General features: G+C 35.1%; 4 protein-coding genes and 1 long non-coding RNA gene across 9 annotated transcripts; 2 read left to right on the forward strand and 3 right to left on the reverse strand.

Moving 5' to 3' along the window:
- Positions 1-3,287: 3,287 nt before the first annotated feature.
- Positions 3,288-11,946, reverse strand: LOC148253099 (uncharacterized). Its single transcript, XR_015813083.1, has 2 exons — positions 11,355-11,946; positions 3,288-3,582 (listed from the first exon to the last, which is right to left on the reverse strand). It is a non-coding gene; the product is annotated as an uncharacterized LOC148253099 (long non-coding RNA).
- Positions 11,947-12,093: 147 nt separating this feature from the next.
- LOC110825696 (uncharacterized) lies at positions 12,094-14,933 on the forward strand. 2 transcript variants are annotated; one of them, XR_015813082.1, is made up of 4 exons: positions 12,094-12,585; positions 13,178-13,364; positions 13,703-13,818; positions 14,700-14,933. XR_015813082.1 is itself a non-coding variant. In XM_022056178.2 (3 exons), exons 1-2 carry the CDS (start codon positions 12,135-12,137, stop codon positions 13,795-13,797), a joined length of 546 nt encoding a protein of 181 aa, XP_021911870.1. In that variant the 5' UTR covers positions 12,097-12,134; the 3' UTR covers positions 13,798-13,818; positions 14,700-14,933. The 2 variants fall into 2 exon arrangements, 1 of the variants encoding a protein (XP_021911870.1); XM_022056178.2 differs by lacking the exon at positions 13,178-13,364 and having other exon boundaries at positions 12,097-12,585.
- Positions 14,934-15,939: 1,006 nt separating this feature from the next.
- LOC110825697 (uncharacterized) lies at positions 15,940-19,508 on the forward strand. 2 transcript variants are annotated; one of them, XM_022056180.2, is made up of 5 exons: positions 15,940-16,142; positions 17,106-17,323; positions 17,768-18,007; positions 18,264-18,452; positions 18,924-19,130. In XM_022056180.2, exons 1-5 carry the CDS (start codon positions 16,053-16,055, stop codon positions 18,946-18,948), a joined length of 762 nt encoding a protein of 253 aa, XP_021911872.1. In that variant the 5' UTR covers positions 15,940-16,052; the 3' UTR covers positions 18,949-19,130. The 2 variants fall into 2 exon arrangements, with proteins under 2 accessions (XP_021911872.1, XP_021911871.1); XM_022056179.2 differs by having other exon boundaries at positions 15,941-16,142; positions 18,264-18,415; positions 18,924-19,508.
- An 869-nt stretch (positions 19,509-20,377) lies between these two features.
- On the reverse strand, positions 20,378-26,011 carry LOC110825695 (uncharacterized). Of its 2 annotated transcripts, XM_022056177.2 has the most exons (6): positions 25,655-26,011; positions 25,394-25,563; positions 24,725-24,828; positions 24,276-24,452; positions 21,203-23,118; positions 20,378-20,828 (listed from the first exon to the last, which is right to left on the reverse strand). In XM_022056177.2, exons 2-6 carry the CDS (start codon positions 25,558-25,560, stop codon positions 20,679-20,681), a joined length of 2,514 nt encoding a protein of 837 aa, XP_021911869.2. In that variant the 5' UTR covers positions 25,561-25,563; positions 25,655-26,011; the 3' UTR covers positions 20,378-20,678. The 2 variants fall into 2 exon arrangements, with proteins under 2 accessions (XP_021911869.2, XP_088063206.1); XM_088207080.1 differs by lacking the exons at positions 24,276-24,452; positions 24,725-24,828; positions 25,394-25,563; positions 25,655-26,011 and adding an exon at positions 24,102-24,262.
- Positions 26,012-41,968: 15,957 nt separating this feature from the next.
- LOC110814013 (pentatricopeptide repeat-containing protein At2g13600-like) lies at positions 41,969-44,700 on the reverse strand. Of its 2 annotated transcripts, none has more exons than XM_088208212.1 (2): positions 42,263-44,700; positions 41,969-42,185 (listed from the first exon to the last, which is right to left on the reverse strand). In XM_088208212.1, exon 1 carries the CDS (start codon positions 44,273-44,275, stop codon positions 42,506-42,508), a length of 1,770 nt encoding a protein of 589 aa, XP_088064338.1. In that variant the 5' UTR covers positions 44,276-44,700; the 3' UTR covers positions 41,969-42,185; positions 42,263-42,505. The 2 variants fall into 2 exon arrangements, with proteins under 2 accessions (XP_088064338.1, XP_021897019.2); XM_022041327.2 differs by having other exon boundaries at positions 42,259-44,700.
- Between the last annotated feature and the right edge of the window lie 8,829 nt (positions 44,701-53,529).

Consider the following 53,529-nt stretch of genomic DNA (forward strand, 5'->3'; position numbering starts at 1 on the left):
GATTGATAACGTTTTGCTACTTCGAAGCCCGGTGCTCTGTTGTTAAGCTCTACATTTTCGGTTCCCATCTCAAAGCATCTGAAATGAGAGTAATGAATATGCATAACCTAATAAGATGAAATTTGGAACTGAAACTAATGAATAACAATTAAATGACCTCCCTCCTTACTATCATTTTCCTTATTTCTATCATTTAGTTTTTCTCCCTTGATAATTATTAAAAAACGACACTACTCCCTCCTAATCCCACCTAACTCCTTACCGTTAGCTCTTTGTTCTCTCAACCACATAACGGACCCGCACTCTATCCCTTTTGTTTTAACCACAACACCTTACCAACTTGACGCCATTCCGATAGTCCTTATACCACACCCATACACCCTCTCAACAAACATCGATCCACCAAGACCACACACGCACACCCTCGCTGCCTCCTGGGGCCCCACCCCAACAGCAAACACAATCCTCGTATCAACCGTTACATGGCCCCCTGCACTATCGCACCACAACGTCAAATACACACCGTAATTCTCGCAACAACTACCACTAAATGGCCCCACTGAACTCCACCAACGTTGGCCACATGGCCTCCCACACAACTGACTAGGGGAGTGCCTCATTGACCACGGAGTGGCCATAAATACAACATGCTACTACTCCTCATATCGACATATCCATGTTTGCAAGCATTGGCCAAAGGCCTTAGACACAACTTACACACATGCACACACAATGTGCCACTGATTTCTACACCCCTATACCAGAATCCACAAACACCGGCCAAGAGGCCTCCCACACCTAAATACCAATACATACACACACCACAGAGTGCCCAATGTCCCTACTGTATCATGTAAACCTCACTCCACCTACAACTTCACACATATGGCCCAGGAACCACCATCCCTACACAACAGAAGGTGCCGCCCTCGGTAAGTAACCCTACACACAAACAACTAAACCTACACTCGCCACCAATCATCCGTATACTTATACCTATACAACAATGCATCTCACTCTCACAGTTACCTCACCCCTCGGTTACACACTACTCATCATCCACAAGCTCCGTTCCTGTCCTCATGACACCTCCAGTTCACTCCTCTCCCTCATACAATCGACTGCCCACACGTACACTCCTCTTTATAGCTTCCTCCCTCTCCTTTCTCAAACCTCGGCTATTCTTGCATTTCCTCAGCTAATATCGCACCTCGACTTCCATCTTCTTGACGATGAGCATCACCATTAACCTGCACACCCAATCTCGCAGAGGTTTGCCCTAAATTAGTTTAGAAACTCCAAATTTCTCTTACCTCTTGCTTCTCTCCATCTCTATCTTCCAAAGGTACCGCGACTTCCCCTTTTTCCCAAACTTTCGAGTAGTTCTCCTTCCACACTCGCCTCCGATTACTGCCTCTCTCGCAATCGTCTCTCTCTCTCACTCCTGCACTCTCTATTTTCCCTTTTTTTTCTTTCTTCTCCTTCCTCCATCTCTTTACCTGACACCCCCTTTTTACACCTATCTCAACTCCACATCACAACCACTGATTTCTCCCATCTCATTCTAATCGTTCATCTCACCCTCCCTCACAGATCTAGGCTATTACATGCACGTTTAGATAAAATGTTTATGGTAAAATATTAATTATTACTTTTAAAGGTTCTACTATTGTGGCATTCTTTCTTAATAATAATATTATTTTATAAATGTGTCCCGTGTTACCTTTATTCATATATATATATATATATATATATATTACAGTAGCGTAGAATTAAAAGAAAAGGTATTTTCAAGAGAAAATTTATTAAAAGAAATTCCACAATAACATGTTTTCAAAAAATAAAATAATATTTTGGAAAATATTCATGTGTCCTGATATAGTTTCTATATAAAGAGATTTTTTTTTTTATATTTTGAGAGGATTTTCTCAAGTTCACAGCTGATTTTTAGTGAGATTTTGTTTTATTTCATGAGATTTGACTCTATCTAATAAAATAAACTCATGATTTGTCAAAAAAATTATAAATTTTACCTATAAATATTAGTATGTGCTGTATAAAAAATTGTAGCTACAATTCTTAATATCAAAAAACAAATCAATAAGCAAGAGCTATGAAGGTTTCATACAAATCAACAATCTTTGTTATGCTTCTAATCATCATTTTTTGTAAGTATTTCTTTTTTTTTTCCTTTCATAATAATAATAAATTTTAACGTGCATTAAAAAAATTATTTTTCAATATACATATAATACATGTCAGAGCTCAATTTATTGATAAATAAGTATTTACTTATGATTTCAAACATTCATGATCTAGATATAAATGAGTCGAATTATTTATCACACGGTCTATTAGTGAACTCTCTTTTTAGGAATTGTGAAATATGTTCCAACAGAAATATTATTATTATTGTTTGGATTCATATTTTCAAAAAAGTAGATCTCGCTCTAATAGTCCCGAATATTATGTTCGAAAATTAATTTTCCCAGTACAAGGGCACATAAAATTTTCTTATGAATTCTTTTGTTTTAATGCTAAAATTTGAAAATTAATATAATAAATTTAGGATTATTTTGATTGAATGAGTAATTTAATAGTGAAAGTTAATAGTATATTTTATTTTGAAGGTATGGTGAAGGAAACAGAAGGAAGACGTGTGAGTAGAATAATCAAGTGCAAGAAAGATGGAGATTGTGATAATGCTTGCGAAAGGTGCGTCTGTGTTTGTAGAGACCAGCTTTGTGTATGTCCATATTCCACCATCACCTCCCAATCTCAATCTACCAATCACACCATTATTAATACAACATTTATATAAAATGTAATTACCAAAAATATTATTGGTATTAATCAATAATATTTTATTAGAATAATAACTCAATAAAATTAAATGTTTTAATTCTCTTTTTCTTTTTCTTTTCCTTTTATTTATTTTTACAATAATAAATCTAATATAAACATATACCCTAATGCAACAAATAATTTTTTTTTTTTTTGCTTATTACAATCTTAGTACTAAATTATTTTACAAAATGAAAACAAATCCAACTACAATTTTTATTATTAGATAAACAATTATATTCTTTTTTTAATAATAAATCAAATTAAATAAATAAATACCCATCTCAATTTCTGTTGTGGAATATATCTATAATATCAAATAAGTTGTACTCGATATATAATATGCTTATGGGTATTAAAATTGAATTAATTTTTTAATTTTTTATAATTTTATCAATTAAGATTATGTTTTTATTTTTAATATGAGTGTAACGGTCCAAGAATTCTTAGGAAAACTCATTTATTAACTCTCTCTTCTTTTTCAACTGTTATTCACCATACAATAGATGGTGCACAATTTCCGTCTCAAAATTCATTGCATGTTTACAAAAATTCAATAATGATCAATTCTCTAGTTCACACATTGTTCGTACACCAACAAACAGCTAGTTACCAGTGAATAATATAACATGTGTATGTGTATAAGTGTAATTCTTCCGTCTCTTTTATTCAAACTCTTCCCTTACGGTTTAAACTCCATTGACGAAAGTTCCATTTCAGTCTTGTCCTTCACCACATCTGTAAATAACAGAAAGTGAGCATACACAAGTCCAGTGAAATAAATTTCAACTTAAAATACAATGTTGGAAACTAATTAAATTCCCATGCTATCACCTCCCATCGGTCCACCACCTATTCTCTCATTTGTTCCCCTATCGACAGTCACTATAACCTACAACCCCTCCAAATTTCCACACTTCCCTTTATTGTTCCCATCCCCAACTGCCTAAACCATTTCCAGTCAGCCCCAGATGTACCTACCTGACTTCTTCAGCCTATGTCCAACTCAGATTCCAGCAACCATACTCTAGAAACTGCGTAAGAAATTCTAACTTAATTTTTATGCATTTACAAACTCTTTTTTCAATCAATATCCCTACACCACAACTCAAAGTTCCTCCCATAACTAAACTACAGACACACATTCCAACATTCCGCGCCCTCAACAGTATGCCACCAATACAATTTCAACCATCCCCTGGCCTTACACATACATACAGTCGCCAATATTGGCCTCTCAAAACACCATTTAAAGTAACATCAGCCCTCTTTTAGCCACACATGTACGCAATCACTTTCATTGGCCATCATGCTCGCACAACACATCCTTAAAACGACCATCCTATGGCCACACACACATACAAGCAACCCTATAAGCCACCACTCACACACAATCCTTCCAGAACATACTTTACTGCATGTATATACCTATGTCGACCAACAAATGGCCACACACACACAATTGCTCATATAGGCTGCCACACAAACACAAAATGTTCAGAATTCCCCTATCAACCATAAAATGGCCATACACACACAACTTACCTGACCATTTATATTTTCTTCTATCAACCAAAGAATGATCACACACACGCACAACTTTGCCAAAACGCACAGCACAACCACTCCTCCCCGTTACTGACCATCCCTCGGTCATATTCTCACCCGTGTCCGCCTACATCGGCTCGTTACTATTAATTAACCTCACTTACACACCTACCTCTTCCCGTATCTCTCACACTCCTATTTAGTTTCCTAAGCTCCCAACCTCCACTCCCAAATTGAGGAAAAGAATCTAGGAATTTCAATCAAGTGTTACCAGTATCGGATTTAAAGTGCAAAATCTATTTACCTCTTGGTTCCTTCTACCTCTGATTCAACCGACTTTTTTTGCTTTTCGTTCTTCCTAGCAACTCCAAATCGTTTGTTGTCCCGTTGTTCTCTTCGACCCTTATCTCTTTTTTTTTTTTATTTCTCTACTTTTCCCTTGTTTCTTTCCAACCTGGTTCATTATTCCCTTTTATAACTAAACCAGCTCAATCCCAATCGTTGAAACTTCTAACTCTTCTCTACCATCTGATCTACTCTTCCCCAAATACTCACCGTCTTTCTTCCTTGAATCAGCTTCGGTCCATTCTCCTCTTGTGCTATACTACACACACACAAATTTTCCACTTAAAACACCAAATCAACATGTTAAAATATTACAATATCTTCCCCCCACCCGGCCTTATAAGAAATTTAGTCCCCTAAATTTCGTTATTTTTACCTAAAACAGCTGGGGTTAGTGAGTTCTCATCTCGTCTTCTCGCTCCCACATTGCCTCCTTACTTGAGTGGTGTTGCCACAATACTCTTACCATGGGTATTGTCCGACTCCTCAATTTCCTCTCTTGTCGTTCAAGAATGCTAATTGGTTGCTCCTTATTGGTCAAGTCCCTTTTCAAACAGAGAGTTCTATATTATATGATGTGACTCGGGTCAGGTTGGTACTTTCGTAACATCGAAAGGTAAAATACATCATGCATTCCTGCATGCCTTGGAGGGAGTGCTATTCTGTAAGCAACTGCACCCACCCGCTCCAAAATTTTAAATGGTCCAATGAATCAGGGCCTCAATTTTTCCTTCTTCCCAAATCTCAACAAACTTTTCATTGGCAAAACCTTCAAGAATACATGGTCATCTACCTCAAAAGTTAAATCCTGCCTCCAATAATCTGTATATCTCTTTTGTCTATTTTACGCAGCTTATAAATTCTTTCTTATCATAATCAACTTTGTAGTTGTCTCTTCTACCAACTCTGGTCCTATCAACTGTCTTTCTCCCACCTCATCCTAGCAAATCGGAGACCGACAGGGTCTATCGTAGAGAGCTTTATAGGGAGTCATTCCGATATTAGCATTGTAACTTTTATTGTAAGCGAACTCTATTAAGGGTAGTATTCCTTCCCAATCCTCTCCAAAATCTATGATACAAGCCCATAACATGTCTTATAGTACCTGTATTGTCCGCTCAATCTGCTCATTCGTCTGGGGATGAAAGGTCATACTTAAGCTCAATTTGGTGCCCATCGTCTGTTGCAAACTCTTCTAAAATTTAGAAGTGAACCTAGGATTTCTATCTGAAATAATTAATATATGAATCCCATGTAACCTGATATACAACTTGGTCAACTGATCCATTGAGTCCGAAATCTTGATAGCTAAAATATGAGAGAATTTAGTTAAACAGTCCACTACCCAAATGTTATCCCACTTCTTGCGAGTTCTTGGTAACCTAGTCACAAAGTCTATGAAAATATGTTCTCACTTCCACTCTGGTATCGATAGGGGTTGCAACAACCCCCCAGGCCTCTGATGTTCAATCTTCACCTGCTGACACGTTAAACACCTAGCCACATATTCAACAATATCCGTTCTCATTCCATCCACTAGTAATGCTTTTGTAAATTTCGGTAAATTTTAGTATTTCCTATATGTATGGTTAATCGTGTGTATGAGCCTCCTTGAGTATTTCCTTTCACAATTCCTCATCATTAGGAATACACATTCTGCCCGAAACTTGAGTACTCCATCCTCACATACACTGAATTCTGTCGCTATCTCATGTTCCACTCCTCCCCTAATCGACTGTAACCCTGCATATGTCATTTGGCCCTCCCTAATTCTTTGAATCAATGTCAGCTGCACCTGCAAACTAGCTACATATTTTTTCAGATATTGTTCTTGTATTTCCACCCATTGCATGGCCTTGTATAGGTCCCATTCAGATACCATCAGATGATTCAACCTCCCTATATTATTCTGATTGAGAGTATCTACTTCCATATTTCACTTTCCCAGATGATAGTGAATCTTATAGTCAAAATCTTTTAATAGATCTATCCATCGCCTCGGCCGCATGTTAAGTTCTCTCTGGGTGAATAAATATTGCAAGCTTTTATGATCATAGTAAATATCAAAAGTCTCTTCATACAAGTAGTGTCACCATAATTTCAGGGTATATACCACATCAGCTAACTATAAATCATGTGTCGGACATGCTGTATTAGTACATACCTCAACCCCAAACTGAATGCATCACTATATACTGCATAACCCCTGTCACCTAATGGAATGGTCAATACTGGGGCAGTAGTAAGTTTCTGTTTAAGCTGATTAAAACTATTCTCACAATCATCATCTCACTCAAACTTTATATCCTTCTTAGTCAATCTAATAAGTGGCATAACTATGCTTGAAAAATTCTGGATGAACCTACGGTAATATCTGACTAACCCCAAAAAAAACTCCGAACTTCAGTCACCATGCTCAGTCTATTCCATTTTACTACTGCTTCTACCTTTACAGGATTTATGGACACTTCATCCTTCGACACTATATGTCCTAGAAACAAAATTTAATCAAGCTAAAACTCACATTTACTAAACTTTACATATAATTTGGCCCTTCTAAGCATCTCCAATGCTATTGTCAAATGTACCGCATGCTCCTTTGTACTCTTAGAGTGTATCAGTATGTCATCTATGAACACAATCACATAACGATGCAACAAAGGCCTAAATACTTGATTCATCAAGTCCATGAACACTGCAGGCGCATTCGTCACTCCAAACGACATAACAAAAAATTCATAATATCCATACCTGGTGCGAAAGGCAATTTTTTCTATGTCCTCTGCTCTAATCCTCAATTGGTGATACCCATAATGCAGATTGATTTTTGAGAATACCTAAGCTTCAAGCAACTGATCAAATAGATCATCTATCCTTGGAAGTTGGTACTTGTTTTTTATTGTTACCTGATTTAGCTCCCTATAATCCACATATATTCGCATAATTCGGTCATTTTTCTTTACAAATAATACAGGTGCACCCCATGGGGATACGCTGAGCCTTATAAATTTCTTATCCAATAATTCATGTAGTTGTTTACTTAACTGTAGTAACTCTGATCTCGCCATCCGATATGGAATCTTCAAAATGGGTTGAGTTCCCGGTTGTAGCTCTATAGTAAATTCCACCTCTCTGTTAGGTGGTAACCTGAGGAGATCCTCCAGAAACACGTTAGAAAATCTCTCACTACGGGTATCTCTTGGAGTGTGATCCTGTTACTCTCGTTCCCTATTAATTACACGTGCGAGATAATTATTTGTAAAGTAGCTATTCATAGAAATAAATAATAAGGCCATGAATACAAGATTTATAGTAATTCACACAAAGGACTATACACATAATCCCTTCGTCTAACCGGTCCCGCTTCATTATATTATAGGAATCACTTTATGCGAAGAAAGAAAAAAAAACAAACAATTTTGTACATTCAAAAAATCTCTTTTTTATATATATGGAGAAGGTTTCTCGTCAGGAATTTTAAACACAACCTTTTTACGAAAGTAGTTTACATGTGCATGGTGGGTAGCCAACCAATCCATTTATAATATTACATCGAAATCCTTAATATCTAGAGGAATTAAATTTGCCTCTAATTCCCTCCCAGCCACTTCTATTTTGCACAAGCTATACACTACATCCGTATACAAGTCACCACTAGTTGGTGTTGACACCATGAGCATGTAGTCTAACACTTCTGACTTTTTCCCCAACTTAGAAACAAACCTAGGTGAGGTGAATGAATATGTTACTCTTGGATCAATTAGTACTTTAGCAGAAAAATTCGAAATGTAAAAAATACCTTAGATCAGCTCCAAGGCAGTCTCCACATCTTATGCCAACAAGGTGAACACTCTTCCTGGAATCATCGGTCTACTAAGCTCTTTAAGTACCGGGCAGTCACGTACAAAATGCTAAGTACTACCACATCTATAACATCCCCAAATAGGAGCCCCACATGGCCGGTCTACTAGACTCTTTAGGTACCGGGCAATCACGTACAAAATGCTAAGTACTGCCATATTTATAACATCCCCGAATAGGAGCCCCACATGGCCGGCCGATCTCCATGGCTCCTACCACAGTGTGCATAATCTCTATTCCTTAGCAGTATCTGATGCCTTGGTGTTAAATCTTGTATTATCCTTCGTCTCTTCTCTATTTGGCCAACTGGTGGTGGTAATCATTTACGTCTTGTTATTCCTCTACTATACTCAGTGTGCTCTCTATACAAAGTCTCCACCAATTGTGCCTTCTCCAGTACTGCCTGGTAAGTAGGCAATGCGAACACAACTACCTGATGGAATAACTCTGGTCTCAATCCCTTATCAAATCTCCTAACTTTCTTCAATTTATTCATCATGACTTCCAGCGCAAAACACCACAGATCTATGTACTTCTCTACATACTCTGTCATTGACAACTTACCTTGACGCAGTTCTGCAAATTCAGTCTCTTTCCTCTGTCTGAGAAGGTCTAGAAAATATTCAGCATTGAATGCTTCAAGAAATAAAGCATTCAATGCTGAATATTTTCTAGACCTTCTCAGACAGAGGAAAGAGACTGAATTTTATTGGGGAAACAAGGGCTCTCTTCTTCAAATTCCATCAATGTTCTGCTGACCTTCTTAACATAAACGTGGCTAACTACACTTTTTGTTCTGCATTAACTGTTATCATATCAAACAACTTCTCAATTTTTTTTATCTAGTCTTCCGCCACAAGTGAGTTAGAACCCCCATTAAAAGCGGGAGGGTTGAGTCTCCGGTACTTCTCAATATTACTCGTATCTACCCCACATTGGTTAGTACCATGATGTAGGTGGAAGAGTGTCTCCGATTGTAATTCTCTTTCACGGATCATTGTTGCCAAGCTCTCAACTACCCGACACAATATGTTGAAATCCTCTTGTGGTTGGTTGCCTGCCTCATTAGGCGGCACTTGGGGTGTAGGAGTAGATCTCTGGTAAGTGGTGGGGGGTATTGCTTGATATGGAGGTGGCCCTTGGAAGACACATAGTGGCACCTGTTGGGAGAAAGGTGTTCGGGGTGCCGCCGACGGATCCTGGAAATTTGGGGTGGATCCACGTCGTGGTCGACCTCTGTCTCTCTTCGTCACGTCTCATTGTCTACCTATATTTCAACATTCCAAGTTAGATCTCTCATTACATTTTTTTATACAACATTACATCAGTTCCTAGGACTTATTGTTCTGATATCAACTGTAACGCCCCAAAAATTTCCAAGGAAACTTATTTATTAACTCTCTCATTTTCTAACTGTTATTCACCATACAATAGACGGTGCACAATTTCCATCTCAAATTTTATTGTATGTCTACAGAAATTCAATAATGATTAATTCTCTAGTTCACACATTGTTCTTACACTAGCAAATAGTTGGTTACCAGTGAATAGTATACAATATGTTTATGTATAAGTGTAATTTTTCCATCTCTTTTATTTAAACTCTTCCCCTACGATTTGTACTCCACTGACAGAAGTTCCATTTCAACCTTGTCCTTCACCACATATGTAACTAATAGAAAGTGAGCATACATAAGCCCAGTCAAATAGATTTCAACTTAAAATACAATGTTGGAAACTAATTAAATTCCCATGCTATTGCCTCCCATCAATCCACCACCTATTCTCTCATTTGTTCCCCTATCTACAGTCACTACAACCTACAACCCCTCCAAATTTCCACACTTCCCTTTATTGTTCCCATTCCCAATTGCCTAAACCATTTCCAATCAGCCCTAGACGTACCTACCCGCCTTCTTCAGCCTCTGTTCAGCTCAAATTCCAGAAACCATACTCCAGAAACAGCCCAAGAAATTCCAACCTAATTTCTGTGCATTTATAGACCCCTTTTTCAGTCAATACCCCTATACCACAACTCAAAGTTCCTCCCAAAACTAAACTACAGACACACAAGCACACAGTCGCCATTCCGGCATTCTGCACCCTCAACAGTATGCCACCAACACAATTTCGGCCATCCCCTAGCCTTACACATACATGCAACCGCTTGTATTGGCCTATCAAAACACCATTGAAAGCAACACTGGCCCTCTTTTGGCCACACACACATGCAATCGCCTTCATTGGCCATCATGTTTGTATGACACATCCTCAAAACAGCCATCCTATAGCCACACGCACATACAATCGCCCCTATAGGCTACCACTCACACACAATCCTTCCAAAACATACTTTACTGCATGTATATACCTATATTGACCAACCAATGGCCACACACACAATCGCTCATATAGACTGCCATACACACACAAAAATGTCCAGAATTCCCCTATCAACCATAAAATGGCCATACACACACACACACACACACACACACACAACCCTGCCAAAACGCATAGCACAACCACTCCTCCCCAGTATCGATAATCCCTCAGTCATACTCTCACTCGCGTCTGCCTACATCGGCTTGTTACTATTAATTAACCTCACTTACACACCTACCTCTTCCCGTATCTCTCACACTCCCATTTAGTTTGCTAAGCTCCCAACCTCTACTCCCAAATTGAGGGAAAGAACTTAAAAACTTCAATCAAGTGTTACCATTGCCGGATTTTAAAGTGCAAAATCTATTTACCTCTTGGTTCCATCTGCCTCTAATTCAACCGACTTTTCTTGCTTCTCGTTCTTCCTGGCAACTACAAATCATTCGTCATCCCGCTGTTCTCTTGGACCCTTCTCTTTTCTTTTTTTTTTGTTCTATTTCTCTTCTTCTCCCCTTTTTCTTTCCAACCTAGTTCATTATTCCCTTTTATACCCAAACCGGTTCAATCCCAATCGTTGAAACTTCTAACTCTTCTCCACCATCCGATCTGTTCTTCCCCAAATACTCAGTCTTTATTCCTTAAATCAGCCTCAGTCCATTCTCCTCTTGTGCTACACTACACACACACAAATTTTCCCCTTAAAAACACCAAATCGATATGTTAAAATATTACAATGAATACAACATATGCTACATAAGATATATATATTACATATGGAGACACTTAGTAAATATTTAAATTCACGTAACAAATATTAATACTAACATTCATCAATTTTAAATAAAAGATGGGAATAGAAGATTTGACTAAAATTAATTAAATCATATCTTTTAAAAATTTTGGTTTTAATTTTTTATAAAAAATTATATCTTCCATTTTTTATTTAAAAATAATATAATTTTTTTCCGAATTGTTTTTGAATAATAATTTTTTAATCTCATCTAGTTCGAACTGTAAGGAATCGAACTCGTGTCAAGGGAGTGATTAATTTGAATAACTTAATTTTTTAAACACAAAAATAAATATTTTACTACATATAAATGTATAGACAAATAGATCTGGCGAATTTTGACAATACATTTGTCTTCGACATGGCCGGAGTTATCTCCCAAGCCCTACTCCGCCATTCCAAATTATGCAGTTCTCAGTCGATCAAATCAGCACCTTTAATAACTGTCCTATCTTTCCATCGCCACCGCTCATCTACTCCCCAATTCATTGAAATCGAACTCGACGATTTATCACTCTCCTCTTCTTCTTCTTCTTCTTCTTCTTCTTCTTCGTCAGACAATAATAGAGACTACGAGGTTTTGGCGGTGAAGAAGCTGGAGGACGTCGTCCGCAGGCTCCTCGTGCAGAAGTCCACACCCGATTGGCTCCCCTTCATCCCTGGCTCTTCCTTCTGGGTTCCGCCCCTTCTGCCGACGGGCTCAACCAAGATCGTTGATTTGTTTGACATTTTGGCCAATCCCTTGACCAAAGAGCAGTCCCTTTCTCTCACCACCTCTATCGGCTGGCCTTCCTCATCGTTCTTCATCAAAGGTGCGGTTAGCTGATTAACCTAATATGAAATGGAAATTTGAGTTTACGTGCATATATGTTTGTGTGTATATTCAGGTTCTATTATTATCCATCCTATATTACTATAGGGCACTTGGTTAGGTTTTCACACTTGGAGTTGGATTTAAGCTTTGTATATTACTTTTATGTGTGAAGTTATTGAACGTTCGTTCTCTGTCTTTTGACGTACCAATTTGGCAATTTATATTCTCAATGGAAATAGAAAGGTAGATTGCTAATAGCATCTTGAATGGAACATCCCTATGGATGCTGTGAAAATAAGACCATATCAAGCAATTTGCATTCATGGCGCCAGGATAACATGTTGGTCCTAGTCAGAGGCACAAGTACAGTAAGTAATTTTCTACTTTTGGCGAGAAAAGACCAATGAACAAGCTGTTTTTTTCTATCCCTTAATTGATGATTTCCGGTGTTTAAATAGAGAAAGTTACAACTGCTTTTCCTACATCTATGCTACTGGATAATTATCAATAAACAGAAATTACAATAAAAACGGAGGAGATAGTGGTCTTTGTTGCCCGCTTCCTTTGCTAGTAGTTGGTGGTTACTGCAGGTATTTGGGATTCCTTAGGGGAATCCTGCTGGATCTCCGGCTTGAAGTTGAGGGTTTATCATAACATCTGAAGCTAAATCTCTGCTTGAGTTTGATACTGGAGATAGTTCAAGAAATTAATAACTTTGTGTTTGGATGATGCTGATTTAATTCAGTAGAGTTAAAGTTGAATGGGGGCCGTTGAAATGTGAGTATTTCCGATCTTTTTTAACACAATATTGCTAAAATCCCGGAATGGGCAAACCCAGAAATAGAAGGGAAGTTTTATGGGAACAGGAAGATGTAAAAATAACAGCAAAAATAACAATGGAATTTTCATTCTAAACAGATATGTGAAAACTTGACAGTTAGATGAAGAAGAACTATAACAAACATTAGGAATCAAATATAATCTGGAAACTGGTTAGTTTAAAGTGCTTTTCTTTAGCCTGAGAATGTGGTGGTATGATAGATATTGTTCCAAATATTATGTCTGAGGTTCATGAACTTTAACTGGTATAAAAATACGTTCATTTGTAACTGCAGATAATTCATCCACCCAGCAGGTGGAGGTGGATAGTGCGGAAGTGCTGGCAGATTCAGAAAGCACAACTGAAACTCAAGATGAGGATGACAACTAAATCGTATATCTTGGTTTCAGTGTAAGTCTGTTTTAGTAACTAGTGAGTCACCATTGCTTCTTTTCATAACCTTGAAATTTGGCTCAAGTTATTTCCTTCAAGATAGACTTTTTATCTTAGGGAGTGACTTAGAGTTTTTGCCCATAGGATGGATAATAATATCATCTGCAGTGCTTACTCTCATGATTTTGATAATCTAGGTGCTCGTTTGATTTAAGCATACTTTCTGCTCAGGCTTATTGCTTCTTGTGTGTGAGTGAATGCTTGGGTAGGTTTTTCAGGCACAACTTTTCTTATCATGGCTTCTGATGCGTAGAATATTATTAAATATTATGCTTGAATACTTTCTCTTATTGGCTTAAGTTTTTAGAATAATTGACCACCAATTTAATAACTTCACATATTATCAGAGCTTGAGATTCTGAATTGAAATGATGGGAATCTGATTTGCCTGTTAAGTATTGATTTAAGTGTAGCCTAGAGCCTAAACGTAGGTCTGCCTGCTTGAATCAGTGTTTAATTTCATTTACACACGAAGTGAGTATTGAAATACAATATAGTAAGTAATAAATTTTGAAGTTTTAGATAATTGGTTGCTTTATTTTATCCTTCTACTCAATAATGGATGCCAAGCCACAATAAGAGCTAGGATAATTGATGGTATGAACTGCCATGTTGCAAAAATAAAAGCTTCAATCATGCAGATAGGCAGCTTTGTAGTATTTGATTGATCACAGTTCTATAAATTTCGTTTACCATATAAATTCCAAGGGAATTTGTCGGTGGAAAGTTTCTAACCGAAACTGACGTTTAATTCAAACTCTCCAAACTAACTTTGGATAAACATATATGTCAAGTTTCACCATCATTTTCTGTTAACTGATGATTGTTGGTATATACAGGCCTCGTCTCTATTAAGTGGTCGAGGAAAAGCAGGCAGAACAAAAGTATCTGAATCAGGTGTTGCACAGATGCAATACTGGTAGTTTTGACTGCAGGATCGGTTGCAGGATGCAGCTTAAGCAGTTGTTAAATAAGTTAAAGACTACCATTCTATTCTGCTTGGAAGTTGATCCTGATGTTATTCGGATCATGTAAATTTTCTTTGAACAATTACAAGTTGGATTTTTCCCTGATGATTCTTTTAAGACCTTTTGAGTTATGCTACTAGGAGTTGCATGATCATTAGATTATAATTTTTGAAAAATTTTATTTTTTGATTATCGATTATTTGGAAATAAAATTATTGATGGAAATTTAAAATTTCGAAGCTGATTTCAACTAGTTTAACATGATAATGACATTATGTTTAAAAATAAGTCAAAATGATTTTTTTTATTTTTTTCCAAATGAAAGTAAAAGAATTTAAACACAATATAAAAGCAAGAACATATTTTGTCACCCATATAAACAAAATTTGTATTTACATTAATTATATCATCCACGTTAGGATTAGAAGATTTGTGAGTAAATTTAATTATAAATCAATGCTTAATTAATTACCTATGAATGGTAATGCAAGAGTTGAAATATTTCTTAATATATGTTTTGCGTAATAGTAAATGAAATATAATTTTCGAATAATGAGGGTGAAACTTTATTTTATGATTTTTTTTTTTTAAATAGGGTGAAGAACAAAACACAGAGTTGGAATCATTAATTATTTTTGTATAGTTCCATATTCATATTTTTTGCTATAATAAAAAAAAATTAATAAATAATTATTTATTGTGTAAATTTAAAAATAATTGCTTTAAAATAACGTATTTAAATTATTCTTCATGTATTTTTTACTAAAATTATTTAAGTTTATTAATTTTCTGCCATAAAAATAAAACCCAAAGAAATGTTATTAAGCACGGGTAGAAATACAACAAAGTATTACATTGACAATAAATTAAAATATATATATATATATATTAAAAAGTGTAAAGAGATGAAAAAAAAAAAAATATATATATATATATATATATATAAAGTAATTTTTATATCACCTCTAATTCCAACGTGGCACGTCCCTATTGGCGTCAAACCGAGAACTCGACGTGGCACACAGAACCTCAGAACCTATCCGCATACATATGTGTATTTATGTATATGCACACACGTATATACGTATCTAGCATATGTGTATATATATATATTAAAGAAAAAAGAGGGAAAAGGAGAAAACAGGAACAAGAACTCGCCTGTCGGTCTGAGTACGAGGGAGAGAGGAGAAGACAACGAGCTTAAAAAACTTTGATCAATCTACAATGGCTGAACAACCCGAAAAGTCGTCTTCGTCTGCGTCAAAACACTCTTCGTTCCAGAGATCAGCAGAAGATACCGCCAAGCAACCACAGGTCTTATATCGACAATCGATTTAATTCCATCAAATGCAGTTTCTTTTAATTCTTATCCCCTTTCGATATACTCTTTCTTATGCTTAATTTGTTTATTGTTCACTTTGATTTTCTAAAAGTTTTAGCGCACATGTATATAAATGTAGATTTGAAATTTGCTCCTTGATTGTGCAATTAGGTTTTAGTTATAGATTGGAGTGCTGATGAGAAGGGGATGATTCAATTATTCAATATTGCATTATGAATGATGTGTAAATGTTCAGTTTTTCCTATTGGGGGATTATATATAGGCTGATGTTCTCTAGTTTTCTTCATGTTGGTGGGAAATTCTTCTTTAGTTTACAGCTTTGCCTGTTGTATTTGTGTGTGCATGACATTTTTACATTAATATTGAGGCCCTTATTTGAAAGGAAGTTTCATTTGGTTGACTCGAGGAGAAAGTGATGCTTGGAGCATTCATCAAGTTCAACACATTTTCAGTAAACTGTGGAGTTTCTAATGGATTTTTGTGCTAAAGGAATACTCCTTTTGTGAAATTTAGATCAGTTGGTTGGGAAATAATTTGTTTAACATTTTAAGACATACTTGATAGGCCAAATGATAAAGTATAGCAAAATAATGTGTTTAAGGATGCCTTAGTGATGCGTCAATTATAGATTTTAATCGATAAAAAAACTTCCAGTTAAGAGTTCTCATGTTAGGAAGATGCGCCTTTTTTTTTTTTTCTTTTGGACGTTTGTTCCATAATAGGATCACTAAGCACCTGGAGTTTATAGCTTTTGGAGATAAGACACAATTTGAATTAAGATAATGAACAAAGAGTAGAAGATGGGATTGTTGAATATCATAAGCTTTGGCAAAGGGCTCCTTAATGTTGGGATGTACAATGGTTGAGATTTTTTCATAGATCTGATTTCAATGTGTTTTTGACAAGGATCTTCTCTTTATGGCTCCTTATCACAGGTTCCAGGATTTTTCGGGTTTCCAGCTTCTGCAAATGGTGATTTTCAGATGCATCCAATCTTCTATCCCACACTTGTTCCTGGGTTAACTCCCTTGCAAAATCAGGAACAGGTGAATCGGGGTGCAGGCATTTATGCTGTCCCTGTTCTTCCTTTTATGGGGCACGTTACCGGACTTCCATCCAACAATCTTATCCCTCTTACCTACAATATACCCACGTAAGTAAATTCGGAATTTCAGTTCATATCGAGATGGGAACTTGGACTTATGACTATTGACTCATTGTGGTATCACTTAAATTTATGGATATTTTCCTATTAGTTGCTTTGGTATTCAATATTAATGAGATACCTAGTTAGTCTGAGTTATCAATTCAGAGGTTTCTAGATATGTGAAGCGAGTAGTTTTTGCCCACAACAAAAAACAAGCATAAATGGGTTGGGTTGTTAATGTAGAACGTAGCATACATTTAAGAGTTTACTACCTTTTGGGGCTTGGATTAAGTTGAGCAGTAAATATCTTCTCAAAAAAATTGAATAATCAACCACGGATGCTAGCGATGATGACATCTATAGCAGGCACCAAAATTTATCTTTCTAATGAACTCATTTATTGGAAATGCATTAGGACGTCATAACTTTATTTTCATGTTCTAACAACAGAAGAACAAATACCGAGGATGCAGCAGCAGGTGAGGAGAACAGGCAAGTGGGACAACAACAACAGCGTCAACAGCAACAACCTGTACCCCACAGACAAGTGGTCGTAAGAAGATTTCAAATTGCATTTCAACTTGATTTACTGCTTATCTTAAAGCTTGTGGCTGTGATATTTCTGTTCAATCAAGATGGATCAAGACAAAGGCTAGCCGTTCTTGTGCTATTCGCGTCAATCATCTATTTGTAAGTATCTGAATCTTATTAATTTGACTTTGAGACATTGTGCGCACCGAGTTGCTGCCTACTATCTTCAGATTCTTAAGATTAGCAAATAAGGTTTTATTTATGTATTTATTCCCATTTTCGTTTCTAGTTAGGATTATCTGAAAACATGGAATTATAGTTATCACCTCCATTCTAAATGCTTCTATTTATTTCCGTTGAATTTTACTCAAATTAATTCTTCTAATATAGTATTAGTGTATGTGGATTTCTGCAGATACCAAACTGGAGCTCTCACACCACTGATAAGGTGGCTTTCACAAGGGATGCAGAGAGCAGCTGCACCACCTCAGCCTCCAAGGCCTGCCTTCAGGGCTGATAATGTTCCTGATGCAGCAAGGCAAGGGAATGAAAATGCAGGTTTAGGAGGTACCTTCTATTTTCTCTGTGGAGGAAGAAAGCAAAGGTCCATATCTACAAAAAAATTGTTAAATAAGACTTTAGGGATAAAAGCATGATTCCTCTATCATATAAAAGTTTGATGCATACTTTCTTAACTTTTTGCTGTCAAAATGTTGCGAGACCATTCTGTCATGCCTGGTTTGGTAGCTTGCATGACAGGAATTTGTTTCACATTCTAAGTAGTAAAGCAAAATTTTATAGACTGCATCACAACGACTTGTGTTAATTTCATGGATGCTTGATCCTTAAAGTTTAAAACCAAAGACATTTTGCTGCAGTACCACTTATCATTCTGTCATGATGCATGTCGTTCTGACATGGAATAGGTCATCAGGGAATTATATATATTTATTTATATAATTGTGTATACATATGCAGTTTTAAAAGCAAGAGTAATGCGTATAGTTCACATGCAAATATTTGTTTGTGGTCAATGCTTTTGTGATAACTGTAGTTCTGCTAACCCTCCCTTCAGAGGCACAGGGAGGAGCAGAGAATGAGAATCAACCCGTGAACAATGGTAATCAGGCTGTTGAGAATGAAAATGGGGCACAACCCGAAGGAGGCAATCGTGGGAATCAATGGTGGGGAATTGTTAAGGAGATCCAAATTATTGTTTTTGGTTTCATAACTTCACTGCTCCCTGGCTTTCACAACATAGATTGAGATCATAGTAGCAAAATCCTGCCTGCAGGGCAACAACTTGAAAGATGGAAGAGTGGATTTAGATTTATTTTCATGTAGAAATAAATGTTCAAGAAAGGAGAAAAGAAGGAATGGATCGTATCAGCAAAAGGTTTTCAGTGGTATAATACATATATATATATATATATGTATGTATTACTGTATGCTGCAATTATAGAGTTTGAGTTAATTTAGGAGTTTTGAGTTTTGAGTATTCTTCAAACCTTGTCTTGTGAAGTTCTGTTGCTTTTGTATTTTTTTTTTTAAATTTACAACTCATTTATAGTTCAATTAGTGCTTCGTTCTGACACCTTATTAGCTGTAAAAGTGATTGTCGGCTAAAATTGTACAATAATAATCTTTTATGTTTGTATCATTTTAAGTAATTTAAATTAAGAACGAAAGCAATTCAAATATAATAATTATGATATAAATTTTTATCTACGAATATATTAGATGAATAAAATATGAAATTTGAATAATACAAAAATCTTATATGTACTTTCTTGACCTTTTTTTTTTTTTAAATAAAAAACACTAAATTATTTCTATTCAGAAGCAAGAAAAAATGAGTAACTTAAATTTGTTATGACATTTTAACCAGCAATTAGAAAATAAGAATTTAACTTGAGAATAAACATAATTAACTATAAATATTAGATTTTAAATAGTTTAATCTGACCATTTTTAAAAATGATTATTTTTGCAATTTATGTTGTAAAGTTGAGCTTATAACAACTCCGTCCTATAAATCTTGCAATCATTAATTGCAATAATTTTTTTTTTTTTTTTTTTTGGGAGCAATAAATTATTAAATAAAACAAAATAAAATGTGAAGAGTACAGATAATAAGCATGAGAATGTGTGTTCCATTTATGAGTTCTGTCTCCAAAAAACAGATACTTGTGGGACCTCTAACACTGAATTTTTCAAGGAAATGTATTCTGTCGCAAAAATAGTTTGTCGCTGTATCTAGATAGAACATAAAAAGTCACACAGCTTATACGAGAATGATGTGAATTGCGTGAAAATAAGATATTTTATAATCCTGAGGGTCTAAAGAATTTTATAAAATATTCTTGCTAAATTGCCCATCAACTAGTACTAGTTAACTACTATCAGGGGTGGTCAACTTACTCTTTCATTAATTCCCGTTTCCATGGGGATCTGTAGACAAATAGTATAAATACAATGTTGTGTAGTAATTAAATAATTAGACAAATGTTAGATAAATACTACCCGAAATACTAGGAAAAATGCCATCTCTTCGGCTTTAATTTATATCCCCATTTTGGGTGCTAAACATCATCTTGCCATCAGCTGGCATACAAAAGAATAAAGGAGTTCCTCAAAACATCATCAGGCGTTTAAGTTCAGAAATCTGTACTTTTTTAACATAAACTCCTATTTATACCATCTCATCAAAATTCGGCTGTTGAGAGGGATGGAAGGAAGAAAAGAAGCTGAAGAAACCATTTTTATTCTGTGCTAGAAAATAATAATAATTACAAAAATATATTTACAGGTATGTCAAATTAAGAAAATCTCACATCTCTGACAACAGATTGCTGATTTTCCGAAGCTCTTTGAGAGCTGTCATTGCTGTAACTTGTCCTTTGCCAACAAGGACATTCTTGGAGAAGTTTTCCCGTGAACCAACCTGACCCCGATCTTGCTGGAAAACAGACTCGATTACCTGAGAGGAACCGCGACAGTCAAAATTTAACTACAGCCTATATCCCAAAAAGAGCTTTCGGAAGAAAACGTCAGAGAAATAAATTCTCAGTTAGAAGGAAAAATTTTCAGGCATTTCCTGGTTATCTAACCCTAAGAAAGAGAGAATGCCAACATAAATCTGAGAATGGTCTACAGACAAAGACTAGTTAAAGAAAAAGCCAGGAACAAATATCCACAAATCTAAAGAAAATCCCCTATGAAACTGGCTGTCCAAGCATAGGCTTCCAGATACAGATTAAGTTTAGAACTATTGTCCATAACTAAAAAAAATCTAAAGAGGCACTTTTTAAGGAAGATTTGGAGTTTGGATTAAAATGAACATAAGAACTTTACCTGTATATGTTCAATCATGGACTGCCCTAGATTCCTCAAGGCCCCCATAACATTCTGGTCCAAATCTGCTTTGCTTCCAGAATATGAATTGCAGAGACCATCAGCAGTAAAAGGACCTGTATCACCCCTGCGACTTTCATCGGAGATTGATTTTGGAGCCTCAGGAATAACTTCTTTATCAGGAACCTCTTCACCAGCATTGTTCTTTCCAAACTTCCAAAACCACGGGAATCTGCCTGAGAGTGACTTCCTCTCCTTCATACCTGCCATTGCTTTACCTGTACTATCATTGTTGCATTGCAATTCTGGAGAAGTGTTGGCATCAGGATGGGACACCGGAAGAGGTGAATCCTGTGCATTTCTTTGAGAATGAATATCATTTTCATCAAAGGATACATTTGAAACAAAACTACTTTTCTCCGAGTCATTTTCAGCGTCACTAGTGCCTCTAGCAGGGCTGGTTGGATCTGAAAAAATTGATGAGTTTTCCTCACTGCCAGCATTTCCACTCAGAGAGCTCTCTTCAGTAGTGCAACTTAAGTCCTTATTAAGACCATTCTGTCCCTCCACTTCAACTTCCATAGAGATATCATCTTTTTGGCTTGGGACTTCATCACTATCTACATCTACATGATGATGACTATTTGGCTTAACCACGTCAGTGGACTCTACTCTCTCTGCATCTTCCTCAGATCCAAGTTGTCGAGACAAATCATCAAGCAAACTTCGCCTAATTGATGCCCTAGGTTCCTTCTTCCCATTCTTAAACTTGGCAGGAGATGGATCGGATTCAGCTCTAGATATTTTTAATCTTACTTTCTCAGACCAACCCTTTTTCTGGGTTGTGTTTGGTTTTCCTGCAATACCTTGCCTTTGTTCTTCTGCTTTGTGCAGAACTCTCCATTTTTCCTCCCAATAGCTGTCAGGTACAACAGTTAAAGGAGTTTTGGGAGAAACAGAATCATACGAAAGAGTATGACCTCTTGTTCCAACTGATTTACTACGGTTATAACTGACTCCACCATTAAATGAAGGAAATGCGGATGGCACAACGATATCCAATGCAAGAGTCTGCAAAGACTTGGCCTTCTTTATAAGTTTTCTCAAATCAATACTCTCTGGAAAATTTAGTAGTCTCTGGAGGCAAGAAGTTGCATTTTCAGTTGCAAGCAAGGAAGACCTCAAATAAAGTATCATTGAAACTGCCATGGCTGCAATAAATGCTCCCCTTGGAGAATTAAGGATCCCATCGCTGGCATTTGAACCATCTTTAACACCATTATCTAATTTAGTATTATCTGCCTCAAATATTTCATCCCACACTATCAAAAGGTTATCAAGTGAAAACTCACGCCCAAATAAAACCCGCAACCAACGAAGTGAAAAATACTGGGGTTCTACACCAAGCTCAACAAGATGACCATATAGAGATGAATCAACAAGAGAAAGCAGATGGTATAATGCAGCAGATGCTTCAAGAACAGGAGATAAGCCAGTTTCTGACCCACTTGCAGGTGAGTGAGCAAAGAACTCTGCCATAGCAACTGAACCATGGGCTCCATTCATTAAGGCATCAAACATACAATAGGCATCATGTTCCATAAATTTCTCAGATAAGACAATGCCCAGTTCACCTTCGGCCCCATATGCATCACTTAACAATACAATCATCTGTACCTCAGGATCGAGCTCATCGAGACTCTTAACTTTCTTCGAACTTCCTTGAGAACCAATCTCATCTTCCAAGGATTCCAAGAACTTTTTAAAATCAAAATTGTATGTAACATCATTTTCTTGAAATGATAAGCCATCAAACTTGTCAGTGAAGTGGTCTTCATAAGTTTTCCGCACTTCAGAAAGGTGCGTCACATCAACATGAAGAACATATAGCAAAGGAGCCAAAAGTTCATGCATTCCTACAATGATAACCAGAAATGCAGACACATCAGGAGATAGGAAACTAAAACATCAGAAAAAAAATTTCAAGAAAATTATTCATGCAAATGGATCTTGGAAGAATGTGAATTAGGTAGTTATTCAAATTTGAAATGTGAATTACATGTTAGAGAAATCAAGATCACCTAATCACAACCATAGAAACACCAGAGTCCCAATTAGAACCTCTTCAGAAGACTGGTATGCTCAAGCTAAAACTTGTAGTGACTACATTTTTTTAAGATTTCCAGTCTTCCTTCATTATAATAGAAAATCTTTCCCACATCTACTCCATCTAGAATGGACAAGTGCATAACAAGAATGTTTCAATCTCAGGTAACCTCATTCTTTTATCTTCTTTACCATGTACTCTCTTCATCTGCTGAAGACTGGGTGAAATTTTTTTTGTTTACAAGCACTTAAGAAAACAAAAAAATCATTGTTAAGAAATTGCACACGTGCAGGCCATTTCCTACAATATTAAGGGAGAGGACTAGATGGAGGAATATTCCTACCAGTCTACAAATACATACAACCACCTTTAATACGAGTAGCCCTTTTTAATATGTTACAAGGCACACAATCAAGAATGGGTACAAGGCTAGATAATCAAGTTCCACAAATTCTTGTCCCTTTAGATGCCTGAAAACCTTATCCTGTATATTCTGTTTAAGTACATAATGAGAACAATAGCTGTCTGCATGGTGCTCCAGTGAGACCCTCACTACATTCTGGTGTTAAATTGAACGATCAAGTTTATGTATATTCAACCAGTTAATGAAGAACTTCCTCTGTGTATTAGCTTTGAGCCATTAATACGAATTCAGAGAAGTTCTTCTCCTGCTAAAGAAAGGAAATCGGCTATTACATTTTGTAAGCTCATAAACATTTCAAAAAAGGTCAATAGAACAAAAACTTATCATTTCTCATTGTTAAAAAACTGTCATGATTAAGTTGGCAGTACCAGCTTTTCACTTTTCTAGCACTCCAGATGTACGGAGGCACCAACAGATGCAGAGTGGATAGACCATGGAGCAAAAGCCGAGTGCAAGGGGACTAACCCATAAATTATTCTAGTAAAATGAAAAGTCATATGATCAATAAACAACAGCATCATTGACACTAGAAAATTATTTACCTTGCCTGTAACCATACTCTGGATGTCTAAGGCACCACAACAACAATATGCGTCTCAGCATGCCTTGACAGCCAGGTGTCTGAAAATAACTTTCATGTTCTGGGTATAAGCGCGACAAATCTTGGTCAACTGTCTTTTCTAGTTCTGCATTTCGGAAAAAGCGACCCCAGGTGCTATCTGGAAGGAAAAATGACAATTTGTAACGTGTTAATGATACACTAGTCTGCAGTTATGGGAAGTCATAGGATATTAACAGCCAATCATTAAAAAAGTTGATTCCGTAGAGAATCTAGCAATAACACCACAATTAGAAGTTGCAATAATTAGAGCACTGAGAACAGTAGACATGAAGGAAAGAATTTGAAGTACTGACAGAAGTGGAATAGCAACTCACTTCCAGAAGGTCAAATAACAAACTGGAATCAATACAAAGTGATATACAAAGTTACCTGGGTTTTGTGACAGTGGATTATCTATTACGAGATCAGGAGAACTACTTCCATCCTTGGGCATATGTGGATCAATCAGGAGGCGCCTTCTCAAACCCGCATATCTAATAAAGCACAAACGTTAAACTGTTACTAACACATTCAGATTTGAGATTGCTATAATTACTCTAGCTGAACTGACTGATACAAGCTTCTCTCTGAAATCCATTATCACTCAAGATGACTACCGACTCGTTCTCAACAACTAATGAAGCAATTTCCCTTATTTATTTCTGTCTCTTTTTTCAAGTTCCTAATAGAAGCCCAAGTTCCACGAGGTTATACTTAGATGTATATGAGACCTAATTTGTTTGATCTAACATAAGTTAAACTCAGAAGCCAAACTAATACAACAAAACTTGCAGGTAAATTAGCAAAATCATCAATAAAAAACCTATTTAACATAAAATGATGGCGAAACACCGTTGCAGAAATCAGAACACCACTGCGAGGTGATCACAATGAAACCCGAAGTTGAATCTTCTATGCCCCAATTTTTATGGTAAAATCACACGAGAGAGCACATCATCCAAAACCAAAGCCGGTCAAGGACGAAGAAACTCCTGGCGCAACATTAGTTGACCAGAAATTTACATGTCTAAATATTAAAACCGATATAAATCAATGTACCTCCTTCGAGAATCAGCGGTGACTCTGCGGAGATCATCGATGGAAGACGAAGGAGAAGAGGGCAAAATCCCGAGATTCACACGCCACTGAACGCCTCTGAGGTTGGCGAAACGACGATTGCCTTCAACAGATCTCTCAGAAACGACACAAGTGGGTGTTTCCTGCATTGCCTGTTCAATTACACCAGGTTAAAACAATCCCCTACCGATTAACGACACCGACAGCTCAATCCCCGCAGTCGAAACCAGATAATCAACTCACTGTTAACGTCGAGTCCTCAACGCAAAACGAAACTTGCAGAAATCCCAACCGTAAACAGGTTCAAAAAGAAAAAAAAAAAAATTATAGAATAAACACGGAATTTCGCAGAAGTAGATAGAGAAAAAGAGAAACAGAAATTGGAAAGTTAATCGAAGGGAATGAGAAATGAAAAGAACAAGAAAATGGCCGGGTCTGAAACCCAGAAGAAGAACGATGAAGAGAAAGAAATAAAAGGAAGAGAAAAGTGAGACAGGGGAGAAGGGGATTATTTCATCGTAAGTAAATAAATAAATAAATAATAATAATATAATTATTAGATAATAAAAAGAAGAAAATAAATAAGTTTCTTCCTCCCTTTTGGTCTTTGTTTTTGGGAGGAAGAAAATAGGATGTTTGTTTGTTACTACTACTACTACTGAAGAGAGAGAGAGAGCAAAATTGAAGGTGAGTTGAACTGTCGTTTTATCATTTCTCTATTAATTTTATTTTAATTTTTTATATATTTTATTTATATAAATAAATACAACATATTCAAAAGAGAAAAAAAAAATTAAAACAAATTATTTTAAATAAATTTTATATTAATTAACAGTCCTTGACCAGCTAATTAAAGACTCAGATTTGACTTTCATTACTGTGCAAATTTTATATATTATGTTTTCTTAAAGAAAATTGCACAGTGAAAAAATTATAGTGAAGATAAATTTTTAATTAGTTATATTTAATTATTATATATATGAAGTAAAAAAAAATCTTGTTATTAAAAAAAATTAAAAAATAATAATAATAATAAGGAAATGGTAGCATCTTTTGTTGCCACTCATTTGCCAAATACAATGACCAAGAGAATCTCTCAACAAACTTTTGATTTAAGTTAACAGAAATTGTCTTCACTCACTTCTTCCTTGTAGCACAAATTTTGAGACAAATATGTATATATATGCTAATAAAAGTAATTTCTCTTATTTAATATTCCATCACTATTATATGTGTTCATTAAAAACATATACATATAAATATATATAACCTACTCTCACTAACTTAACCCAAAAAAAAAAAAAAAAAATTAGTCACCACAATTTTTTTAATTTATAAATATAATAAATTCGTTAAAACTTAATATAATTTAATTATTATTACAAAATTAATATATTAATAAAATAAATTTAATTTAATTCAACATAATCAACAGAATAAGATTAATATATTAATAAATTAAATTTTTAATTTTATTAAATTAAATATTATATATTAATTACTATCTATTTATAATATACTTATAAAATCATAATTTATATTATCTTCAATAAATATAACATTAAAACACATAAATAATATGTTGGTTGGATGGAGTTGTTAATTATGCTGCTGCACTTATTATTTACATTGAGTTTATTTTAAGTATATTCTACAATTATATATATATATATTTTTTTTATTTTTTTCCCTAAAAAATATTTATATTTTTGTAAATATTTTTAGATTTCAATACCAATGTATTAGATAAAAATAAAAATAGTATTTTAACACTCAAATTATTTTCTCTTGTACAAAATATTTAACTATTTAATTTAAAACTACTAAATAAGGCTAAATTTGGGGACTAACAGATTAAATTTTTTTTTTTCTTTTTCCTTTTAATTGGATATTTTGACTGGTGCTTTTATCTTTGAGAAAATAAAAAATTAAAATTGAGTTGTATACAAAAATAGTAAATAAATATTTAAAATTAGAAAAATTAAGGTAAAAAAAAAAATATTCCCAAGCATATCCATTTTCTGATGTGGCAGAGCCGTGTCTCTTTTCCCAAACTCATTGACTTCAATGCGGCGCGTTTGAAGGGTTCATCATGCCAAGGTCACCGTCCTTTTTTTTTTAGCTTATTTATTTATTTATTACCTCTAAATGATGATGATAATAATAATAATAATAATAAATTTAAAAGTAAATAAATGGATAATAATAACTATCTTATTAAAAATCAAATTTATTAGTTAAAAATTATTAAATAAAATTTTTACATTAAAAATTTAATAATTCTCTAACTATAATTAATTTTGAGACGTAAGTATAAGATTTTATTCAATATAATTATTTAATTAAATATTATAATTCGATTATTATTAATTTATAATATATTTATAAAATAATAAATTTTATTTTTAAAAAAAAATTAAAATTGTAATTTTAAATATAATATAAAAAATTTAATTATTAGATCATTGTATGTAGTATATAATTATTTCAAAATTTTTAACACAATTTCTAGGAAGAAGAAAAGAAAACCAAAGAAATAATATGTGGATTCCTATAAGACATTTTCAGTGGAGGCACATGAAAGCCACTGTCCTACGCTTGTGGGTATTAATTATTGATTTTTTGGATGCATGTGTGTGTGTGTGTGTGTACAGAGGAAAACACTATACATTATGGATGTGATACGATACATGTATACATATATATATATATATACATATATTGTGTACAAAATAATATGTATGTGTATGAAAAGTATATAAATATACATATCGTTACAGGTATATATATAATATTATTATTATTTCGTGGTAAGGAGAGGAGACATGAAGAGCCTATCCAAAATGATTCTATTTTTTTTTTTTCTTTTTTACTTGATTTACTTTTTAAATAATTCATATCAACATCATCCTCTCTCTCACATACGTGCTATTTCCAATCATTAATTTTTTTTATTAAATTTTTTAAATTTATTATTCACTTTTTGATCTTTCCTTTGTTTCCATTCATACTCTTGCCTCAAGTATTCTCACACGGTTCTTCATTTAAAAATTATAATATATATAGATCTATAAGATAAACATATCCGCCATCCATATATAATAAACTATATATTAAATAAATTGATTACGAAAAACATCTCGAAGTTTTCCAACTCTTGCAGGAAAGTGTCCAGAGTTCTCTTTTTTTTTACTTGTTATCGCTTATCCACTTTCTCTGGTTTATTTTATTATTGTTTAATTTATATTTGAGTTAGTCTTATCAGCAATCTTAGATTTCTTTTTAATCCTTCTAGTTTGTTGTGTATTTTTTTTTATTATCATATATCGATTTGTAGTTTTATTAAATTCATTTTTCCTATGTCTAGTTTCAACTTGCCTACATCTCAACTTTTTCTCGTCTATAATTTTTGTTTGTTGGTCCCTACCAAATGTCATCACCTTAAATTTTAAAATTAATTATACATCAAGCTAGCCAACTTGCATGTATATATTTAAAAATAGATATGAAGTTTAGTATTTGTTCATACTAAATGGTCGTGTGTCTTAATTGAAAAAATTTTCTTCTTGTACTATCATTTTTCTTTGAATAATATTCTAAATTACTCAGTATATCTAGAAAACTCACTAATTAGTAGAAGTTATAAGACTTAGGCCCAATCTATACCTTTTTAATTTTGTTCATCAAGTTTTTAAGAATATAGTTATGATAAAAGTAGTGTGGTTTGATAGGGTTAAGCCACTCATCTTAAAAGTTTATTCTCCTACCATAGTTCTTGATTCTTTAGATTTTACTACTAGGCTTTTATGGGTCTAGGTAAAAATATTACCCCAGGTCATGATGATAAACCAAAAAACTACAACAAATTGGTAAGTTACCTGGTGTAATCAATAATGTTGAACTTACTAGAACAACAAGTAGTTGATCATATTATTTATATATTCAAATTATTTTTAATTTTTCTAAACAACTATTATTAGATCTCTTTCTAACATTTATTTTGTATGTGAATTTTTGTATGACTTTTGTTATATATATAGTTTAGCCTATCATATCTCTCTCACCTATTCTGTAACGATCCCGGAAATTAAAAGAAAATGTATATATTTATTCTAAGTACGGAAGCGAAATAAAATAGATTATGATTAACATCCCTTATACAATAATCAAAATGTATTAAAAATATGAAAGAATAAACTAACTAAAAGAAATACTATTAATGAATACTATAAGAAAAACTAATAAATTCTTAAGCTTCTACTCACTGTCTTCCTGCAGAATGGGCTCGGGAACCAAGTCCTCCTGATCTGAAATTGTTAAGTAAGGAATAAACTACACTAACCCAGTAAAGATGTCACACTATCTCACTGTCACAGTAGTAAAGGTTTGTAGAAAACAAAAACGACCAATGGAGCATAATTTATAACAAATTCATTTATCAATAATAAAACCTTTTACTGTCCACTTACCTCGGTGAGATTCATGAAAACAACTTATGAAAACAATAACATTATAAACATCATAAGATCATGCACACTCTGTAACATAACACATATCATACTTTTGTATTTCAATCATCAGGCAATAAATTTCCTCTTGTATCAGCCTACTAGTATCCATGGGGATCCATAGGGGTCCCCGTTACACGTGAACCATTCACCTTAATTTCAGGACTGTCCCCATACCCTGTCCGATATGAGCGCCAAAACCATAAACCTTAATACCCCGTCCGGTATGAGGGTGAAGCGGGCCGTCCCCATACCCCGTTCAGTATGAGCGCCAAAACATTTAAAGTCTCCATATCCCGTCCAATATGAGAGACCACGTTCCCGGTAGGGTTTCCTATGGACCCGGTCCGTCCACCATCTTTCAGGATATCTAGTGAGGCTGTCGACTTATCCATTTATAAATTCACATACCCTTTTTATTTTTCTTAGTCTCAATTACCCAATCAACATAAATACGTAAACCAGTAACGCACACCAAATAAGGTAACACAACATCAGGTTCACAATAATTCAAATCATAATAGATTAAACAGTGATTCATGCATACGAAACCATAGAATAACCAATCAAATATTATACTGCATTTAGACTGTAAAATACATCAAACAAGAACAGACCAACAAATATATCAAGTTCGAGCCCCATTAGCAATCTTAATTAATTATACATATCTATTAATTCATAAAATATCGTTTTATCATTTATTAAGCTTTAATGCCATGATAGGAAATAGGTTGAGGGATCCTTATTTGTTTCGGAGTCTGAAATTAAGTTCTCACTGCACCTACGGGCAGTCCTTAGATTTTCTAAATTTTTCTCTGGAAACTGAAACACACTTCCAGTACCGGCAGCGGAGCTCTTGGGTGCGGTGGCTTCTCTGGTGCTAGTCGCAATTTGGTATTTTGCTCCGGTCAACCTCATTTGGTGGCCGAAAAGTGCTCCGGTGCGGCAGCGGGTGGCGGCGGTCGGTTCCTCTGGTGGCTGGGTTATTTTCTCCAGCGAGGCTTCTGGCAGCTAGGGTTTGGGGTTGGGTGTGGATGAGGTTATTTATAACATTCCGCTTTTAATCTGAGCCGTCTATCACATTTTAATTTAGACCGTCCGATCGCGATTAAATTAGAAATAAATCTGAACTGTCCATCGCGATGCGATCTGGATCGTCCGTGCGTAATTCAATATGGACCGTCCGCACGCGTGAAATCTGGGCCGTCCACATGCGCTTTTGATTTGGGCCGTCTGTGCGCGCGGGAACGGATCTAGACCGTCCAATCACGCGCAATCGGATTGTCCACGTGGATTTGTCCTGCATGGCCTCCGCATCAGCGTCCATGCCACGCGGCGTGTCCTGGTTGACCGAGGCTGCTGATGTGGCACAATTTTTTTAAATTATATTTTGACATCCGATTTTCGATTTTCTTTTCAAAAACACCCCCATAATCCAAATTTTCACTCTTTTTTTTTTCCAAAATCATTTTCAATTAAATCCAAAAAATAATTTTACCCATTTTATCATTATTATTATTTTTATTTCTATTTAATTAAATTAAATTAAATTAAAACCATATAATTATTTTCTAATAAATTAATTATTAAAATAAAATAAAATCAAAATAGTTCCAATAATAATAAAAATAAAAATTTAGGTGTTACAACTCTCCCCCCCCCCCCCCCCCTCAAGAAATTTAGTCCCCCAAATTTGCCTCTTACTCTTGGTCGAACAAATGGGGATACTGGGCTCTAAAGTCTGATTCTACCTCCCAGGTAGTCTCCCTTGGTGTGTGGTTCTGCCACACGACCTTTACAAATGATATTTTTCGATTGCGGAGTATTCTATTCTTTCAGTCCGTGATACCGACTGGTACTTCCTCATAAGACAAGTCCTCTTGGAGTGGAAGTGGTTCATGAGCCAAGACATGAGAGGGGTCCGGGTTGTACTTGCATAACATGGAACACATTGTGGACCTTGGAGAGCTCTAGAGGCAGTGCTAGTCTGTAGGCGGCAGTACCAATCCTGTCTAAGACTTCAAAAGGTCCAATAAATCGGGAGTTCAGTTTTTTCCTCATGTCGAACCTACTAATTCCCTTGAAATGAGAGACCTAAAGGAACACCCGGTCGCCTTTCTCAAACGCTAAATCTCTCCTCCGGGTGTCCGCATAACTCTTCTGTCTGCTCTGAGCTGTCTGAATGTTCTTTCTGATTTTAACTATTTTAGACGTGGTCTCCTCCACCAACTCCGGGCAGAACAATTTTCTGTCACTCACTTCTTCCCAACAAATCGGCGATCTGCATGGGTGCCTATATAACGCCTCATACGGAGCCATGCCAATGCTCGCTTGGTAGCTGTTGCTGTAGGCAAATTCTATCAGGGGTAGATGGTCATCCCAATGGCCCCCAGAGTCAAGGACATAAGCTCGGAGCATATCCTCAAGTGTACGGATTGTCCTTTCTGATTGTCCATCAGTCTGAGGATGGAAGGCAGTACTGAGAGACAGCTTTGTTCCCATGGCCTGCTGAAAGCTACTCCAAAACTGAGAAGTAAACCTAGAGTCCCTGTCGGATACAACTGTTACTAGAACTTCATGCAATCTAACTATTTCCTGGATATACATTCTTGCCAACTTGTCCAAGGGATCGATCATCCTGATGGCAAGGAAGTGGGAAGACTTGGTAAGCTGGTCAACAATTACCCAGATGGTGTCACGTCCTGAACATGCCTTGGGTAATCTCGTTACGAACTCCATGGTGATATGTTCCCACTTCTACTCCGGGATCGGTAAAGGTTGAAGTAACCCGTCTGGGCGTTGATGCTCTGCTTTGACCTGTTGACATACCAAATATTTAGATACAAAGTCAGCTATGTCCTTCTTCATCCCATTCCATCAAAACTGGGGTCGCATGCTTTAGTACATTTTGGTGCTTCCGGGATGCATAGAAAACTTCGAGTTATGAGACTCTGTCATGATGTCTCTCTTTAACTCACTATCGTCTAGGACACACATCCTATCCTGGAACCGGAGTAACCCATCGGCAGAGACTCGGAATTCTGAGCTCACTCCCTGTTCTGTATCATTCTTGCAGGCTACTAAGGTAGGATCGACTGACTGGACTTCCCTTATTCTCTGTATTAACTCGGGCTGGACAGTCAGACGGCCCAAACATGCGACTCTCTTCAAGTCCTGAAGCCGAACCTGTTGTGTGGCCCCAATTTGCATGCATTCTGAAACCATCAAATGGGGTAAGATACCTGCATTTTTCCTGCTGAGAGCATCTGCCACCACGTTACCTTTACCCAAATGATACAAGATATCACAATCATAGTCTTTAAGGAGTTCCATCCACCTCCTCTGACGTATGTTGAGATCCTTTTGAGTGAATATGTGTTTCAAACTCTTATAATCAGTGTAGATCTGAAAGGTCTCTCCGTATAAATAATGGTGCCAGGTTTTCAATGCGTGTATGATTGCGACAACTTCCAAGTCATGGGTGGGGTAATTCTTCTCATGATTCTTTAACTGTCTGGACCCATAGGCTATGACCTTCCCATGCTGCATCAGGACACAACTCAAGCCTAGATAGGAGTTATCACTATAAACTGTATACCCCCCGATCTACTCGGTAAAGCCAGTACGGGTGCAATGGTCAACTGCTCCTTTAATTCTGAAAAACTTCTCTCACAGTCCTCATTCCACTCAAACTTGGCATTCTTCTTTGTGAGTTGGGTTAGGAGAGCCGCTAGACTAAAGAATCATTCGACGAACCTGCAGTAATAACCTGTCATTCCCAGGAAGCTACAAATTTCCTTAATTGATATCAACTTCTCCTAGCCAAGTACCGCTTCAACCTTTTCAGGATTCAATGATACTCCTTCCTTCGATATGATGTGTCATAGGAAGGCGGTCTGCTCAAGCCAGAATCCACACTTACTCAACTTTGCATATAGCTTTTTTTTTCTAAGGACTTGCAAAACTTGGGCTAGATGGTGAGCATGCTCTTCTCTGCTTTTTGAGTAGACCAAGATGTCATCGATGAACACAATAACAAATTGATCCAAGAATTCTCTGAAGACCCTGTTCATCAGATCCATAAAGATGGTCGGGGTGTTGGTTAGCTCAAATGGCATGATAAGGAACTCACAGTGTCTGTACCTGGTTCGAATGGCCGTTTTGGGGATGTCTTCTGTCTTATTTTTACCTGATGATAACTTGATCGCAGGTCTATTTTAGAGAAGACCTGCGCACCCTGCAGCTGATCAAAGAAGTCGTCAATTCTGGGAAGGGGATATTTGTTCTTGATTGTGACCTTGTTCAATCCTCTGTAATCAATACACAGTCTCAACGTTCCATCTCCCTTTCTGGCAAAAGTGACTCCGGCACCCCAAGTAGACACATGTGTCTAATAAAACTATTGTCTTGTAATTCAGTGATCTGTTTCCTTAGCTCTTCCATCTCAACGCTGCTCATGCGGTAAGAAGCAACCGAAATGGGTTGGGTGCCTGGTTGTAGGTCTATAGTGAACTCAACTTCCCTGTCCACTGGCAGTCTTGGTAGTTCGTCCAGAAATATATCTGGAAAGTCTCAGACTACCGGAATTCCTTGGATACAAATTTTCTTCTTGGGCTTGCCTAGTTAGAGAAAATAGCAAGGTTAAAGTACTTGAAAATTAAGGAAACTTGCCATCAGAAATAAGTACCAAATAATTTTATTAATTTGTAAATGGCTCCTCATTAGGAGGATTAAATACAAGTTTCCTGTTAAAGCAATCTATGGTGGCGTGATACGCCGCTAGCCAATCCATCCTTAAAATTACATCAAAATCCCCCGTGTCTAACCCTATTATGTCTACACTCAGTTTTCTATTTGCTATCTTCACGGCATAAGTCCTGTAGACAACTTCTCCTAATAGTGTTTCACCCCCAGCAATAGATACAAATAACATTGAATCAAGTTTATTAGGTGATACATTAAGTTTGGATGCAAAAACATGTGAAATAAATGAATGCGATGCACTAATGTCAAATAAAACATGAGCAATATGGTTATAGATAGTGTACATACCCTTTATCACGTCTAGGTCGGCATCAGCATCCTGTTGTGTGAGGTTGTAAACCCTGCCCTGAAAAGGAGGTCTTCCTTGGTTCTGGTTCCTCGGGCACTCTCTCGCATAGTGCTAGGCACTACCACATATGCGACATGTGTTGTTGAGGTAATAACATGGTCGGTCCCCGTGATCCCAACCGCAATGCTGACAAATCTTACCACGTGCTGCCCCTGGATCGCCGGTCTGGGCCTCTTATTTTGTTGGACAGACGCAGTAGGTGCTGGTCTGTGGGGTGGAGCTGAGGGTCTGTGACTCCCTACTGACTGAGAAAGGGTGTTGAAACTCCTCTCCACGATCTGCGTCTTTCCTAGAACGGCTGAATATGTCTTGAGCTCTAGTACCAATAAGTGCTGCTTGATCTCTAGGCGGAGGCCCCACTGAACCTCCTAGCCTTCTTTCCCTCATCTATCAATGTCTCAGGGGAGTAACGACCTAGCTCTAGGAACTTATGAACATATTCCGATACCGTCATGTTTTCCTGGACTAGCTGGACAAACTCTATCTCCTTTAGATATCGGATGTGCTCGGGGAGGTACTCTGCATGAAAGGCTGCTAAGAACTGCTCCCAAGTGACTGGTGTAGGCAGAGTGGTCTGCTTGAGCTCCCACCAACGACTTGCTTCCCCCACTAGCATGTAGGAAGCAAGGGTAACCCTCTGTTCGGGAACCACTCCTAATGTCTTGAAGGCTTTCTCTGTCTCCGCCAACCAGTACTGGACATCTTCGAAAGAGGACTCCCCTACAAAAGTGGAAGGGTTCAGTCTCCTGTACCTCTCTACATAGCCCGGGTCAATCAGGGAAGGAGCTGGGTCCCGTGGAAGAGGGACTGGGCCAAGCTAAGGATAGACTGGGGGGCCCTGTGGTGGCACCTGCTGATATAATGGGAGCACTGGATTGTACTGTGGCAGTGCTGGGCAGTACTGTGGCTAGGGCACCGGATCATACTGCGGCGGTGGTGCCGAGGGGTACTGTGGAGGAGTAGGCTCATGCCGGGGTGGCTCGGGATCCGCTCGCTGTAATGGTGGCTCAACCTGTGGTAGTGGGGGAGGGTCGGATAACTCCCTTCTCTCCTCTTGGGCTTACTGGGCAACAATGATCCTTTCTAGCATCTCAAATATTCTGTCCACATCTTCCCGAAGCGAATCATCTCGGGCTGCTCGGTTTAGTTGGGGTCTTCCTCTCCTCATCTCTCTGTACCTGCATTTCACAATGAAGGGTTAAGTAACGATTAATCGGTTAGTATTTCTCTAAATATTATTGTGTAAGGGATGAGTCCGAGGAACGCTACTCTGATACCAACTATAACGATCCTGAAAATTAAAAGAAAATGTATATATTTATTCTAAGTACGGAAGTGAAATAAAATAGATTATGAGTAACATCCCTTACACAATAATCAAAACGTATTAAAGAGATGAAAGAATAAACTAACTAAAGGAAATACTATGAATGAATACTATAAGAAAAACTAATAAATTCTTAGGCTTCTACTCGCCGTCTTCCTAGAGAACGGGCTCGGAAATCAAGTTCTACTGATCTGAAATGGTTAAGGAATAAACTACACTAGCCCAGCAAAGATATCACACTATCTCACTGTTACAGTAGTAAAAGTTGGTAGAAAACAAAAAACGACCAATGGAGCATAATTTATAACAAATTCATTTATCAATAATAAAACTCTTTATTGTCCACTTACCTCGGTGAGATTCATGAAACAACTTATGAAAATAATAACATTATAAACATCATAAAATCATGCACACTCTGTAACATAACACATATCATACTTTTGTATTTCAATTATCATGCAACAAATTTCCTCTTGTATCAGCCTACTAGTATCCATGGGGATCCATAGGGGTCCCTGCTACACGTGAACCATTCACCTTAATTCCAGGACCGTCGTCATACCCCGTCCGGTATGAGCGCCAAAACCATAAACCTCAATACCCCGTCCGGTATGAGAGTGAAGCGGGCCGTCCCCATACCCCGTCTGGTATGAGCGCCAAAACATTTAAAGTCTCAATACCCTGTCTGATATGAGAGACCACGTTCGCTATGGACCCGATCCGTCCACCATCTCCCAGAATATCTAGTGAGGCTATCGACTTATCCATTTATAAATTCACATACCTTTTTTATTTTTATTATTATTTTTATTTCTATTAAATTAAATTAAAACCATATAATTATTACCTAATAAATTAATTATTAAAATAAAATAAAATCAAAATAATTCCAATAATAATAAAAATAAAAATTTGGGTGTTAAATATTCCATCTCTAGAATAAGTATAGTTATCTTCTCGATTGACAATTTTCTAAATCTTTTAGGCATTAGAATAAATTAAATACTAGTTCCTCATGTCCCAACCAAACTTGGGTTGAGGGGGGCTACTCTCGACAGGTCTTCGTAACATCCCCTTATATCATAGTACATGATCTATTTTATGTGATCACTACTCCCCATGCATATCTTACCCCTTTCTGTATATTATATCTTGTTATGACTTAACTGCTGATGTATCACAACATCTATTATTATCAACAAATATCTATTCCACTCTCTAATAGCTAAGTCCTAGCCATTGTCTCTTTCCACCCTTATAGTAACCTCTCGCTTTGCCCTGATTCATTCTTGTAAGCCATTTACCTTTGCAAATGATATGTTCATACTTTCTACTTCTATTAGCTTAGCTTCTACTGTCACACCTACCACCATCCTTCTCTCTTACACCACCAACATTATAGACCCCCTAGTCTCATTGTTGCCATCTCGGTTTTATCTCATTATCTTGAAAGAATCTTTGCATGCTCATCTAACTCTCATCCGATAAGCCCTATATGTCCAACGACCCAATAATCTCCCAGCCCAACACATAAAAAAGCCCAGTTAAATAATCAATAAGATCTGCCTCTTCCTTTCATGTCTATATGCATTTTTCGCCCGCCACTTATTACACCTTTGTCACAACTCCTCCCATAAGGTCTTCTATAATTAGATCATGTTATCGCTTCCCTTTAGATAAAACATAAATCATGCCTAGACGAATTAGCAATACCTCTTCACAAAACCCGTCCTCTACCATTAGTTGCAAAGCCTCGATGGTGAGCTAATAACCCTTCTACTCTCCATGAAATTTCTTATAACAAATTTTCATAATCTTCACCGGACCTTGACAATCTACTTATTAAAATTTTTTGTAAATACTACTAAATATAAATTTAATAAATTTAGTCATTACTATATTGGTTAGGTTGTGAAGATCAAATTGGATTTCTTTATGATGAGTTATTAGCATTATAGTAAAAAAAATATTTTGTGATAATTAAATTTTTTTTAGTTTAAAATTGTGAAATAGGTTAATATCTATATAATTTTTTTAATAAAAAAATATTATCTATATGTATGTACATACACATTAGATATATATATATATATATATTTTTTAATGTTTAAAAATGGATTGGATTGGTTGGTAAATAGCTGCCAAAATTGAAGGTCCCATATCCAGATAAGTGCACGCAGCTGATGATGTCTCCCATTCCAGACAATTCCAAATTAAAAGACTTCCCGTGACAGAAAAAATTGTTCAGATCATTACGTCTCTCCATCTGTGGCCAATCATATCTTTTCTATGACCCCCAGTGAATGTAAAGTTTCATGAATTTTGTCGATGTATACACACACACACACATATATATATATATATTATATTATATTATATTAACATATATTTGCAGAATTTTACTTATATATACTCTTGTTTGGATAAATTAGATAGAGGTTTTCGAATTTGAGCATAGCCATTACTAAATTTATATTCTTTTAAAAGGAAATTAAGTTTTTGTATGATGAATATCCTGTAAATCTTTACCACCCAATAAAAATGACGATTAAATATATATATACACACGTTAGGTGGTAATGACATGAATAAAATTACTAAAAAATAATGTAAATAATTATTCTAATTAAAAATAAAAAAATAAAAAAATTTATTTACATGGAAATATAAGAAAAGTTTAAACTGAAGCTGTAGACAAAATATATTATGTAAATTAGTAAATAAAAATATTTTAATTACTAATAGAACTAATTTAATTTATGTATATATGGAGATTTTAGAATGTCATATTTTTTATTTAAAAAATTAATATATATAGAAAAACTATATCAATTTAATCCATAGTGTTGCTTTTGTTTGACTTTGACCAAATGATTATACATGCTTTTAATTATCAATTATGATTAACTTTATTTGTAATGCACTAAAAAAAACAATGATTAATTGGGTTTATGTTAAAAGGCAAAAAACTGTGATTCCAGCGACAGGATTAGTAATGAATTTAGGTTTTAATTTAATATAATCAAATTAAGTAATAAGAGATACAAATTATGATTTCATAATTACCTTGAAAATATAATTATAAAATCCATTGAAAAAAAAATTTAATTATTTACGACCTTAATTATTACTATTTGTGTATTTATAGGTTATGATTATTGACTGCATCTAATTAATGAAAAGATTATAAGATAATTTATATTGACTTATACATCATTAGGTTTATTTTTCACAACCCTAATTTAACTTTACAATGAATTTACACAGTAGTACATACATGTCCATATATGTGTGTGTACATATACATACAACTATAAGTTTGTGGGGACTCCACATATATATAATTTAACATATTAAAAATAAATTTAACCGCTAAGTTTTGTACTTTGCAATTATTAGTTTAAAATAAAAGTCAAGTTTTAACTCTTACTTGCACCAAAATTAACATATATATTATGATATAATAAAATATATATATATATACATAGATAAAAATTTATATATTTTAAAAAATAATGTTGGTTTTTTTTTTATTTTGACATAATTAATGGTGATTAATATATACATATATATATATTGGTGGGGTGTTTGGTAATTGGCAGGTTGGTGACAGCAAACTTAAACAAATGAAAAGGACCGTCTTCTACTATTATCTAACTAATCACATACAATAAAATTGATTTTTTTTTATTTTTATTTTTTAAGAAAAAGAAAACTATTATCTAACTAATCAGTTTTAATTAATTCATTAATTAATATTAAGAATTATCGTCACCACACTCGTGGATGTAATTAATTAAGCAATATGTACAGCCACTGGGAGGAGTCAAAGTTGACCGTGGCCAATTTGTTAAAACCACTAACCAATGATTGTATAATTGTTTCATTTAATGTTTAATAAGTGTATGTTAAATTTAATCAGAATGATTATGTTAAAAAGCGGGTAAAATTTTGAGTAAATTATTATTACAATTTTGGGCATTGGACTGACGAAAATATATATGTTAAAAATCATTTGAAATGTTTTCTTATTTTATAAGTAAGTTAGATTAATTCTGTTATTATTGTAGTCAAATTAATACATTAGAAATTAAATTTTTAATTTTACCAAATCAAATGTACATATAAAATAATAAATTTTATATGTTTTATGAAGTACCAATTTAAGAAAAAATAAAATAAATTAGTAATAGATTTTTGATCTAGTAGTGACATATGTATTTTTTTTTTTTCAAAGTCTTGTCTAAAATTTTGGGATAGAAATATAAAAATTTACAAATTTTAATTTAAAATTCTAGTATAGTTAAAAGATGTTATCGAATCTACTTTTACATTAGTTTTTATCCAAGTCGGTTTGGCGTCTTAGTGCACTCTCATTTGATTAATTAAGATACAAGATATATTAAATAAACTAAGCACTTATCATCATGTTTGATATATATATATATATATATATACATGTCTGAAATGATCAGAGATGCATTTAAGTATATATAATATTAAAACATATAAATTAAAAAATAGTATTGATTAATAAATCCTCCTCTACCTTATTATTATTATTATTATTTGTTTGAGATTAGAAAAATCAAATTCCTGATACGAAAATTGATTCGAGTTTCAACACCAAAAAATTGGAGTAACCAAAAGTACATGTCTAAAAAAGGAAAATGAAAAAACCAAATTTTGATAGATAAATTCCGACAATTGATTCAAGACCAAACATGCTTGCTGAAGTACAAATTAGTTAAAATTCTCCAAGAATTTTTTTTTTTTTTTTAAAAAAAAAGAGTACGTATAAACTTTAAAATAAGTAAAATTTTGATGGCTGAAATTTATCATTTTGAAAAATATTCTCATAAATAATTGTTATATATATATATATATATAATAAAGTAATAAGGGAAATGAAAAATTATTAAATTAAAACAAAGAAAAAGGGATTGTTTGGGAGGTGGGACCTTTGTAGAGAATAATCATTTTGACTTCGTCATTTACCTTGGAAAATGGAAATCCCACAAAATAAGTTTGTATTATTTTGTGGTTGATTCTTGTTGGTTTAATTATTTACAAAGAAATTTTGTATCAAAATCTTCTCTTCCCCACCCCACTTGATTGCGTCGGTTCCTTTCCCTTCATTTTTCGTGTCTTACACTAAATATATATGTATGTATATACACACCCATTACTTCTATTTCATCCTACAGTTTCACTGTTAAACAGTGATACGACACATGCCCTGGATATCTACAGTGTATGTAATCCCTAGTTGATGGAAGACAGAGAGAAAAGAAAAAGTAAAAAGATGAGATGTTGATGTCGATTTCACTTTCTTTTCCTCAATGGAAAAACCAATTATTATGGTAGGCAGAATTAGTGGCAAATATATACATCTAATTCTATAAACATGTAATAATTTTGTCTTCTCTGTCATGATCATATAATACTTATATTAAATTATTCATATGCATAGTAATTAGTCTATTCTCAAGCAACCAAAGCTACCCATATCATAATATATCAATTTTCTATCATATACTCAAAGTAGATAAAGTAAATTATAAACCTCTGGGTAAAATAATTGAGGAACAATCTATAAATACTGAAGTATTATTAAAAAGAATCATATGATTTATATTTATAATCTATATGATCTCTCTATGTATAAACAAAATCTTCGTATTAAGTGTTACCTTCATGCATATCATGACGAAGTTTTCAGTAGATAAGACTCTTCGTGATCTTTTAAAAAGCCAAGTGAGTGCAAATTAACCATGGTTCTTTAAAATTGCCTTTCTGAGTCTCTTGCCAAAGAAAGGCCTGCATGTAATCCAAATAATTTCGTTACTTTCTGTAACTGTAGAATGCCAATTTTCTGTAATTGTGTACGTACTTACTAAGGGCCTTAGCTCCCAAAACAGCAAAACTTTTGTATAGTTAAATCTGCCCATCTAGCAACCAGAAGGGCCTTTTCAAATGATATCTCCTCCAATCATCCACCATAATTTCATTTAGGGCCGCACCTCTTATGCATATATCTCGTGAATGCATAAGGAAGAATGCCTTTTTTGCATTTCTCACGGCTCATTTTATCTCCTTGCAATGAATAAAACAAGGAAGAAACGTGACTATTGGATGAATCATGTTATAGGCTCCAAGGAAAATTCACCCACAGCCCAGCTTAAAATTTTGAGCATCTCTTTTATTTCTTCAATTCTTGAATGAGAAAAATCCCCTATAGTAAATTTTTCAAACCTTCCCTTCACTTCAATCAGGCTATGTCCAGCCTCTTTCTTCAATCCACTTCCCTTCAGCATCTTCCTTGCCTCTGCAGCACTATCCCACATCTCATCTGAAGCATAAAGACTTGATAGTAAAACAAATGGAGAGGTAGTAGCAGGTTGAAGTTTCAGAAGTTGCTTAGCTAACCGTTGCCCAATGGCAATATCTCCTTGCAGCCTACATGCTGAAAGCAAGCTCCCTAAAACAACTGGATCTTGCCCAAATGGATATTTGCTCATGTACGCTTCTGCTTCCCGTAACCTTCCAGCTCGTCCTAACAGATCAATAAGACAAGAGAAATGTTCTATATCAGGGGCAATGCTGTAGGTCTCTTCCATGGAATTGAACAAATTAAGTCCCTTCTCCGCAAGTCCAGCATGGTTGCAAGCGGTTAGAACTCCTATAAATGTAATAGAATCTGGTAACAATCCTCTCGCCTTCATTTCCTCAAAAAGCTCAACTGCTTTTCCTCCAAGCCCATGATTGCCAAATCCAACAATGATAGTATTCCATGAGACAAGATTACGATGGACCATCTTGTTAAACACATTGTATGCATATCCTATTGAACCACATTTAGCATACATGTTAACAAGAGCATTATTAACTCCCACATCTTGATTCAGCATTTTTCTAATTATATGTGTATGAATCTGCCTGCCATGACGAATGGAAGCAAACCCAGCACAGGCAGCAAGAGAACTAGTAAAAGTATACTCATCGGGCTTCAAACTGGAGTCCTTCAACATCTCCCCAAAAGCTTTCAAACCCCTTTCATGGTCTTCACAGTGAGAACAAGCAGCAATAAAAGTGTTCCATGAGATAACATCTTTCTCTTTGATCAATCTAAAGATTTTCTCTGCTTCCTCTACTGAATTCGACTTCAAATACATCAACATTATCACATTGCCAACAAAAGGGGTGGAATCAAGCTTCAGTTTGATTGTCTGGCAATGCAATCCAATACCCTTTTGCAGATCATCAGTATCTATACAAAGCCCCAACAGACCCACGAAAGTAAATCGATCCGGGACGAGTCCTTGCCGGGTCATAACTCTGAACACTTCAAATCCTTTCTCACCCTGCTGGCCTTCCACAAACCCAGCAATTAAAGCATTATAAGAAACAGAATTTGGTTCTACCATCTCACCATAGACCAACAAGGCATCATTGTAACAATTACATTTCATGTACATTGAAATGAGTGAATTAGAAACAAATGAGATAGATTCATACCCAAACTTCCAGGACTGAGCATGAATCTGTTGTCCTTGCAGCCGTGCTGTAAGGCTCCCGCAGGCACTAATGGCACTAGCATATAAGTATTCATTCGGCACAAGCTGCATCCGGGAAAAAAGGTCGAGTGCCAAAGAAGGCTCCCCAGCTTGATCATACCCAGAAATCATAGCAGACCATGAGACGAGATTTCTCTCAGACATTTCGTCGAACACTTTACGAGCAAAAGTGATTCTGCCACATTTGGCGTACATGTTGAGCACATGGTTGGAGACAACGATATCTGATTGCACGCCTATCTTGAAAGTTGCAGCGTGAAGAGATAAACCATACTGCAATGCCTTTAATTTGGAGCATTGGCGTAAACATGAGCCCAAAGTTTCTGCAATCATCTAAGAATAACACCATATATCGGGAATAGACACGTCTTGCTGATGAAATGGAAATCTCGTCCTCAAAAAGATGCTCCATGGACGTGTTTCATCGTTCAAAATCCACCAATCAAATCATGTTGTCTTCTGCATATTTAACGTGTTCACGTTAAAATTTGAAGGGGGGAAAGACTGAAGCATGTTCAACACTTCTATTGGGCCAAATTTAAAAACAAAAATGGAAAAAGGAGAAAATGGATTTGGGCCAGACCACACCATGCTCGTAATTTCTTAGGCATTCATCATGGTCGAGGAATCGGAGTAGACCAGATTGAGAAATTTGAAATCAGTTAAAAATTAAACAAATAAAATTGGTAGTAATACTTTCATGCTCCATCCAATATAAAAATTCATGTGTTATGAGGCTGAGAATCTCGAACAATGCAAGCCCAAATTCTAAGTACCACAACCCAATATTTTGGTAAAGTTTAATTTTTTTTATTAACCATTTCATTTAATTTATATAATATACGAAAAAATGAAAAAGAAGAAGAAGAAGATTTGATCGGACGATCAGAATCAATCGAGAATGGATGAAGATTAATCTGATACGTCAAGACTCATGATTGCATTAAATCCTTAAAGAGACGAAAAAGTAAACAAAAGATTGAAGATGTATGATTTTGGACTTTCATTTACAATTAAAATTGAAAAAGAAAAATCGCCAAAAAGTCGTATAAGTGAAAAAGCAACTTTTGTATTAGTCACTTCCAAACAGAAAGATGAACTACAGTGCTTGTCATTTTCACTCCATTTTATTCACCTCTATTTTCTCTTCCATCACAAAATTAAATTTCAAAAACACTTTTATCTTATGCTTTCATTTACTAATAATATAATGATTTAATCGTTAAAATTAGTATATTTCACTTAAAAATCATAAATTTAAATTATAATGATAATATTAAATTTGTTATTTTGTAAGTACATTATAAGTTAATAAAATTACGCTTATAATGCGTGATTCAGTGAGACTTATAATTTAATTTATTAATATATTTGTTTAGTTGTTGTAATTAATTCAATATATCATATGAGAGAATTTATATATTTTAAGTCATATATATATATATATTAGTGAACTGTGATGACTAAGTTAAATTCAGTTTCAGTTAATTTATTATATTTTTATGTCAAAAATATGTTAAATATTATTAAGTTCTTTTACTTAGGATAATCAAACAAGAAAAATTCAACTTAACTTTTTATACTAAAAAATGTATTTTCTAATTTTGATGTTGATTAGAATAATATTGTAATCCCCGAGTTCGAAAATCGGCCCAGGATGATTTTTTTTATTTTAAAAGAATATTTTTAAAGTAATTTTATTTATTTTAATTTAATTTTATCAAAAATTTTGAAAAATATGAATTAGGGACGAAATTGAAGAAATTTTGGAAAAAATGTATAAAATTTTGAATACGTTGTATTTTTAAAAAAAAAATTAGAAACATGAAGTTAAAATGCAAAAATAAAAAATTTAGCCATGTAGGACGGCCCAGTTAGCAGGCACGGTGAACCAGAGCACGCTGCGTGGCAAAACACGCTGACATCGGCACCCACGGGAGGCCACATGGGCGATTTGCGTGCTTGGCGATCCGACGATCTCAATCACGTCCCGTGCGCACAAACGGCTTAGATGCATTCTCTCTTTAGATGCAATCAGACAGATAAGATCAATTGTGATGAACAGTCCAAATTCGTCCACGCAATCGGCTTAAACAAACAACAATCAGACGACTCTCCTTGCTCCACGTGGACACAAACAGACGGTTCAGATCGAAGAGAAGAAGGTATTTAAACTCTTATTCGCAAGGGAACCCAAACCTTATCCGCCAGCCCCTGCCTGGAGAAGAAGAACAGATGTCGGAGAAGAAGACTGACCTCTAGCTGCCGCCGCACCGGACCCACTGCCGACCTCCAAAAAAGTTAAAATTTTCTCCTTTCCACTTGGAATTCGATTCTGAGTCTCCCTGTGGCCATATCGGAGAAAAATGAAGGGTGGGTGAGCCGAAAAGTGCAGGCAAAACCTGACAGAGGCACCGCGACCAAAACCCTAAAACTCCTCCGATGAGCCCCTTCCCGTTTTTTGTTTCACACAATTTTTTTACCATTGTATTCATCATCCCTTTCTAGTAGGTTAGCCGAAGGAGAAACCCCAACTGCGAAGGAGAACCAGCAAAGACGTCGTGCCCAGAGACCCACCCAGCCGATAGGTTCGTTTTTCTTTTATTTTTCTAGCCAACCGAGCCTTTCTAACGTGTTTTTTCACAGGGGTACGTGTAAAACCCACAAAAACTTGTCAAAACATGCCGAGTCGAGGCAAACATCGCTGTGGGCAGCGGAGCTGGCGCCGGAGCACAGCAGCGCCGTCGTGTGAAGCCCTAAAATTGGCCGGAAAAAGTTTTCAACACCGATTTTGGATTTTTTTGGGTATTTTTAGGTACGTGACGAGTATTTTAATTTCTGCATAAAAAATTTAAGAAATCTAGGACCTGTTAGGAGACATAGTAGATAGTACGACATTTCAAATACCGATCCATATAAGGATCCCTCACTCTATTCTCTGTTATGGTAAATTGAGGCTTAGTAATCAATAATCCTGTGTTTTGTGAAAATTAGAAAAATTCTAACAATAATTACAGGTCACTAATGGAGCCAAAATTGATCAGTGTATGATTGCCCTAGTTTACTGTTTATTTTCTCCTGTGTTGTTTAAGATGTTTACTATTTCATTGTGTGCAATAAATTTCTAGTTTAAAATGTGTTCTCGATTACTTGATTTATTTGGTTCTCTTGCACTGTTTATTTGATTATCTAGTTACTTGATTATTTGGTTATGTTTAAACTGTATCACTTGTTTAGATGTCGTTTAAATTAATCTGTGAATATATAACGAGATATTGGTACGCAATTGGTGGTTGTTTGGACAATGAGAATCTATATATATAGAAGCTTACTAGGTATCCTGGGAAAGGGTGGACGGACCCGATACATAGGGAACTCTACTACGGACATTACCTCAGTCAAACGGGACTGAGAAGTCCCATACTAAAAGAGTTCAGGAGATATGGTTCACCTCATATCTGACGGGATATTGAGATGATAGTGTTTGGCACCCACTATCAGACGGTGTAGGGGACGGCTGGGTAAATTGACAAATCTAGATTTTAGGTTCGCTAGTAGAGAGACATCCCTATAAACCCCCAAGATTCTTAGTAAGCAAGTAAAAATAGAGAATGACTGATTTTACTCACTTGTACATGAAATTATAAATGTTATATGGGTATCATTTGGTCACTCGTTTTCAAAGGTTGATTTATGAAAAAATCGTAATAGTAAGTATGGAATAAAACGCTTTAGAGTTAAATATATTTACTTAGATCAACGATTTCATTTTTTCTTTTTTTAATGATTTTTACCAACTTTTATTTTTCGTATCAGTGATTAGTGTGATATTCTTACTGGGCTAATGTAGCTCACTCTTCTATTAATCATTTTAGTTGAAGAAGACATAGATCCGTATCCCGATCAGCAAGAAGGTTTTCATTAGTTTATCTTCCAGACCCTTTCAAGAGCTAGTGGAGGTTAACCCATATGATAATTATCTATTTGTTTTAAGTCATTTATTTGTTTCTTTTTACGAGCCGTTATAGTAAAAACATTCTCGTAACTTTATTGGACATTTTAATTTACTGTGTAAGGAATGTAAGTCTTAATTTTATTATTTGCTTTCGAATTTAGATAATAAATCATTTTTTTTAGTTTCGGGCTTTTACAAATGTGTAATATATTTTATTAAAATTAGTAAAAACTTTATGTGAAATTAAATAATAGACTTAACTTGTATTAAAATTAATAAAAATTTATTATTTAATTTTTATCTAGAATTCTATGTAAGTTAATTTTTATTTTTTTAACAATTTTTTGGCTAAATTAGATGGAAATTTGTAAATCAATTTTATAAAAAAAAATTATTTGTTTCTAACATAAAGAGCTCTAGTTAACAGGTAAAAGAATAATAGTAAAATAATCAAATAAAAATGCTTAAATATTATTTGAACTTTATAAAATTAGAATTAATAATTATAATCTCATTAAAATAATTAATAATATCTATATGCTTTTTAAAATGGATGCATCTATGATTAATTACCCTTTTAACATTTTTAGCTTTTAATTACCTTTTTAACTTTTTAATTACCTTGAAACATCAATAATGTCTGTCGACTTTCATTGAATTGCTTCTCAATTAGCAATTATGTTAGGTTGGAATATTTAGTTTTCAGTATTAAAAAAATATCACTATTTTCATAATCAATATGTAGGCATTTGAGAGCAACGTAACTATATATTATAATTATATATTTATTAACTTTTGTCACATCAGACTCATCTAATTGACCCATCTATAATTCAGTCAATTTTTTATTTCATACGGTGACAAAAATATAATTATATAGTATTGAAATATTATTTATATAAAAAAAACTTTATAAATAAAATCAATAAACAGACAACTCTATTATATTTATATATATATATATATAATAATCTCTCATGGAATCTCACTTACTGTATTTTATTGGCTTTTTGTAACGCATCAAACATTGATAATTAAGAAAAAAATCCAATCCAATCCTAATTACACGTAAAGGTTTATACCAAAATCTACTAAAAATGTAGTGAAAATATATTAAGAGATTTAGATTATAATATTTAATGAACCAAATTCTCTAAGAAATTTATAATTCGGATCTGATCATATTAAATGAATTAGAGTAAAATAAAAATAAAAATTTTAATGTGGTCCGATATCACTAGTTAGACTATTGGTACACATGCATAAAATAAGTGAACTGTAGAACGTAATGAATTATTTGAAATTTGATATTGTTAGTAATTGTTAAATTACCATTAATATTTTTTTATTTATTCACGTGACGTAAGATAACCCTGTTACTTTCCTAAAAAGTTTTAATAATATATCAAAAAATACATTTATAATATATATATATATTGATTGAAATGGAAATAATAGATTTGGGATTTTGGGAAAGTAAAAGAGGAAAGTGACGTTGCCATTATTAAAACTGTTCGGCATCCTTCTCGGTCACCGAGATGTTAAAATGTCACATGTGGTGTGGGAGGTTGGCGACAACTTTCGTGGGGACTACCCTCACATGTGCCATCTTCTTTACACTAACGCCCACCGTAAACCCATACATATATATATATATGTATGGGTTTACGGTTTATCTTATTAATTTTATTAAATTAACTACTATTATATATTTTTGTAACGGCCTCAGAATTTTAAAATGAAATATGTGTATTAAAATGGTCAAATGCGGAAGCGTAATAAAATTTTTGATTAATATCCTTTACAGTAAAACCAAAAACGTAATCAAAGTATAAAAGAACAAACTAACTAAAAGAGAAACTCGAAAATAAAAACTATAAATATAACTACATAGTCTTCAGGCGTCCCATTCGCCGTCTTCATGCGGAACGGACTCGGAAACAATGTCTTCCTGATATGAAATAGTTAAATAAGGAATGAGCTACACTAGCCCAGTAAAGACATCACACTATCTCACCGTCACGGAGGTAAAGGTGGGTAGAAAACACAAAAAAACCAATGGAGTATAATTTACAACAAATTCTTTTATCAATAATAAAATCATTTACTGTCCACTTACCCCGGTAAAGTTCATAAAACAATATACGAAAGCAATAACATTATCATCATCATAAAATCATATGAACTGTATAACATAATACTTATCACGCCTTTTGCATTTCAATCATTACACAACATATTTTTCCCTCATTTACCAGCCTACTAGTATCCATGGAGATCCATAGGGGTCCCACTACCCGTGAACCCTTAACACTTGTAATCAGATTCCAGGGTCGTCCCCATACCCCGTCCGGTATGGGCGCCAAAACTATAAACCTCAATACCCCGTCCGGTATGAGGGTGAAACGGGCCGTCCCCATACCCCGTCCGGTATGGGCGCCAAAACACATAAGGTCTCCATACCCCGTCCGGTATGAGAGACCACAATCCCGGTAGGGTTCCCTACGGACCCGGTCCGTCCACCATCTCCCAGGATATCTAGTCAGGCTGACCACATTATACAATTATCAATTTACATAACCTTTCATTCCCCTTTTCCTCAGTCAGCATCATCAAATCACACACAAACAAGCAAACCAGTAATTCATGCCAAACAAGACAACATATAACATCGGGTTCTCAGTCATTCAACCCATAATCAATAAAACAGTGATATATGCACACGAAACTATGAAATGAAAACATCAGACCTCATACTGCATTTAAAACTGTAAAATAGGCCAAACAACAGCTGACCGACAAACACACCAGACTCGGGCTCCATTAGCAACCTTAAACAATTTCACACATCTATTGATTCATGAAATACTGTTTTATCATTTATTGAACTTTAATACCGTGATAGAAAATAGGGTGAGGGGTCCTTACTTATTTCGGGGTCCGAATACGGCTCTACAGTGCGCCTACAGGCTATCCCTAATTTTTCCTGAATTTTTTTCAGGGAACTGAAACGCACTACTGGTATCTGCACGTGTCCCAAAAAATCTCAAATTAGACCCAGGGCCCCTTTCGACCAATATCGCAATTCCGGCACGGCGGCTCCGCCGTGCTCCGGCGACGGCGTCGCCGCTTGCGGCGGCGATTCACCTCGGGTTGGCCGTTTCCGGCCGAATTCGGCCACACTTGCATCGGTCCCTGCGATAAAACAATCCTAGGGCCCTCAGGGGGCCAAAAAATTACGAAAAACTGAAGCTTACCGGCGGCTCTCCGGGGAGGTTCGTGTTTTGGTGATTTGGTTCCGATCAACATGTAGAGAAAAGAATAGTGATCACGGTGATATAAAAATTGTATCAAACGGAGGCAAAAATCGAGGAGGGGCGCGGCGGCGCCGCTGGGTTTCGGCCGTATTTTCCAGCCGTTTGGTCGGGATTTTGGCTCCGATTTGGCCACAGGGGAACTCAGCATTGAAAAACAAGCCGGGAGTATGAAATTTACCTCGATCGGCGGTCAAAAAACTCCCCAGTGCGGCGACGGGTGGCGGCGGCCGGCTCCTCCGGCGTCTGGTTCGTCTTCTCCGGCGAGGGCAGGCGGCTAGGATTTTTGTGGTCAGGTGTGGGAGTTTTATTTATACCCTTTTACCTTTTAATCACAGCCGTCCATCTTGATTAAATCTGTACCGTTCGTACTTGATTGAATCTGGGTCGTCCGTGCGCGTAGGGACGCATCTGGGCTGTCCGATCGCACACACGCGGATCGCCCACATGGCCCGTTCCCGGGTCGGCGTGGTCTTGCCACGCGGCAGGTCCTGGTTGGCCAGGGCTGCTGACTGGGCCGCTGACGTGGCTGCTGAAGTGGCGCTGACGGGGCACAATTTTTTTAAATTGCATTTTGACCCCCAGTTTCCGATTTTCTTTTCAAAAATACCCCAGAATCCAAATTTTCACCCATTTTTCTCAAAATGAATTTCAATTAAATCCAAATAATATTTTTACCCAATTTTATCATTATTATTATTTTTATTTTTATTAAATTAAATTAAATAAATCAATTAAAATTCAAAAATTATAAAATAAACTAAATAAAATAAACTAAAAATTAATAAAAATAATAATAAAAATGACAAAATTAGTGGGTGTTACAATATACATAAAGTCAAATTTTTTATAACATTAACTTAATTTATAACATCTCTAAATTAAATTAGTTATATCTAACAAATAAAATTCAAAATAGTTTAAATTTATTTCAAAATATAGTTTAAATGATTCAAACTCTCATGGATCATACTCCGTTTTATAGAGTAATGATCATAGCATACTTATTTAAATTACATAAATTTGAGTTAATTAAAATAACTTAATTTTATTAATCATAATATAGTTACAGAAATGGTAGCTCCCTTAAATGTAAAACATAAACATATGTATGATACTCTAAATTTTATTACTTATATTACTAAACAAAAGTATGAAATAATAGCCTCAATCTCAGAATCTGCTTTCAAAAATTTCTTTCATATCACCACTCACTTTACAGTGGTATCTTCAGTATCTGAAAGGTGATAGAAGAGGGGTAGCAGATGAGATAAAATATTTTAATAAACGATATTATAAAACAAAACATAGTATATGTAATATATAGTTTCTTTACATACAACAGAACATATATCATATAATATTTCTAAAATAGATATACGAATCAGAAGACAAATGTACAAATAAGAAAATAAATTCATAATTACTTCGTTGTATACTTCATCACTATTGTGAATGATCAATCAGCTACCATACATTATGTGTAGGTATCTCTATGTATCTGAATATAGAATGACATATATGAGTACCTTGAAATACTGTTATCTCACGAACACAGAACGATTAAGGCACGTAGATCATATTGTTTTCACATACACTCAAATACGAACTGTTATGTATAGGTATACACTTATCACTTTGCTAGTACACCTAAACAAGGAACAGTATATATGGTCATATTGAAGCCTAACATAATGCAGATGCTTCCAGAACAACTTTTTTTCATAATGAGTGATATACACATATCAAAATCATGTTTCAAAAATAAAAAGCGAAATAACACTTATATCAAAATAAAATTTTAACAAATATTTACTGTAATATCTGGGCTCAGAATTAGCCCGGTATTAATTTTGGGCAATTTAAAAATAAAAAACATATTATTTATAAATTAATTTAATTTAATTTTGTTAAATAATTAAAAAAATAGGTTAGAGATGTAATCAAAAATAATTTTAGGAAAAAATAGTAAAAATTTGAGTTTAGAATGTGTTTTTGAAAGAAAAACTAGAAATAGAGAGTCAAAGTACAAAAAGGGAGCCCTGTCAGTAGTCTTGACGAATTGAACCACGCCACGTGGCAAGGCACGCTGATGTCGACGCCATGCAGGAGGCTAAGCGAGCGATCCACATGCTCAGCGATCGGACGGCCCAGGATCGATCCCGTGCGCGTGGATGACTCGGATTCGCTCCCTCCTTAGACGTGATCAGACGAATGAGATCAATTGCAATGAAATGTTCAAATTTATTTTCTTTTTAGGTACGATCGGACGGACGAGATCAATCACGACGAATAGCCAGATCAATGCAGGATAAGTA

Source organism: Carica papaya, chromosome 7, assembly GCF_054855325.1.
Source record: "Carica papaya isolate Zhongbai chromosome 7, ASM5485532v1, whole genome shotgun sequence".
NCBI classification, from domain to species: Eukaryota; Viridiplantae; Streptophyta; class Magnoliopsida; order Brassicales; family Caricaceae; genus Carica; species Carica papaya.

Bases quoted from the DNA above. Each gene is read 5' to 3' on its own strand.
- LOC110825697 (XM_022056179.2), top strand. From the start codon at position 16,053: ATGGCTGAACAACCCGAAAAGTCGTCTTCGTCTGCGTCAAAACACTCT. The intron at 16,143-17,105 runs GTCTTATATCGA...TCCTTATCACAG, and splicing joins ATACCGCCAAGCAACCACAG to GTTCCAGGATTTTTCGGGTT. The intron at 18,416-18,923 runs GTACCTTCTATT...CCCTCCCTTCAG, and splicing joins TGAAAATGCAGGTTTAGGAG to AGGCACAGGGAGGAGCAGAG.
- LOC110825695 (XM_022056177.2), bottom strand. From the start codon at position 25,560: ATGCAGGAAACACCCACTTGTGTCGTTTCTGAGAGATCTGTTGAAGGC. The intron at 24,453-24,724 runs GTAACTTTGTAT...TTTTCCTTCCAG, and splicing joins TCCACTGTCACAAAACCCAG to ATAGCACCTGGGGTCGCTTT. The intron at 23,119-24,275 runs GTAAATAATTTT...TTATCATTGTAG, and splicing joins AGAGTATGGTTACAGGCAAG to GAATGCATGAACTTTTGGCT.
- LOC110825696 (XM_022056178.2), top strand. From the start codon at position 12,135: ATGGCCGGAGTTATCTCCCAAGCCCTACTCCGCCATTCCAAATTATGC. The intron at 12,586-13,702 runs GTGCGGTTAGCT...TTGTAACTGCAG, and splicing joins CTCATCGTTCTTCATCAAAG to ATAATTCATCCACCCAGCAG.
- LOC110814013 (XM_088208212.1), bottom strand. From the start codon at position 44,275: ATGATTGCAGAAACTTTGGGCTCATGTTTACGCCAATGCTCCAAATTA.